The sequence below is a fragment of the Lontra canadensis genome, unplaced genomic scaffold (assembly GCF_010015895.1).
Source record: "Lontra canadensis isolate GAN:19392208 unplaced genomic scaffold, GSC_riverotter_1.0 scaffold31, whole genome shotgun sequence".
Classification (NCBI taxonomy): domain Eukaryota; kingdom Metazoa; phylum Chordata; class Mammalia; order Carnivora; family Mustelidae; genus Lontra; species Lontra canadensis.
In genome coordinates this window covers 3,991,608-4,063,696 of record NW_022631025.1, presented here as the reverse complement: position 1 = coordinate 4,063,696, position 72,089 = coordinate 3,991,608, and the positions used below count along the sequence as shown (strand labels likewise).

General features: G+C 40.9%; 1 protein-coding gene and 1 long non-coding RNA gene across 4 annotated transcripts; both read right to left on the bottom strand.

Moving 5' to 3' along the window:
- Window positions 1-27,083: 27,083 nt before the first annotated feature.
- On the bottom strand, window positions 27,084-49,820 carry ZNF484 (zinc finger protein 484). 3 transcript variants are annotated; one of them, XM_032866478.1, is made up of 5 exons: window positions 49,686-49,820; window positions 44,001-44,045; window positions 35,335-35,461; window positions 34,956-35,048; window positions 27,084-29,769 (listed from the first exon to the last, which is right to left on the bottom strand). In XM_032866478.1, exons 2-5 carry the CDS (start codon window positions 44,013-44,015, stop codon window positions 27,491-27,493), a joined length of 2,514 nt encoding a protein of 837 aa, XP_032722369.1. In that variant the 5' UTR covers window positions 44,016-44,045; window positions 49,686-49,820; the 3' UTR covers window positions 27,084-27,490. The 3 variants fall into 3 exon arrangements, with proteins under 3 accessions (XP_032722369.1, XP_032722370.1, XP_032722368.1); XM_032866479.1 differs by having other exon boundaries at window positions 49,755-49,819; XM_032866477.1 differs by lacking the exon at window positions 49,686-49,820 and having other exon boundaries at window positions 44,001-44,387.
- LOC116872951 lies at window positions 43,201-43,626 on the bottom strand. Its single transcript, XR_004383714.1, has 2 exons — window positions 43,453-43,626; window positions 43,201-43,337 (listed from the first exon to the last, which is right to left on the bottom strand). It is a non-coding gene; the product is annotated as an uncharacterized LOC116872951 (long non-coding RNA).
- Window positions 49,821-72,089: the final 22,269 nt, after the last annotated feature.

The following is a 72,089-nucleotide window of genomic DNA, read 5'->3' as shown; positions in this document are numbered from 1 at the left end:
GGCTGAATAATATTCTATAACGTGTGCGTGTGTGTGTGTAATATATATATTCCATTTTCTTATTTCTCTTTATCCATTGATGAACACAAACTGCTTCTATACCTTGGGTATTGTGGCTAATGCTGCTATGAACATGGAGTTACATATATCTGTTCAAGATAATGATTTTGTAATCTTCAGAATATATACCCAGAAGTGGTAGTTCTATTTTAAAATTTTCTTAAAGATTTTATTTATTTGACAGAGAGAGAGAGAGAGAGAGAGATCACAAGTAGGCAGAGAGGCAGGCAGAGAGAGAGGGGGAAGCAGGCTCCCCGCTGAGCAGAGAGCCCAATGCTGGGCTCGATCCCAGGACCTTGAGATCGTGACCTGGGCCAAAGGCTGAGGCTTAACCCACTGAGCCACCCAGGAGCCCCTATTTTAAATTTTTTAGGAGCCTCCATACTGCTTTCCACAGTGGCTGTACCAGTTCACATTCCCACGGACAGTGTACGAGGGTTCTCCTTCCTCCACATCCTCCACATCCATGCCAGCATTTCTCTCTTCATTTTTTGATAATGGTCATCTTAAAGGTATGAAATGACATCTCATTGTGGTTTTGATTTGCATTTCCCTACTTATTAGAGATTTTGAGCCCATATTTTATATACTGTTGGTCATCTATGTGTCTTCTTTGGGACTATGTCTGTTCAGATCATTTGCCCATTTTTTAAATATTTTATTTATTTGTTATTATTAGAGAAAGAGCAGCTTTTTAATTTGATGTTCCATTTGTTTATTTTTACTTTGTTGCCTTTGCTTTGCTGTCAAATTTTAAAAATCATTGCTAAGGGCGCCTGGGTGGCTCAGTGGGTTAAGCCGCTGCCTTCGGCTCAGGTCATGATCTCAGGGTCCTGGGATCGAGCCCCACGTCGGGCTCTCTGCTCAGCGGGGAGCCTGCTTCCTCCTCTCTCTCTGCCTGCCTCTCTGCCTACTTGTGATCTCTGTCTGTCAAATAAATAAATAAAATCTTTAAAAAAAATAAAATAAAATAAATAAAAATAAAATAAAAATAAAAATCATTGCTAATACTGATGTCAAGGAACTTACACCCCATGTTTTCTCAATTTTACAGTTTCAGGTCTTAGCTTCAATTCCTTAATCCACTTTGAGTTAATTTTGAGTAATTAACTTTAAAATTATGTCCTGCATTACTATCTTATCGGCCTTTAACTGCTTCATTTTGGAACAGAATAATACTATAATAAAGGAGTAAAGGGGCCCCCAGCAATCAATTTTTTGACCTGGCACACAGAGAAGATTAAAAGAAATCAAACTAAGAAACTATCAATAACTCTTATTTATGGAGTACAGGGCATTGCCACAACACAAAGTTTCAAAGAGAATGTGTTGTAACCTAGATAATTAAGAGAAACTTGAAAATACTTGTCCTGCAAATGCTCAATAGTTCTCCTTCCTACGCTATAAAAGTCACCGCGTGCCGTTCAACAAATGATCCCAGGGCTGGAAAAAGCTTTCAGAAACGTGCAGCATTGTGCACTCTTGTTCCAAACATCAGACCTTTCAGAGTGCATGTCCTGCAATGGTGTGTTCACTATCACACAACAGATGTGTAGAAGCCATGACCTAAAGAAAAATGTCCTCCAATAAACAGAAATATTCTCAGCCAGAATTGCATATTCTTCAAGTTTTTCACTTCGTATCACCCACCCTTATTTCCAATTTCCCCAGGAAAAAGGATGTGGAACTTGGAAATCTTTCTCCAATCATTTTCTCTTGTATTAACCTCCTTTAGGTCTATTTAATCACAAACGGCCTAACTTTACCAAAGCTTCTCAAGAACTGACAACCATCAGGATCATTATTTAATCCCTTACCTTTCACAGATAAACTGAAAAGTCACTGTACTAATCTGCCAGAGCTACCATAACAAATAGCATAGACCAGGCATTTCAACAACAGAAATTTATTTTCTCACAGTCATGGAGGCTGGAAATTCAGGAACAAGGTGTCTGCATGTTTGGAAGCCTTTCTCCTTGGCCTCCAGACGGCCACTTTCCTGCTGTGTCTTTACATGTCCTCTTTCCTGTGTGTGCATATTCATGTTCTGTTCATCTTATAAGCACACCTGGATTTATAATTATAATCATACTGAATTAAGTCCCAATCCTTATTACTTCGTTTAACCTTAATTACCTCTCTAAAGGCCCTATTTCCAAATATAGTCACACTGGGGCTTAGGACTTCAATGTATTAATTTGGGAGGATACAATTCATTCAACAATGGTCAGTACTCCTGTTCAAAATAAGAGGGAAAAGAAGTTCAATTTTTAAATATTTTGGAAAGGGGCACACATAGTAAATGGCACTCACTTACACTCGTGGCCATGGCCATTTTCATGTCTATAACCAATCTCTTCTCATCTCCAAAGGGAAACATGTATATAGTAGGTGCTATAGAGATCGCTGCTAAATGTAAAACACTGTGAGATGGAAGGATATTTATACCTCCTTCTACTTAACGGATGAAAACATACAGAGAAATAAAAAAGATCATCAGACTCCAAATAGGCGGCAGAGTCTGGTAAAGACCTCTTTCATCTGTTCTCAGGAACTAAAGGAAACCAAGTTGGGTGTGTGGTGGATGACTAAAACAAAAAGACCACTCTTCAGTATCTGTGGCCCAGGACAGAGGCTTGAAAAACATGAGTCAAAGAATTAGGAGAAATGGAGGCATTTTTTTGGTGAACTAAGAAAACCAACTCAAAAGTTAAGATGGATCATAAATGGAGAAAAATGAGATACTACAGAATTTGATAAAGCTGCAGAAAAAATTTAAAACATTAAGTTTAGAAATGGCAGAGGTAAAAGGTGCCTGGGTGGCTCAGTTGGTTGAGCCGACTCTTGATTTCAGCTCGGGTCATGGTCTTGGGGTCCTGGGATCAAGCCCTGAGTCAGGCTCCCTGCACAGCAGAGAGTCTGCTTGTCTCTCCCCCGTTCATGCTTGCTGTCTCTCTCAAATAAATCAAAAACACTTTTTTAAAAAGTATAGAGTACATCAAAGGTGGGGAATAGATTAAAAAATGAAAAAAAAAAGAAACAGTGGAGAAGAAACTGCAAAAACCCAATGTATGTTTAACTGGAATTCCAAAGGGAAATAAAAGAATGAGCAAAAAGCATTATGTGACTTAGGTTTCTAAAGAATTGAAATACACAAATCCCTATAGATTCAACAATTACACTGAATTTCATTAAGAAAATAAAAACAGGGGTGCCTGGGTGGCTCAGTGGGTTAAGCCGCTGCCTTCGGCTCAAGTCATGATCCCAGGGTCCTGGGATCGAGCCCCGCATCGGGATCTCTGCTAGTAGGGAGCCTGCTTCCTCCTCTCTGTCTCTGCTGCCTCTCTGCCTACTTGTGATCTCTCCCTCTCTATTAAATAAATAAATAGATCTTAAAAAAAAAAGAAAAGAAAAACAAAACAATATTTAAAAACGCCACAGTGAAAGCAAGATGCTAAAAAGATAAACAATAAACCCCACAGAACGTGCTACACAGTGTTTATGGGGATGTATACACAGATGCGGATAGAAAACATACAAAAGTAATGGTGAAGACTCCTTCTGGCATGACTAGTAGAAGAGTGAAATCAGAAAAGTGAAAACGAAGAAGAGATCAAGAGAATTGTTAAAATGTTAATTCCGTAGTAGCTTAAAAATCTTTCAAAATCTGGGGTGCCTGAGTGGCTCAGTTGGTTAAGTGTCTGACTCTTGATTTCAGCTCAGATCATGATCTCAGGGTTATGATATTCAACCCTACGCTGGGTCCTGTCCTGGGCATGTGGCCTCCTTGAGATGGTCTCACTCTTGTCTCTCACTGCCCCCCCCAAATCTTTTAAAATCTACACAGAAAACAAATTATTAGAAGGATATTCATTTGTTTGATCTTGATGTAGGACATACTTCTAAGACAGACATGAAAATAAGAAACCACAAAGAAAAAAAATGATTAAATGAAATATACTTATACATGTACACATGCATGTTCTTTCACAAATATATACATCTAATGGTACCAAAGACTGAAAAAAAAACTCCAATAAATGATAATACTCAAAGTATTCCAAAAGCTTATACAAAATAAGAGTGAAAAACCTAAATGAAAGCTATGCAAATGTTAAAGAACAAAAAAACTCCATTTGATATTGATCTAGTATTTGTTCTTAGTATGCTGACCTTGAACGCAGGTTTTTTTAAACAACAAGACTGCTGACATTTCTAGCAGGTAGTCCTTTGTGGTGGGCTGGGGGTTGTTCTGGGCATGGTAGATTTACAGCAACCTGCCCTGTACACCTCCTTCCTCAAATCTATAACAACCAAAATTGTTACAGATGGGAGGGGAAGAGTAGCCTGTTTGAGAAGCACTGTTCTAGCCTTTTTCACAGGATAATATGAGTCTCATATAATGAGCTGATATCTGTTCCCTCTGGGTGTCACCTGTAAATTATCTAATTACATCTAAAGACAAAGATCTATAACTATGTTAGGTCTTTGTTAATTGATGTCTTCAGATATTTCTATCTTCTTGAATCAATTTCAGTGACATATGTATCTAGGAAAGTATGCCTTTTCTCTAATTTTCAAATTTAATATAATAAAATTATTATTATAAATATCTTCATCACATCTACCACTATAGCTCCTTTCTCCTTCATAGTAATGGACTGAGTTATGACTAGATATTTTTTTTCTGATGGGACATGATAAAGTCTACTCGAGCAAATTTAAATAAACTAGATTTTGTCTACTGCTTTTTCATTAATCTCCTTTAATTTTATTAGACCCTTCCATCTATTCATTTCAGGGTTGTTTTGAGTTTTTTTTCCCATTTCTTGAGTTGAATGCATAATTATTTATTCAACAAATACTAATTCAGTACCCAAAGTGTTTAAGGTACAGTCTGAAAATACTAAATAACTAACCCCAACTTTTTTTTTTTTTTTTCAAAGTTGGCCCTTATTTATTTATTTTTTTTAAGGAAAAAACTTTTAGCTGAACTCCCAACAGAATTAGGAAGTAAGACAACAAAGAGGATGAAACGGAATCCAGGAACTTTAAGTTCAACCTGGGACAACCATGAAGGGAAGTCCTGAGAAAGCAGCCGTCCAGGTCTGGGCTGACTTACATAGAATGTGGGGCCAGGGAGACAGTTCCAGGAGGAAGGGCTCTGGAAAAAAAGGGGAGGGCATTTGGTAGACTAAATAATATTATGAAGACTTTGGTAAAACTTGAAGATGTAACAAAGGATCAGAAATGTTCAAGGAGAAAAGAAATAGAGACAATAGAAGATTGATAGATAATAGATTAGATGTAGGGATAGATAAATGAGAGAGGGGTCAATATATATATAGAGAGATTTGTTACAAGGGACTGGCTTGCACAACTGTGGGGCCCGGCTCTACAAGTCTGAAATCCATAGGCCAGATTATCAGGAAGGAAGATGACAACAGGTTGAAAACATGGTACAGGGTGAAAGCTGGTGTCCACAGGAGGAATTTCTTCTTTTTCTCTGAGGGAAACTTCAGCCTACCATTTTAATCTCCCTTACTTAGAATCAACTGATTGGGGGCTTCAACTGCATCTTCAAAATCCCTTCATGGCAACACCTAGGTTGGAGTTTGAATGACAATATCAAAAACCTATGACATGCAGGTGAAAGAAAAGAAAAAAATCAGTAACTCTAAGAAAAACAAAACAAAACAAAAAATCCTATCATTAGAAAGTTATGGTCCAGGGGCACCTGGGTGACTCAGTTGGTTAAGCATCTGCCTGTGGCTCAGGTTATGGTCTCAGGGTTCCGTGATGGAGCCCTGCATTGGGGGCCGGAGGGGGGGGTCCCTGCTCAGTGGGGAGTCTGCTTCTCCTGCTCTCTCTCTTCTTCCCCCCACTCCCTACCCCGGCTTGTGCGTACTCTCTCCGTCTCTCTCTCTGTCTCAAATAAATAAATAAAATCTTAAAAAAAAATTTATGGTCCAAATAAAAAGCAAACTGCACTCAAATGTTATTTTGAGTACATGGTAGAACACGGGAAAGGAGAACCCATTTGAAGTTCCCTCCAGAAACATTTCCCTCTGAGGGATGCTGTTATCCTGTTATTAGAACCATAGAGCCTCTTGCCTCTAGCTGGAAGCTACTGACATAGATATGATAATGTCAATGATGTTTACTCCCTGGAACATTTAGAATCAACCTGTGGCAAATCTCAGGAGACTCGACTCTGTTTAGGGAACATGGTGTAAATGTCGTCAACCCTGACTTTGTGCAAATAGAGATTCAGGTTACAAGGCTGAGAGGAGAAGCTGAGGGCAAAGTGAAGGAAACAAGAATCATGAAACTGTTATACCAGGCGGGAGCTGAGGAGGTTAGCGAAGTCGTCTGTCATGGGGACATAAATAAACATATAAATAAACAATAAACAAGGTCTAGAGTCGATAAATCAAGAAACAGAAGTAGGAGATTATTTACAGCTGTGGAGATGGCAAGCAAAAGAAAAAGTGATGGGACGCCTGGGTGGCTCAGTGGGTTAAGCCTCTGCCTTCTGCTCAGGTCATGATCTCCAGGTCCTGGGATCCAGCCCCGCATTGGGCTCTCTGCTCAGCAGGGAGTCTGCTTCTCCGTCTCTCTCTCTCTCTCTCTCTCTCTCTGCCCGCCTCTCTGCCTACTTGTGATCTCTTGAACCGGTCGCAGCCTCGGTCAGCTCGGAGCGCGGCCAGAGGCCAGGGTGACGGGAGTAATTGGGCACTGTTCTCTGAGGGCGCACTGAGGAGTGGGGCCCCGGGCTCTCGGCTCCTCCAGGCGGGAGACTGGGAGGCCGCCATCTTCATTCCCGTCCTCCGGAACTCTACGGAAAGCCAACCCCAACTTTTTAATATAAAGCATGTATTAACTTCTGAAAACAGTTCTGACCACATAATTTATCCTTACCTATCAATTCATACTCACTTTCCTTGAGTCTATTTTCTGTTATATTTTTAAAATAATTAAGCATACAGATGTTACTAAGTTCCTAAGAGCTTAGAATTTTTGAGCATCCATAGTTACAACTTCTGCTTTTAAGGATTTGTTATAGTGAAGTTACTTCATAAAGCATGTTGTCCAAGACCTATGCTCTTAATAATTCTGCATTCACTCTATCAGGGGGTTATTATTTTCCCATTATGAACTTGTAGACATAGAAAAAAAAGATCTGGGGCGCCTGGGTGGCTCAGATGGTTAGGTGTCTGCCTTCACCTCAGGTATGATCCCAGGGTCCTGGGATCCAGCCCCACATCCAGCTCTCTGCTAGACAGGGAGTCTGCTTCTCCCTTTCTCTCCACTGTTCTCCCTGCTTGTGCTCTCCTGCTCTCTCTGTGAAATAAATAAATAAAATCTTAAAAGAAAAGAAAAGAAAAGATCCAAATAATGGCCTGTTCATATTTACTACATTCTGGAGATAATTTTCTTTTATGCAGTAAAAGATAAAAGCTTTTCTATGATAATTAAACAGAAGGGATTCTACATTCATTTTCTTTTTTAAAAGTACTTATTAATTTTAGGGGTGCCTGCGTGGCTCAGTTGGTTGTGTCCGCCTCTGGCTCAGGTCATGATCCCAGGGTGCTGGGATCGAGATCGAGCCCCACATCAGGCCCTCTGCTCAGCGGAGAGCCTGCTTCTCCCTTTCCCTCTGCCTGCTGCTCTGCCTACCTGTGCTCTCTCTCTGTCAAATACATTAAATCTTTAAAAGTATATATTTATTTAGAGAGGGGAGAGGGGCAACGGGAGAAGGAGAGAGAGAAACTTAAGCAGACTCCATACTGAGTGCAGACCCTAACACGGGGCTCGATCTAACGACCCTGAGATCACGACCTGAGCTGACACTTAACCGACTGCACCTCCCAGGGACCCTCCATTCATTTTCGATACCTCATAATACTACTAGTGATCGCGATACTGTCAGCATTTACTGGGAATATTAGGCAGACAATCTGTGGATTGAACTATTTAATTCCCTCCATTTAAAAAACAAACAGAAACAGGAAAGTTAACTAACTCGGTGTTCCTGTGGTTAAAAGTGGTAGAACTAAATACGCAGACTTGGCCCCACCCTGCTCACGCCTGGGCACCGAGGGGCCACTACCTGTCCCCGCGCCCAACCCGTTTCCATACCCGCCCACTCACACCGGAGCGCACGCGTTCACACCCGCTCCCAGGCCTGCGCATACTCACCGCAAGGCACCGTCACGCGCTTTAACCCTCACTGGCACACCAGGTCTCAGGTCAGCGCTATGGGACCGACGCCCGCTCTGGGCGGAGAACCCCCGGGGGCCAGCCCATTGGGGAAGGAGGCCTGCAGGGGCAGAAGCCGCTTCCGGTGCGGGGGCCGCCAGGAGGCCTAGACCTGGGCTGTAAGAAGTGCGTGCGGCCCTGTGCAGGGCTGAGCGCTGGTCCGAGCGTGGGCGAGGGCTGCTGCACTATGCGTGGGGCAGCCTGACAAGGGGACCCGCGCTTAACTAGAGGCAGCACAGCCATGGGCCAATCTGGGGAGGGGGATGGTTCTTGAAGCTCCAGGTGGTGGGGCTTGGCCTGAGCATCCTGAGTCCTGAGGGAGAGAACCTCAGGCCAGAGACATCGTGGAAACTGAGGCAGCATGGGGGGGAGCGTCGGCTGTCTCAGCCGATCCTCCTCCAGCTCACCACAGCGCCCTGCCTTGTCCCTGAGAGAGAAATCTACCCAAAGAAGGGATGTGTATATTTCCTAAAGAAAAATTTCCTGGGGCGCCTGGGTGGCTCAGTCCTTAAGCATCTACATTCGGCTCAGGTCATGATCCCAGGGTCTTCGGATAGAGGCCCATCTGGGGTTCCCTGCTCCGGATGGAGCTTGCTTCTCTCTCTCCCACTCCCCCTGCTTGTGTTCCCTCTCTTGCTGTGTCTCTGTCAAGCAAATGAATAAAATCTTTAGAAAGAAAGAAAGAAAAAGAAAAAAGATTGATTTCCTAATTGAGAAGTTTAAAAGTACATTTAAAATAAAATAAGGGAGACTTGGGTGGCCCAGTGGGTTGAGCGTGTGCCTTTGGTTCAGGTCATGTTCTAGGGGTGGAGGAAGGGAGCTTGGTGTTAGGTTCCCTGCTCAGCGGAGAGCCTGCTTTGTGCTCTTCCCTGCTGCTCCCCCTTCTTGTGTTCTCTCTCTCTCTCTCAAATAAATAAATATAATCTTAAAAAAAAATAGTGAAAGGAAATAAGCTTCATTCACCACACATAATCTCAGTAATTTCAAGTCAACTCCTGTTGAAAGTCATGGGCTTCACTTTCCGCATGTGTATTTTATATTTGACCTCTTGTAGTGTCCTACATTCCTACCCAGATTTGGAAGTCCCCTCCACCCACCCCATGCACTGATCTTCGCCCCATACCTCTCCATCCCTCTGCTCCCTTCTTAACTTACATGGTCAGTCTGTATACTTATGTGTGTACACGTGTGTACCCGTAACTTGCTGGTTGCTCTCTTGCTTTGGTTAAACACAATTCTGATTATAGAACAACCTCTGCCTACTGCACACCTGTACCTATGCATTCTTGATCTCAGGCTGTCAGTTCAAGCCCCACGTTGGGTGTAGAGATTACTTAAAAAATGAAATATCTATTAAAAAAACTCATTTAGAGGGAGTGATGTCATCAACATGGCTGGATAAGTGTTTTCTATCTTGCTCCCAAAGAACACAATTTAGACAATTACCAATGGACAAGACAGGATTCAATTTGTGGAATTTAACAGAAAAGCTAGCCCATCATTGGAACAACAACAAAAAATCCAAGATTGGACTCACTGAAGAGAGTAAGAGTAGCAGTGGTTCATGGGCATCCCCAGTGCTGCAAGTGTCTCACCTACACACACCAGCACACGGTGGCCAGCTCCCTGGGGTTACCCCCAAAAGTGGTGAGAGAGTCTGTGAAAAGGGCTAGTGAGCATGCATAGAAAGCCAGCTTAAATCTGGAGAATTAGGAGAAACCATACAGACTTTGGCATTTAGCACCAACCAAGGAACAGCAAAAGGGAAGCTGTCAGCACCAAACTTAGCCTTGCAGGAATATGTAAACTTAAGACTTCCTCCGTAAAAGGAAACAAGAAATGTAGAGCAGACATAGCCACAAAAAGTGTCAGCAAGCCTCAGAAACCCTAACAGGGCTAATGGAAAGCATTTCTCTCCTAAATCCAATGAGTAAAGACTGAAGATATGAATATTTCTTTAATGTGAAAACAACAATGCAAGATTTCAAAGAATATGAGGGACACCTGGCTGGCTCAGTCGGTAGACCATGCAACTCTTGATCTCAGCCATTGTGAGTTTGAGCCCCGCATAAGGAGTAGAGTTTACTTCAAAACAAACAGACAAACAAACACAATTCAAGAAGCATGAAAAATCAAAGAAACATGACACCACCAAAGGAACACGATTTTCTAGTAAGTAAGCCAAAAGACATAGAAATCTGAAATTTGCTTGATAAGAATTAAAATAGTTTTATTTTAAAATAGATTTTATCTATTTGACAGAGAGAAAGAGAAAGAAAACACAAGCAGGGGGAATAGCAGAGGGAGAAGCAGGCTCCCCACTGAACAGAGAGCCTGATGTGGGGCTCAATCCCAGGAACCTGAGATCAGGACCTGAGCCCAAGGCAACACTCAGCCAAATGAGCCACCCAGGTGCTCCCAAACTAGTTATTTTTAGGAAACTGGGTGAGCAACAACAAAACAAAACAGAAAGGCAATTCAACAAAATCAGGAAAACTATATGCTAACAAAATGAGAAATTTAGGGGCATCTCGGTAGCTCAGTGGTTTAAAGCCTCTGCCTTCAGCTTAGGTCATGATCTCAGGGTCCTGGGATCGAGCCCCACATCGATCTCTCTGCTCAGCTGGGAGCCTGCTTCCCCCTCTCTCTCTACCTGCCTCTCCACCTACTTGTGATCTCTGTCTGTCAAATAAATAAATAAAATCTTTTTAAAAATGAGAAGTTTAATAGAGAAATGGCAAATATAAAGAAAGAACAAAAAAGCACTTCTGGAGCTGAAATATCAATGCATAAAATGAAAAATGCAGTTGAAAAGATTAATAGCAAACTAGATGAGGCAGAAGAAAGAATCTGTGGAGTGGAAGACAGGCCATGTGAAGTTTTCCAGTCAGAGAAAAACAAAAAATAATAATAATAATGAAAAATAGCAAAGAAAGCCTTTGTGAACTATGAGATACAATTAAGAGAAGTAGTGCATGCAGTACTGAAGTCCCCGAAGGCAGAGAGAGGGAGAAAGGAGCAGAAAACTTATCTAAAGAAATAATAGCTGAGAACTACCCAAATCTGGGAAGAGATCTGGACATCCAAGTTCATGAAGTTCGTAAGTCTTATTAAATTTTCAAACTGAGATAATCTTCTCCAAGACACATTATAATAAAATTATCTAAAATCAAAGACAAATACAGACATCTGGGTGGCTCAGTTGGTTAAGCACCTGCCTTTGGGGTCCTGGGATCGAATTCCACATTGGGCTCCTTGCTCCTGCTTCTCCTGCCTGCTGCACCCCCTGCTTGTTCTCTCTCTCTCTCTCCCTCTAGCATATAATTAAGTAAAATCTTAAAAATAAAAGACAAAGAGAGAATTTTAAAAGCAGCAAGAGAAAAAATAATTCCTATATAAAAGGAAAATCTTATAAGGCTGTCAACTGATTTCTCAGGAGACACCTTGCAGGCCAGGAGAGAGTAGAATGATAGGTTCAAAGAATTCAAAGAAAAATATACAAACCAATCCTAACTTACCTAGCAAAGTTGTCCTTAGGAACCTAACCAAACAAGCAAATGTGGGGAAAGTTTATTACCATAATGCTGAAAGGAGTTCTTCAAGCTGAAATGAAGGACTCTAATTAGCGAAACTATTAAAATAAAACACACACTGACAAAGATAAGCATATAGTCAAAATCAGAATATTCTAATACTGTAATATGGTGTTGTGTTACCACTTAACTCTAATATAAAGATTTAAGGGCAAAGTATTAAAGCTCACTATAGCTACAACAATTTGGTAACAGACACACAATATAAAAGAGGTAAATTGTGACATAAACAAAAAATGTGAGGGGCAGTAAAAGGGCAGAGTATTTGTATGTGATTGAAATTAAGTTGTTATCAGCATAAAATAGACTGTTGCGTCTATACTATGTTTTATGTAAGACTCATGATAATCACCAAGCAAAAACCTAGATATAAAAAAGGTAAGGTGAAGGGATTCAAAATATACCACTACAGAAAATCACCAATTCATAAAGGAAAACAAGAAAAGAATAAAGGAATAAGTGAACTACAAAACAGAAACAATAAAATGGACATAGTAAGTGGTTCCTTTTTAATAATTACTTTAATGTAAATTGACTAAATTCTCCAATCAAAAGGCATAGAATGACTGGATTAAAAAAAAAAAGATGCAAACACATGCTGCCTAAAGAGGCTCACTTCAAAGGTTTATATGCCACGATCATGTGGAACTTCTCACAGGGTGTAAGAGTGGTTGAACTTATACGAATCAATAAATGTGACATAACACATTAATATAATGTAAAATAAAAACCATAAATCCTCTCACAAAAAGAATTTGAAGAATTCAACATCATGATAGAGATTCACGAGGAACTGAGTATAGAAGAAATGTATCTCAGCATAATAAAAGCCATAAATAACAAGCACACAGCTAACATTTCACTCAATGGTGAAACGTTGAAATCTCTTCCTCTAGATCTATGAACAAACAAGGGTGCCCACTCCTACCACTCCTATTCAACATAGTACTGGATGTCGTAGCCAGAGCAATTAATCAATAAGGAAAAATAATAGACATCAAAATCAGAAAGGAAGACGTAAAACTGTTTTCAGTTTACAAGATGTAAAATCTTGTTTTCAGATGATATGGTCTTATATACAGACAATCCTAAAGACTTCTGCCAAAAAACTATGAGAACTAATAAATTAATTCAGTAAAGTTGCAGGATAGAAAAATCAGCACACAGGGGAGACAGGGAGATGTCAACAAAGTAGGAAGACCCTGCTTACCTTTTCCCGTGAATACAGCTAAATAACTACCAAATTATCCTAAATACCCCAGAAATTGACATGAAGGCTGACAGAACAAATTCCAAACTAAAGGGAGAGAAGAGGCCACATCAAAGAAGATAGGAAACGCAGAGACATGGCTTAGGGAAGAAATGGTTTAGGAAAGAAATGGAACCTGGCTGCTGAAGAAGGGAGGGAGCTATGGTCACAGAAAAGGTCAAAGAGAGAGAGGAACACACAGGTGAATGCACAGTGAGAACATTTCCCAGCAGCCATTGACTTGGAAAATGAGAGGGGCTGAATTTCATGAGTTCTTGCAACCAGCAAGGCTAAAAATCTGTTTTAAAGGTCAACAGGCTGCTCTGTTGACTGCCCTGCTCCTGGAAAGAAGGCAGGCAAACAACCCAGGGGCAGACAGCATGGGAACAGTTATCTGAAAAACACCAGGGGCACATAGCGGGGAGATTATTTGCTATTCTCAGAGTATGACCATGAGAGGCAGAGCTGATGGAGAAAGTTCACCAGGAACAAAGTGGACACCATTGCCCTCCCCTGCACTTCAGCATAAACAGAGGCACCTGTGGGAAGGAGCACAGCATCAATAATGGCTGCCCAACTTACTTACACTAAGTCCCAATCGCCCGTGCTCCAGTGGAACTTCACTTCTCAGTCATGTTCACCTGAGACCCAGCATAGTGGGCCCCTCCCCTAGAAGACCAGCCCAAAGCCCTGTCCACACGATGTCTTCCAACCAGAGAGTTCTGCAGGGCCTCAGTTCTGGTGGATGTGATGTCAGTTCTCATTTCACAAGCAAACCAGAGCACGTATAGTTAAAACTCACTCCATTCAGGCTAGGGATGAAAGACCACCTACAGTAGGCAAGGAGGGTCTCTGCAGACTGGGATGAAGGATAGAGCAGCCAAAACACAACAGCAGAGGACACAGGCACACACCAGAGACATTTCCTTAAGCACCACCCTAGCTACTACATGACCTCTTCTTCATAAGGCCATTACATTCAGAAGCAAGAGATATAACTGGGTTTTTTTTATGTCAAAATTTATTTTATTTTATTATTTTTTATTAATAACTGGCTTTTCTAAGACAGAGAAGGTACACATTTAGAAAAAAATGAGAATGGGCGCTTGGGTGGCTCAGTTGGTTGGGCAATTGCTTTAGGCTCAGGTCATGATTCTGGAGTCCTGGGATTGAGTCCCACATTGGGCTCCCTGCTCAGCGAGTAGTCTGCTTCTCCCTCTGACCCTCCTCCCCTCGTGCTTTCTCTCTCTCTCTCTCTCTCATTCTCTCTCTCACAAATAAATAAAGTATTTTTTAAAAAAGAAAAAAGAAAAAATGAGAAGACAGAGGAATTTATCCCAAATGAGAGAACAAGGTAAGGCCATAGCCAGAGATCTAAGTGAAACAGATCTAAGTAACATGTGTGAAGTAGTTAAAGCAATGATCATAAGGATACTCACTGGACTTGAGAAAAGAATGGAAGAGATCAGTGAGACCCATACCACAGAGACAAAAGAGTTAAAAAGATAATCAGAGATGAAGAGTGAAATAACTGAAATTAGAAACACGATTAATGCAATGAATAGGCTGAAAGAAGCAAGGGAAAGAATTAAAGATGCAGAATATAAAGTAACAGAAAGCAATGAAGCTGAACAAAAGAGAGAAAGAATTATGTAATATGAGAATGTACTTAGGGAACTCAGTGACTCCATCAAATAACATGCTACTAAATAATGAATGGGTCAACCAGGAAACCAAAAAATAAAAATAAAAAAATACATGGAAACAAATGAAAATGAAATGGTCCAAAACCTTTGAGATACAGCAAAAGCAGTCCTAAGAGGAAGTATATAGCAATACAGGCCTACTTCAAGAAGCAAGAAAAATCTCAAATAAACTAACTTTGCAGCTGAAGAAGCTAGAAAAAGAATAACAAGCAAAGCCTAAGGCCAGCAGAAGGAAGGAGATAATAAAGATTAGAGAAAATAATATAGAAACAAACAAACAAAAAACCCCACAATAGGTCAGATTAATGAAACCAGGAGATAGTTCTTTGAAAAAATTAATAAAATTGACAAACCTTGGGGCAGCTGGGTGGCTCGCTCAGTTGGTGGCTCAGGTCATGATCTCTAGGTCCTGGGATCAAGCCCCACATCGAGTTTACTGCTCAGCAGACATTCTACTTCTCTCTCTCTCTCTCTCTCTCTCTCTCTTTTCCTCTCTGCCTCTTCCCCACCATATATTCTCTCTCTCTCTCTAATAAATAAATAAAAATCTTTAAATACTAAAAAAAAAAAAAAAAGACAAACCTCTAGCCAGACTTATCAAGAAGAAAAGAGTAAGGACCCAAATAAAATCATAAATGAGAGAGGAGAAATAAAAATGAACACCCCAGAAATACAAACAACTATAAGCGAACATTATGAAAAATTGCATGCCAAAAAACGGGACAACCTAGAGAAAATTGGGTAAATTCCTAGAAATAGGAAGAAAGACTGATATCCAGCAAAGAAATTGATTCAATGATTTTAAAAATTCACAACAAACAAAAGTCCAGGACCAGATGGCTTCACAGGTGATTTCTACCAAACATTTAATGAAAAATTAATTCCTGTTCTTTTCAAACTCTTCCAGGAAATAGAAAAGGAAGAAAAACTTCCAAATTTGTTCTATGAGGCCACCATTACCCTGATACCAAAATCAGGTAAAGAAAATCGAATTTGTCTGATACGAGGATTACTACCCCAGCTTTCTTTTGAGGTTCATCAGTGTGGTAAATGGTTCTCCACCCCCTCACTTTCAGTCTGGAGGTTTCTTCAGGTCTAAAATGAGTCTCCTGTAGACAGCATATAGATGGCGCTTGTTGTTTTTTTTTTTTTTTTTTTTTTTTTTTTATCCAATCTGAAACCCTGTGTCTTTTGGTTAGAGCATTCAGGCCATTTACATTCAGAGTAACTATTTAAAAATATTAACTTAGTGCCATTGTAGTGCCCGTGAAGTCCCTCTTTCTGTAGATTGTCTCTGTTATTTTCTGGCCTATGTTGCTCTTGGGGTCTCTCTTCACTTACAGAATCCCCCCTTAATATTTCTTTCAGGGCTGGCTTGGTGGTCACATATTCTTTCAGTTTCTATCTGTCCTGGAAGCTCTTTATCTCTCCTTCCGTTCTGAATGATAGCCTTGCTGAATAAGTACTTTTGACTGCATGTTCTTCTCATTTAGTACCCTGAATATATCTTGCCAGCGTTTTCTGGCTTGCCAGGTTTCTGTGGCTAGGTCTGATGTTATTCTGATGTTCCTCCCTCCATACGTAAGAAACCTCCTCTCCCTAGCTCCTTTCAGGATAGCTTCTTTGTCTCTAAGATTTGCAAGCTTCATTATTATGCATCAGGGTGTTGATCTATCTTTTATTGATTTGGGGAGGGATCCTCTCTGCCTCCTGGGACATGGATGTTTGCTTTCTTTCCCAGATTAAGGAAGTCCTCAGACATGATTTGCTCAGCTATGCCTATACCTTCTAGCTCTCTCTTTCTCTCTCTTTCTCCAGCCCTCTGGAATCCCGGTAATACAGACATTGGTTCATTTCAAGGCATCATTAAATTCTCGAAGCCTTTCTTCGTGGGCTATTAGTTGTCTTTCTCTTTTCCTCAACTTCCTTCCTTTCCATCAGCCTGTCCTCTAGATCACTTATTCTCTCTTCTGCCTCATTGACCTCATTAACTGTTAGAGCATCCAATTTAGACTACATCTCATTCATAGTATTTTTAGTTCGGCCTGATTGGATCTCATTTCTCCCTTTACAGATTCTATATTGTCATTTATACTTTTTTCAAGCCTAGCTATTAACTTTATCATTGCTACCCTGAATTCCACCTCTGACATCTTACTTATATCCATATTGATTAGCTCTGTGGAGAAGAACATTGCCCCCGGTTCTTTTCTTTGTTGTGAGTTCCTCCTTCTAATCATTCTGCCCAGGAAGGATGGGTAAGGAAATGAACCAAATCCAAAATATCAAACATGACCCAAGCAAAATACACCCTAGAAAAAAATCCACAGTGGTCGAAAACCACCACCTGAAGCCAAAATGCAACAAAACTATATTTTTAAAAAGGTGGTAGTAGAGAGAGGGGAGAGAGAATATAATCTCACAGGGTGGACAAAGCAGGGTGATCTGCTTGTTCCTGATTGAATTTTAGTCTGTGTTAGATGACACTATATCCCAAAACTGCAAAGAAAGCAAACATATTTATATAAAAATAAAATTGAATAGAGAGAAAAGAAATAAAATGAAGCATACATCTTTAAACTGTAGATGTGAAAAAAACAAAAGTTAAAAAGTGACCGGGGTACCTGGGTGGCTCAGTGGGTTAAAGCTTCTGCCTTCGGCTCAGGTCATGATCCCAGGGTCCTGGGATCGAGCCCCACATCGGGCTCTCTGCTTGGTGGGGAGCCTGCTTCCTCCCCTCTCTGCCTGCCTCTCTGCCTACTTGTGATCTCTGTCGTCAAATAAATAAAAATTAAAAAAAATAAAAATAAAAAAAGTTGGTAAAATATGAACCTAGTTGAAATGGGAAAAAGGTAAAGGAAAAAAAAAAAAAGAAATGGAAAATTTTAGACCAAAGGATAAACAAGTCATGAGGAAAAAAACTGGAGCTCAATCTACTGTTTTCCCTGGTGCTGGAGCTTTATAGTCTCCAGGGATCCCTAAGCTTGTCCTTCACCTGTTCTTCCAGTCTATCTTCTAGGGGTGGGGCCTACTGTACTGCTTCTCAGATATCTTTGCCTGGGCAGAGTTGCCACACCCCTTGTCAAGATGATGGGCTTCATGTAAGCTGGTGCTCTGTGTGGCTTTTGTTCCCTGGACGCTTTCCAGCCTCTTCAGAGGGTCAGAGCAAAAATGGCCATGACTGGATCTCCACAAGATTCTAGTCACTCCTCTTCAATAAACTCTCTGGTCAAACCATCTCCTTTTCTCTGTGCACCAAGCTCCACAGACTCCCGTGGGTTGTGCCCACTGCAATTCTCCTAGGGGGATTCCCAGGGACCCAAGAGCATCTCTGCACTTTGTGTCTTTGAGACTGTGAGCATTTGTGAGCTCATGCACATACCCTGCTGCACTACTCCCAGGTCATGGGTGGGTGCTGCCCTACTGTCCTTTCCAGGGCCACTGACACCTTGAGAGCTATTGCCCAGTCGTGGGTGCAGCCATTTCACCCCTTCAAGGGGATGGTAACCAGCCTGCACGTTCCAGTCCTTTTCGAGGTGTTCAGGCATAGGGCAGTCTCCCTACTGGCTGGCTCGTGGTTTATGGCAACCAGAGCTGAGGGTCCCTCCTGGGCTCACTGACCATAACATTTCCCCGCTCCGCTGCTTAAGCAGTCTATTGGGTCAGGCACCCCCATTCTTTGTGTCTCCTGTGATCCTGAGACCACAGTCACCCACCTAGAATTCTGCCTTTTTCATCCCCTAAGTCCTTTCCAGAAACGGATGTCTCTCAATACAGATTTCTAAGGGTTCCAATTTTGTGCTCTGGTGTTATATCAATTCCCAGTAGCCAGCTTATAGAGGCTCCTTCCTCCCTCCATTTATCTTCCAGTATTTTTCCGCAGATTCACAACTCTGAACCTACTATCTTGCAAAAAGCAGTCGTTCATCTGTTTGTAGATTTCCAGATATATTTTCTTACATCTCACGCTGAATTCGTGGGTGTCCAAAATGGTTTGATGGATATCCAGCTAAATTCGAGGGACCAAATGAAACAACGTCCCCTGCTCTTCCGCCATCTTGCCTCCCTCACCTAGTGATGGCGTATTTTTAAATTTCGATGAAGCAATGAGAAGCATAAAATATCTTGGGAATTATAAAAAATATATTGGGAAATGCTATCTCTAGGATTTGGAATAATTTGAATTAATAAAATTATCTGGTCCCTAAACATGTACTAAAATGAGATATGAATCCATCTTTTCATTTTGTCTTTTAAAAATCAAATTTATTGACATAATTTACATACAACAAACTGCATCCATTTAGTGTTCAATGATTTGACAGTTGTGTACATCTATGAAACCACCAAAACAATAAAAATACAGAACATGTTAATCATTCCCAAAACATTCCTTGTACCCTTTGATGGCCATCCCTCCCTCTACCCCCAGCCCCAGGCAACCACCAATCTGATTTGTGCCACTTCACTATTATTTTGAATTTCCAAAATTTCATATAAATGCAATTATTCAGTATGTGATACTTGTTTATGTTTGGCTTCTTTTACTCAAAATGACTTTGAAATTCATCTGTGTTGTTGCACATGTCAGAAGCCATTGCTCTTTATTGCTGAATAGCATTGCAGTAGTCATTTATGGATAGCCCACATTTTGGATATTTATTCACTTGATGGACATGTGGGCTGTTTTCAGTTTGAAGCTATTATGAATAAAACTATGAACAATCATGTAGAAATCTGTATAGACATCTTTTTGTTACTCTTGGGTTGAATACGGGAGTGGAATGGCTCGGTTGTATGGTACCTGTGTATTTTAACTGTTTAAGAATTTGCAAACTATTATACAAAGTGTTTGTGTCATTTCAAATCTCCACTTGCTGCAAATGAGTTCCAGTTGCTCCACATTTTCTAACACTTGTTGCTGTCAATCATTTTAATTTTAGTCATTTTAACGAGTGTAGAGGTATCACTGAGATTTTAGTATTTCCTTGATGGTTAATGTTGAAAATCCTTTCTTGTCCTTCTTGGCCATGTCACATCTTTCATAAACAATTTCTGTTTGAGTTTGTTGCCATTTTTTATTGGATTACTTGCCTTCTTACAATTTGGTTGTATATTTGTTTATATTTTCAGAATACAAACCTTTTATCAGGTATCTATTGCAAATATTCTCTCCCATTCTGTATCTTGCCTTTTCATTTTCTTAGCAATACCTTTCAAAGGACAAATTTTTAATTTTGAAAAGCCAAATTTATCATTATTTTCCTTTATATTTCATTATTTATGTCCTATTTAAAAAATCTCTTCCTGTGGTTCTGGTCATTTTAAACAGTTGCTCTGCAATAATATTTACAATTTATTTTATGGTTATCAACTTTTTCCATTCCCTTTTCAAAGTATGTCTTGCCAGGTAATCATTCACGCTAAGTAGTATTCTCTTTCAATTCTATTAATTGATCCAGGATCATCTGTAGTTCTTCTTACTTGTTACAAATCTTACGTAAATTTTCTTTTTTTTTAAACTAATATGTAACGTATTATTTTTTTCAGGGGTAGAGGTCTGTGATCTTATGTCAATTTTCTCTTTCTCTACCTAAGTTTATGTAGGGTTATCTACTGGGGTTTTAAAATATTTTTCTATTTTAAAAGAAAAAAGATGGATAACTTTACAGAGAAAGACAAATACCATATGATTTCACGCATATGTGGAATTTAAGAAACAAAATGGATGAATAGAGAAGAAGGGAAAAAGAGCGAGAGAGAGAGAGAGAGACAGAAGCAAACCATAAGAGATTCTGAACTATAGAGAACAAACTGAGGGTAGGTGGAGGGAGGTGGGCAGGGGATGGGCTAAATGGGTGATAGGTATTAAGGAGGGCACTTGTTCTGTTGAGCACTGGATATAATACATAAGTGATTAATCACTAAATTCTATTCCTGAAACCAATATTACACTACCCAGTAGTGAGGGAAAAGCAGTGGAATTGCTCTGCAAACTAACACTGTCTACAGTTGTGAAAGTGGCTATCCATGCCCAAGAAAAAAAAAAAAAAAAACACTTTCCCAAAAGAAATACAATACACATCAAAAAAAGATACTTAAAAAATCTTGTACTATGTGAAGGTTAATAAGACTAGAAGTTCAGAAACCAAATGAAGACAAAGACACATTTAAACATGTAAAAAAATAAAATCATGTGAATGGGAAAATATATACAAAGTCAAGAGTCAAGCAATAGTTTTCTTAAAGGAGTTATTACCTTTAACATACAAAAAACTGCCACAAATTAACAATAATCCAAAAAGAAAGATGAATAAATGGTTTATAAAGGCAACTTATAGAATAGCAATTTAAATGGCCAAGAAACATTTAAAGAGGTTATATTAATATGTAAATTAAAGTAAGTTATCATTTTGAAATCAGAAAACTTCTCAAAGTTAAAAAGTAACCATTTTTAGTAGAAGGGTGGCTTTATTTACTAATGTTGGAAATATGAAACGTTAGTCTTATCCCATTGATATCTGGTAATTTCTATTAAAATAAGAAAACACAATTCAATCCATCAGTCTCACTGCTAGAAGTAGGTTACAGAAAGAAAGGAAAAAAAAGTTCCAGGAGGTAAGGACACGGTTATGACTGTCTGTTAGCCCATTATGCTATCCTACCTGTTGAGGGCGGTTATGGATCATTTTTCCCAATGACAAAAATGAGAATAAACATGTCAGAGTTGGCTGAACAAATTATGACCTGTCCACACCATGGACCTTTTTCAGTAGTTACAAGTTACTGAGTGCAAAATATGCAAAACTGTGTATATAATATAAGCCCATCTTAGACAATGAAAACACACTGTTATGTGTGCAAAGATATTGTGTCTGTATGATAGGGTAAAAAGAAAACTAGGAAGTTGACTACCATTGCTTATCTACTCACAGACTGTGTGGCTGGAGTTGCTATGAGTGGAGAAAGTGCAAAATTCAGGAGATAAAATATGTCACACTTACACAGTTATATGTATGTTTCAGTGTTTTCTTTTCTTTTTTTTTTTAAACAAAAGAAAGGCTGTTGTCTTGTGGGGACACTTCTGTCAGTGAGTTGGCATTGTTCTCCACTGGATGGGAACTCCTTTCCTGGGTAATATCCTTTCCTACCTCTATCTGGTCCTCAGATGAGAGGCAAAAAGCCTTTTCAACCTGTGCCTTGCATCCGGGGACTGTCCTTCTCTACCACTAGAGTAGTGCCATGTTCACGTATGTATGGCCCATGTCATCTCATTCACTGGGGAAAGACTGGCTGGTCTCCATTCTGTACAGTGCTCACGCCCATGCTAAACCCTGGCATCTACACTTTGAGGAATAAGGACATCATAAAGCCCTTGAAAGTGGGAGAAGAAAAGGAAGAAATTTCATTTCCCTTGAACTCTAATATTCATTTTTCTATGATGATTAATAATAGAAAATTAGCCATCTTACTGATACAATTCAGTTGCTTCTTGCCAACATTGCTAATAAAACTCTAAGAATTAAAAGGTAATTTCAATGATAAAACATATTGGGCAAAATGTTAATTTTGGTTGAATTTGGTTAAAGGGTTACTATATGTATTTTTTGTACTCTTCCTATTCTTGAAGACTTCTATCTGTTCTCTATGTTTGAAACCATTCCTAAGCAAAAAGTTTAAAAACTTAAGGAAAAAAAAAATCAGTTATTGGGCTGGCCTACTTGTCCTCACTGGTTTGAGACATGGGCATGAACTTTAACCAATAAACAAAATGAAATATATTTCTTGTAAAATTTGCTTCTATGGGAATAATTCTTCCAGTTTCCCTCCAGTATGAATTTTATGGCATTTTAAGAAAATGATGTATTCTCATAAAACTTATTCTCCTCCACTGTTTATGATGTCTGGTAAGATGTAACTTGTGGATGAAGACTTTTTGACATACAACTCTGTAGTATGAGTAATTTATAACAGGTTTGAAGTTAGAGATGTCTTTCTCATTTTCAGGAAATACACAATTTCACTCATGTACAAACACTGAAAACTTATTTCTGAATGAAGCTATTTCCACATGAAGTGCATTTATTTTGTCTACTTGCAGCAGAAATTTTCTTAACTTCCATGTGGGTTCTCCAGTCATTGCTTTTATAGGGTTCTGTCTCCAAAATGAGCTTCTGGGGGAAAAAGAGTTTCTAACCTTTGTTTCTCTCATATGTGAATTTGCTGATGTTCAGAAAGTTAACTTTCCAGTTTCAAGATGATTTTCTAGTCATTGTATTCATAAGGTTTCTTTCCAGCATGAATTCTCTGCTGTGTAATGACATGATGATTTGTAAATGAAGCCCTACTCACATTTAGTAAAACAGAAAACTACTCTCTCCTATGAATTATCTGATATATGATTAAATGTTGGTTTGAGTGAAAGTTTTCTTATATTTACTGAATTCACAGAATAAGATTTTTTTAAATTGTTAAAATTATGGGGCGCCTGGGTGGCTCAGGGGGTTAAAGCCTCTGCCTTCGGCTCAGGTCATGATCCCAGGGTTCTGGGATCGAGCCCCACATCGGGCTCTCTGCTTGGTGGGGAGTCTGCTTCCTCCTCTCTCTCTGCCTGCCTCTCTGCCTACTTGTGATCTCTGTCAAATAAATAAATAAAATCTTTAAAAATATAATAATAAAATTAATTTAAGGTACATTTTAATTAAATTTAGATTGTAAAATTTAGATTGTAAAATTGTTTTTAGAAAGTTTTGCTGTAAATAAAATGAATTATATTACAGTAGTGGCATAAAAAGATATGTCTAATTCATACTACTCCCCCTGGAAAGGTCTTTGCTGCACATGCCTTTAATCATAATGACCTTGGAGTTCCTTCTAAATAAGATTCAACTCTCCCATTTCACCCATAACTGTCCATCATCCATTCCCCAATCAATTCCCAGTGCCCCTTCAAATATGTGGAGGCCCACAAAAGGAAGTCTTCCCTTCTTCTAGATGTTACTACCCTGTGGACAAAAGGTAATGCATCTTCTTCTTCTTCTTTTTTTAGCTTAGTAATGTAGAATTGTATTTTTTAAAATGTTCCTGGAAGGTGCCTGGGTGTCTAAGTTGGTTAAGCATCTGCCTTCGGCTCAGGTCATGATCCCAGCGACCTGAGATGGACCCTGCTCAGCTAGGAGTCTGCTTCTCCCTCTCCCTTTGCCCCTCCTCCTGCTTGCGCACACTCTGTCTCTCTCTCTCAAAATAAATATATGAAATATTTTTAAAAATAAATCGTAAATAAAATGTACCTGGGAATAAAAAGGTTGAGAATCATGATCTCCATAATCCTTCTAAATTAATCTTCAAAATCCTTATTTTCAAACCCCTGGGCTCTTAGACTAGTCTTCATTAACTTCACTTCCTATTTATTATCCAAAGGGGGGGGGACACACTATTAAAAAAGAAACATGAGAGTCAATCTCCTTTTGCTTAAGTCTGGCAGCTACCATAATAAAACCTGACACCACCAAAGATAATTTTCTCTTATGTATCAAAGTTTACAAAATCTTCAAGAAAACAGTCCATGCCTTCACTTTTAGCAACAAAAAAGTAAATGTCACAAATTCAGTGACACAGTGTCACAAATCAAAGCATTTTCAGTTTGAAAAAATTTTCATTTTTTTAGTTTGAAAAGTTTTAGTAATTAAAAATATATATATTTCTGACCTCCACGCTCCTTAGAAAGGAGAGCTATGCACTAATCTGCTGACAGAGTAGGTGATACAGACCAGTATTTTGAGAACTAAAAATGGTGGAAGAAAATATTAAATATATTTAATTCTGTGATGGCACTGGACAGCTACCAAGAAGTGAGAACTGCATGAGTAAGATTAGAGATAAGACATAACCTCTGGAATTTGGGGCTATTTATTAAAAAGAGGTGTATGCTAATTTTTAAAGCAAATGCTGGCCAAGAAAGGTTAAGACAATTTTTGACAAATTTATGTGACCTATTGGTACAAATACTAGGAATAAGCTCCTTCCCAGGATGAGGCACCTGGCAATCTCCCCAAGTCTATGTCTCCAGGGTATCCACTAGCAATAAGAGTGAAAAACACCAGACAAGCCTTCATGGGGAATGGAGCCCAGTTTTACATACTCTCATTACATGACTGGATGAAGACAAACAGGGGTGTTCATGCTCTCACCTAGTCACGTGTTAGAGTCAAAGGCAAATCTTCTCTGGAAGAAGGCATCATCCAGACCATCTCAGCATCTCTACAATTTTTAATATATAGTGTCTAGTAGTTGATTTAACATCACCAGGCATAGGAGAAAACAAGCATCACTAAAATCTGAAAGAACCAATGGAAAAAGGTTAACAGGGTGTAAATAATGGGGTTATTTCTAGACAAAGCAGAGGAAGATAATGAAACAGAAGCATACTTTGCATAGATAATAGCAAGAAATTTCCCAAAATGTGAAGAAAAGAAAAACCCTCACTAAGCTACAGATTTAAAAACACTACAAATCCCAAACACATAGAAAATCACACCTAGGTATATCACTGTGCAGTTGCTGGCAGCCCAAGACAAGACATGAATTTTGAAGAAACTAGAGAAAGGGGGGAAAAAAAGCACATTACCTTCAAAGGTAATTATACTGAAAGCTTATTTTCCAACAAAACAGTGAAATACAATCCTTAACAAAATATATTCAAAATTCTAATACAGAAAATAACTGTCAACTTAGAATCTTATATTCAGTAAAATTATCTTTCAAAAATGAAGGTAAAATAAAGACATTTTCCAAGATACAAAAACAAGTACACACTAAAAGAAATGCTAAAGTGTCCTCTTCAATCAGAGTGAAAATGATTCTAGAGTGAAACTTGAAAGAAGGAATATAAAAGGAATTTAAAAACGGTAAGTATGAGGATTAATCTAAAGGAATACTGACTGTGAAACAATGACTGACCACATCAACTACTTACAAAATCCAAATGCATAACATTAATAGTATGTAAGTCAAGAGGGAAATAAAGGAGCCATTTTTGTAGCTGCTCACCTCATCCAGAGTGGTGTGGATACTAATTTAAATTAGTCTTCAATAAATAATGTGTACAAACAGTATTAACATCCCAAGTAGTAAATTTTAAAGCATCATAGCAATAAAAATGGACACTTCAGGGGCACCTGGGTGGCTCAGTGGATTAAAGCCTCTGCTTTTGGTTCAGGTCATGATCTCAGGGTCCTGGAATCGAGTCCTGCTTTGGACTCTCTGCTAAGCAGGGAGGCTGCTTCCCTTCCTCTCTCTCTGCCTGCATCTCTGCCTACTTGTGATCTTGGTCAAATAAATAAATATAATCTTTTTTAAAAATGGACATTTCATAATGATTAAGTTTTAATTAACCAGGAAGAATATAACAATTCTAAATTTGAATGTATGTAAAAACAAAGTCTCAAAATATATAAAACAAAAATGGGTTGATCTAAAGGAAAGACAAATTCACAAATATTCTGGAAGATAAAACACTCCTTTTAGAATCTGATGGAATAAGTCTGGAAGAATAGAAAGGGTTTGAAAACACAGTAAGACTAATTTGTAGAGACTGGGAGGGGACAGGAAGGGTACTCTTCCAAATGTGAAACTGTTTTTTAAGAAGACAAATCCAAATGCAAACAAGAGTGTCCAGTGGCAACCCAGCATGTGCTGACTATGCAGACAATGTATTAACAAAACTGGAAGAAATGAATTCTAGGTTTTGAAATCCATTTTCTTAATTTTTCTCTTTCCCAAACAGAAATCAGTAAAAAAATATAGATTTCTGTGGATGATGTTAAGAGTTCAAAGTGCAGACTAAGTCCTGTGGTCTCAGGGCCAGTTCTAAGGTGATGGTAAGTAGTCTGCAGGGCTGCTGCTTACCTCATTGGTCACTTTGGGTATAGATACAAGATGGGAAAACTTTATGCCTCCTAGGTGTGAGTTACCTGGGTCATGGCAGGGAATTAATAAATAAGGGAACATACTGGTTAACTGAAGAGGCCTGTGAATATTCAAGTAAGCCTGTGGTTCTGATGTGCTAATCTCAAAGTCAAACAGAAAAATGTTTATCCAAATTTCCACATACTGATACTGTAAACAATAAATAACTGACTTCCTGAAAGGAAAAAGAAAGAATCCTTTCTTTGTGTCTCTAATGTCAATATTCGCAAAAACTTCTGGATTCTCTTCATTATAGCTCTGAATGGTCTACACTTTTGCTTTCATTTCAGCATCCTTAGACAATGAGAAATTTTCTTAGCACCCTACTCATTAAGAAATTCCTTTGGTTAGTATTGAATACAGCCCTGAATTTATAAAGCTGCTTATCCATAACATGAAACAAGAAAGACTGCCAAATCCTCTCCTTGCATATTTACTATTATTTGCAGGGGCTTGACAATCCCAGTACCTGTCCAGGAATTAAGCATGACCATCACACATTGTTTAAACACTTTCTTCACAATGTCTCCCCATATGTGAAACAGGACATCAGCTCTGCGATCCAGACATTCATACTTCTGACCAGAGGTAAGGCGGCTTTACCTCCTGCTTCTTAGTCAAGCTGTAGGCTCTCACTACTTTGTATCCCCACATCATGATTGTGGCCCTGGGCACTCTACTTCCCCAGAATCTGATTTCTGATGTGCACTAAGCTGTGGCCTCCAGTTTAAGGCCTTCCTAAAGTCACTGCCCTTATAGGGTTTCTGTTTAGCATGAATTTTCTGGTGCTTAATAAGATTTGACCTGATGGTGAAGGCTTTTCCACACTCAGCACATATAAATGGTTTCTCCCCTGTGTGAATTCGATGATGTTCATGGAGTTGTGATTTCTTAATGAAGGCCTTCCCACAGTCACTGCATTCATAGGGTTTCTCTCCAGTATGAATTCTCCTATGCCGATTTAAATGTGATTTCTGGATGAAGGACTTCCCACATTCTGTACAAATATAGGGTTTCTCTCCTGTATGAATTCTCTGATGCATAATTAGTGTTGATTTTCTTGCAAAGGCTTTCCCACATTCATTACATTCATAGTGTCTCTCTCCAGTATGAGACTGCTGATGTATGTGGAGGCCTGACTTCCGAGTGAAGGCTTTTCCACAGTCACTACATTTATAGGGTTTCTCTCCAGTATGAATTTTCTGGTGTGTAAAGAGATTTGATCTGTCAGTGAAGGCCTTTCCACACTCAGCACATCTGTAGGGTTTCTCTCCTGTGTGAATTTGCTGATGGACATGGAGTTGTGACTTCTTCGTGAAGGATTTCCCACAATCGCTGCATTCATAAGGTTTTTCTCCAGTATGAATTCTCTCATGGGTAATAAAATGTGATTTGTGGAAGAAGGCCTTCCCACATTCAGTGCAAACATAGGGTTTTTCTCCTCTGTGAATTCTCTGATGCATACTTAGTGTTGACTTCTGGATGAAGGCTTTCCCACACTCACTGCATTCATAATGTCTCTCTCCGGTATGGCATTTCTGATGTATCCTGAGCCGTGACTTCCAGGTGAATGACTTTCCACAATCACTGCATTTATAGGGTTTCTCTCCAGTATGAATTTTTTGGTGTTTAATTAGATTTGACCTGTCAGTAAAGGCCTTCGTACATTCAGTACATATATAAGGTCTCTCTCCAGTATGAATTTTCTGGTGTATAATGAGATTTGTCTTATGAGTGAAGACCTTCCCACATTCTGTACATATAAAAGGATTCTCTCCTGTGTGAATCCGCTGATGCACATGGAGTTGTGACTTCTTTATAAAGGACTTTCCACAGTCACGACATTCATAAGGTTTCTCTCCAGTATGAATTCTCTCATGTGTAATAAAATGTGACTTCCGGATAAAGGCTTTCCCACATTCGGTACAAACATAGGGTTTTTCTCCTGTATGAATTTTCTGATGCATACTTAGAGTTGATTTCCTTGTGAAGGCTTTTCCACATTCAGTACACTCAAAGTGTTTCTCTCCAGTATGGACTTTTTTATGTACATTGAGATTTGAATTCTGAGAGACATTTTTCCCACATTCACGATATTCATAGGGTTTTTCTCCCATACGAATTCCCTGACATCTGAGTGCATCTGACTTCTGGATAAAGGCTTTTCCATATTCACTGCATTTACAGTTATTCTCCTCGGTGTGAGTTTTCTCATGATTTGACTTAAGGGACAAGTCCTTCTCATACTCAGTGCGTGTGCAGGGTTTCCCTCTGATAGAAGCCTTCTGAGGTACAGCAAGTTGGGGCTTCTGAGTGAAGACTGTCTCACATTTGCTGCATTCATGCTGTTTCTCTTCAGTATAAATACTTTGATCTGCAAAGAGGTGAGGCTTCTGGATGAAAATTTTTACATAATCAGAAAATAAACTGAGCTTCTCTTCAGTATGAATTTTTTGATGTTGAATGAGAGCTTGCTTATGACTCAGAAGTTTCTTACACTGGTTATATTCACAAGCATTCATTTCTGTATGAGAATTTATATGAGTGAAAATATTGCCATAGCCAATAATCTTATCAAGATTTTCTCTTGCATTGTTTCTATAATCACATAAGCTTATAATAGGCTTCAAACTCCTTCCAAATGATTCATAGTTCTGGAGTCTTTTTCTTGCAGTATTCACATGACCAATTTTCCCAATTTCCTTATACTCACAGTCTCTCTCATTAAATAGTATTCCCTTGTTGATAAAGGGAACTTGTGTTACATTTGTGTTCTGGTTTTCCTCACATCTCCCTGTCTGTTTACCATCTTGCCACAATTCTTCTAAAATGGAATATGGGTCATCTCTTGTGAAGAGATTAATTCTCTCAAACTGGACTGAAACTTCTTTAGCCATTCCCTGCTGTGAAGTCTCAAAACCAATATCCCCACCTAAAAAAGAAGGAAAAAACAAAACACACAAAGAACAGTTAAGAGAACATAGAAGGGACAATACATACAGTTGATTTAGGGTGATTACCGAGAAGTGTGAGATAAAGTGTTATAGAAATATAACAAATATATGTAAAAATATATATGAGTAGTAATAGATTTATATATAACGTATAGCAATAATACAAATACTTGTTTTGTATTTAGTAAATAATAAGCAGTAGCATGTAGATGTGCCAGACATTGTCCTAAATTCTGTAACTAAGTTAGGCATCACAACCCATTGCTCTTGGTATCAGTATTGTCTCTATTTTACAGATGAGGAAACTGAGCCACAGAAGAGTCAGGTGTTTGCCCAAAACAAATGTTCAGTAATTGGAGGAGATTCAAAGTGAAGCCACATTAGCTCTATGTATGTAGCAGAACTATGCAGTAAGCTGTCAGAGGAACAAAGTGACAAACTGTGTAGCTTAAAAGAAGTAGCTGTGTCTATATCTTTGTTATCCTTATTATTCTTGTTAAACCTTCATCCACTCATCTCTCTACATTCTCTTTCCCTGTTAATCACTCTGTCCTAAATACCCATGTATTTATGTAGAGTAAAACTATTTTTTTAAAGATTTATTTATTTCAGGGCGCCTGGGTGGCTCGGTGGGTTAAAGCCTCTGCCTTCAGCTCAGGTCATGATCTCAGGGTCCTGGGATCGAGCCCCGCATTGGGCTCTCTGCTCAGCGGGGAGCCTGCTTCCCTTCCTCTCTCTCTGCCTGCCTCTCTGCCTGCTTGTGATCTCTGTCTGTCAAATAAATAAATAAAATCTTTAAAAGAAAAAAGGATTTATTTATTTCAGACAGGGAGAAAAAGAAAGCACGCATATGAGCAGGGGTGAGGGGAGGAACAGAAGGGGAGGGAAAGGGTCGAGTAGGCTCCACGCTGAGTACAGAGCCTGAAGCAGAACTCGATCTCATGACCCCAGATCATGACCTATGCTGAAATTAAGAGTCGGACGCTTAACCAACTGAGCCACCCAGGTGCCCCTAGAGTAAAAACTACTGTAGCTTCATTCATTCTGACTTAGCCAAATGGCAAAAAACACCTATGATTCAATTCTTTATTCTGATTTGGGGTACAGAGATAGATGTACTCAACAGGAGGCATATAACAGGAGAAAGGAGCAGCTGTCTGAAGCAGGGCCTAAAAGCCTTCCATCAGAACCTCTCCTCTCCCTTCAGCAGTAAGAAGCTTGCAGCCAAGTTCATGGCTGCCCCCGAACAACAGCCTCATTAATGGTAAGGTAAAGCCAAGTAATTCAGTTCTTACCAGTCAAATGGGAATAAAAATTATTTTGTGTGACAAAGCCCATATCCTAAGGATGTAGGCATGTCTCCACAACCCTCTTCTCTTCCCACTGGCTATATTCCAGACTGGTGGCACCCGGCTCTGTGGCTGGTAATGCCCTAGGCACAGGCTGGAAAACTATGGCCCTCAGACTAAATCCAGGCCTCCACACAAAAGCTAGAAATGGATTTTAAGTTTTTGAGTGGTCAAAAAAAAAAAAAAATCAGAAGAATAATTACATGACACATGAAAAATAAATGAAATTCACATTTCTGTGTGCATGAAGTTTGTATTGGAACAGAGAGACACTCATTCATTGATGTAGTGCCTCTAGCTGCTTTGGGGCTAAAACAGTGGAATTGAGTAGTAATGACAGCAATCACATGGTTCACAAAGCCTAAAATAATGACTTCTGGGCCTTTACAGGAAATGTTTGCCAACCTCAGCTCTAGGGGATGGCTGTGCAATGACTTGGGAACTGTCACATGATGCTGGGTCAATATTTATGTTCTCTGAGTCACTGTTTCTTGGAGGCTATTAGTGACAGGAGCTTGCTTTCTCCAATACACCATTCTTGCCCAGAATAAGATAAGTAATAGTCCAAATTCTGGAAGAGTATATAAAACATAGTAGATTCTCAGTAAATATTTACCAAAAAAAAATTAGATACTATTAACTTATTCGACTAGAGTTCTTGAATATAGACATAGTCTAACCTCATATCCATTTCATTCTGCCTCCAGGGCCTTGTCACGTTCCCAGACATATTCTTTAGGTGCTATGTTACAATTTTACTCACACACATTAACAGCTTTTATTATTCCTGAGAGCATCTAAAACTGGATCTTTTGCAATCTTTCAGTTTCTTTAGCTTACAAGCCATTGAAACATCCGACAACATTTACATTACCACCAACAATGTTCAGTGTAAAAATCTGTTCCTATGCTTAAAAGTTTAATTATATGCAATTCCTGTCACCACGGACTCAAATGCTCATTCAGTAAAATACAGGGTCATAATTTTAGGCCAATAAAATGTATATATGTAAGCTATCTTTCCACTAGTCACTCAAGTCTTTTTTATTACTAAATCCAAACATATATAGTTGATCATTGAACAACACAAGTTTGCACTGCATGGGGCCACTTAGATGTGGATTTTTTTCAATAAACATAGTATAGTACTGTAAATTTATTTTCCTTATGATTTTCTTTTTTTTTTTTTTAAGATTTTATTTATTTATTTGACAGACAGAGATCACAAGTAGGCAGAGAGGCAAGCAGAGAGAGAGAGAGAGAGAGAGAGGAGGAAGCAGGCTCCCTGCTGAGCAGAGAGCCCGATGCGGGGCTCGATCCCAGGACTCTGGGATCATGACCTGAGCCCAAGGCAGAGGCTTTAACCCACTGAGCCACCCAGGCGCCCCTCCTTATGATTTTCTTAATGACATTTTCCTTTCTCTAGCTTACTTTGTCATAAGAATACTGTGTGTAATATACCTAACATAAAAAACACGTGTTAAATGACTGTTTATGCTCTCAATTAAGGCTCCGGTCAACATCAGGCTATTAGTAGTTAGGTTCTGGGACAGTCTAAGTTATACATGGATTCATGGCTGCATGAGGAGTTGGCGCCCCTGACCCCCACATTGTCCATGGGTCAACTATATTCTTTTCCCCATTCAGCTTTTTATTTCTGATCCTCTGTTCCTTTCAAAATTCATTATTCTTTCACAGATCATCTAGGGGTCTCTCTTTTCTTTAAGTAATAACAAAAACCAGATATTCTGAGCCACTCATAGTCATACTTAATTGGCACAGATGTATACCGTAACCAACGCTTATTGCACAAAGGCTGACCTTTTAAACATTTCATGCAGTTATTTTCCCTTTCCAATTACAATTATTGGCCCTCTGAGTTGCTCCTAGCAGGAAAAAAAAAAATGTTTTAATCACTCTGAGGCAGAAAAGTAACCTCCTCTGCCTGTTGCATAAATTCAATAATTTAATTTTGTTAAATACTCTCTACAGAAACATTAAAAAAATTTTTCAAAAAAAGACTCAGTTATCACATAATTTAATGTACTTTTGTCTGAGTTTCTGTGGACTGCTGAATTAGAAAAGGAAAAAGCCATGTGTGCTTAAGCATGTAATGGTCAGGTCCACTCAAGAGGTAAGTGAAGCCTAAGCACAAAGAGTAAGTATCTGAATCGGCCCAGGTTGCAAAATAATTAAATGGTCATATGTAGGGGGATCACTAAAAAACATTAAAATGAAGTAAATAAACATAATTATGGACACTAAACAGAGACAATGCAACCTGCAAATATGAGGCATGTTCTTTCTTTAGTTTACAAACCCACTGAGAGAACAATTTGTCATGTGTTACATAATAGGCAGTACCTTTAGTTTGGCTCCATATAGCTATGACGCGGTAAACATGGTGTTTTAAGCAATGAAATCTATTACTAGCACCTAAGATATACTAATTTTAAAAAGAAAAAAGGCATAGGTAGGGATTAGCACATCCAAATAGGATTAGAAAAACCTAAAGGCATGAGAAAATATGACAGAGTTTTGAGTAGTAACACAGGAAAGTAATAGAGGAGGGCATCTAAATGGTATTTTCTAGAAGACAAAAGTTACTAGAAAAGGCAGAAAGAATTATTTGAAAAGATGAGTCACAAGGGGGCACCGGGGTGGCTCAGTGGGTTAAAGCCTCTGCCTTCGGCTCAGGTCATGATCCCAGGGTCCTGGGATCGAGCCCGATGCCTGTTTCCTCCTCTCTCTCTCTCTCTGCCTGCCTCACTGCCTACTTGTGATCTCTGTCTGTCAAATAAACAAACAAAATTTAAAAAAAAGAAAAAAAGAAAAACACACTGCAACATGAACCAATTTAGTGCTAATAGAAAAAAATTAAGAAACTGAATAGGACATATAGCACAGTACCGTTACTACAAATTAAAATATCAACAATTTAAATTTTACAAATACCCTATAAATTCAAGGATAGATAGCAAACATATCAACTACATTAGCAGTTACCTCTAGGGATAAAAGCAAGTATGAGGAGTGAGAATTAAAAGGGAGAACTTAAAAAACAAAAGTGGGGCAGGAGGGTAAACACACTGATAATGATATTAATTAACAACTAAAGAATATAATTAACTCAATTTCCTGTAAGCAAAATACAAAAACTTTTTGTAAAATGTCAAAATAAGTAAATGAGTTAGAAGGATCAAGTCAGTGTTGTGTTTCACTAGCCAAGTAAAAGAAAATGTCAGGAAACATAACTACTACTGTCATATACAGCTAAAAGCTGTCTCCTGAATGTAGTAATGGTACACTCAAAGTTGATGGTTGGAAAAGAGACACGGGAGATAATAAAAGAAAGCTATGTCTAAATGACAATTCTGAAGCACTAAGAGGAAAGAGAGAAAATGAAAAGAACTCCTCAAGAATGTGTCCCACAGTAATTTTTTAAAAAGGTAAATCAATGAGTTTCTGAATGTGTAAGAAAAGGATTTAAGGTTGTGTTGGAGGTAAAAAGAATAAAAATGCTAAGAGAAAGGGAGAAGAGCCATAGAGCAGGATCCTAGACCCAAAGTACCAGTAATTAGAGCACATTCCCTCCTAGAAAGTCAAGCCAAGACAGAGGTACTGATACAGGAAGAGGCCTTAAGTGGGGATGGCTTTCAGATGTCCAAGGGGACTATACCAACTTCATCCATGCAGTTCCAAAAATGTGGAGTATTACAGAAGTGTCTTGTTAACAGCATTTCACAGCTGCCAGCCTCTGCCAGTACAACTCCAGTTCACGCACGCTGGCCCCCACGTTCTTGTTCTCTACTCACCGAGACAGCTGTGGCTTGAGATTTCACCATCCAGCATACGTGGCTCTTCTTGCTCCAAGCTAAAGAGGACTTCTTGTTTGGGAACTTGACACCCTATTAACAGGAAATAATAGAAGACTGGGTTTCCGAGGTCATTCAATGAAGCATTCCATTTACTTTTCAGAAAAGTTCATGCAGAAGAGAAGTATATTCATAATACCCTAAAGGTATAATTAATAACATAGAACAAAATAAGAACAAAACTATTACACACTTCAGATGTCCTGCAGTTTTTAGAACTCCCACATACCTCAGAAATCCCACATATTTCAAAAATTCCACTGAGAATGAAAATGTAGTCAAACAGGTATAGCCTTCTCGCCAGTGGAGCTATGCTTACCCACTGAGATCAAATTGAAATAGTTTTCCAGCATTACGTCCCTATACAGGCTCTTCTGAGCAAGGTCCAACCGCCGCCACTCCTCCCTGCTGAAGTCCACTGTGACATCCTCGAATGACACTGATCCCTGAAAAACACATTCCTACTCAATACGAAGGATGAGGACTGAAGAATGGAAACAAGATATTTAGGAAGTTACTTTTAATAATGTTTAATATGCTACAATATATAAGGTTCTCATGAAACACCAATATCCTCTGTTATTATCTTGAAGGAAAAAATAAATCTTATTAAAAACATCATGCCATTCTTTCTGCGCTACCGATGATATTCTGGGTAGTTTTGGTCTTGTTTTTATTGGTGTACTAGTTTCAAAGAAATAAGCTGTGAAAATTCATAAAACTGTAAATACATGATTTGTGCATTGTTTTCTATGTTTTCATTAACACTTAACATAAAAAATAAACTATATTCTGCCATTCATTTTGCACTTATCAGTCCACTGTTCATAAGTTCATTATTTCTTATAAAAAAAAGATTACTTTAAAGGGGTGCCTGGGTGGCTCAGTGGGTTAAGCCTCTGCCTTCGCCTCAGGTCATGATCTCAGGGTCCTGGGATTGGGCCCCACATCGGGCTCTCTGCTCAGCAGGAGGCCTGCTTCCCCTTCTCTCTGCCTACTTGTGATCTTTCTCTCTCAAATAAATAAATAAAAATCTTAAAAAAAAAAAGAGATTATTTTAAAAAGGCTCCCCCCACCAAAACAGTGTGGTACTAGCATAAAGAGAGACTATAGGTCAATGGAATGCAACTGAGAATCCAGAAATAGATCCTCATATTTATAGTCAACTGATATTCAACAGAGGAGTCAAAAAATTTTTAAATGAAAAAAAAGTTTTTTAACAAATAATGCCGGGACAAGTGGATATCCACAGGTAAAAGGATGAAGTTGGACCCCTACTTCGTACCATATAAAAAAATTAGCTCGAAGTGGATCAAAGGCCCTAATGTTCTTATATTTAGCCAAATTTACACTTAATTAAAAGGTAAATATTTGTGACACTGGATTTGGCAACGATTCCTTAGACATAAAATCAAAAGCACAAGCAACTAAAGAAAAAAAAAGAACAGATAAACTGGACTTAATTGTGCTTAAAAGGAGATCATCAAAAAAGCGAAAAGATGGGAAGTTTGGGTGGCTCAGTTGGTTCAGCATCTGCCTTTTACTCAGGTCATGATCCCAGGGTCCTGGGATCAAGTCCCACATCAGGCTCCTTGCTCAGTGGGGAGCCTGCTTCTCCCTCTGCTCCCTGCTCCCCCGCCTGTGCATGCTCTCACTCTCTGACAAATAAATCTTAAAAAAAAAAAAAAAAAGATGAAAAGACAACCCAAAAACTGGGATAAAATTTTTGCAAATTATATGTCTAATAAGGGACTTGGATCTAGACTACATAAAGAACTCTTACAACTCAATAAAAAATAATAATCCGATTAAAATGGGTAAAGGATCTGAATATACATTTCTTCAAAGATAAACAAATGGCCAAAAGCACATGAAAAGATCCTCAGTATCTTTAGTCAAAAGGTCCTATCGGAAATACCCCTTCAAATTCACTGAGAGGACTATAATAAAAAAGATGCTCAATATTATTTGTTATCAGGGAAATATACCCACTAGGATGGCTTCAATAAAAAAGAGAGGTAATAATAAACATTAGTGAGGAAGTGGAAAAACTGGAATCCTCATGTGGTGACGGTGAAAATATAAAATGGTACAGCCACTTTGTGAAACAATGGCAATTCCTCAAAAAGTTAAACACAAAGTTACAATATAACCCAAGGGGTCCACTTCTAGGTATATACCCCAAAGAAAAGGAAAACATCTGTCCACATAAAATTTGCACATGAATGTTTATAGTAGCATTATTCATAATATTCAAAAACAGAAACCATCAAATGTCTGTGAACTAATGATGGTTTAAAAATGTGCTATATCCATACAACAGAATGTTATCAGCCATAAAAAGGAATAAAGTACTGATACGTGCTTCAATGTGGATGAATCTTGGAAACATTATGCTAAGTAAAACAAGTGAGTCACAAAAGGCCAGATATTGAATGATTCCTTTAATACAAAATGTTCAGAACAGGAGAACTTATTGTTACAGAAAGATTAGTGATTACCTAGGGCTAGGAGGAATGGAAGGATTGGGGGTAACAGCAAAAAGGTATGTTATAAGTTTGGAGAGGAAGGGTTAGAGAAAATGTTCTAAAACTTGTATTGGTTATACAGCTCTGTGAATATACTAAAAACCAATGAATGTATACTTTAAATGGATGAAATATATGGTGTAAAAAGGACTCTTCTGAAGCACTGCTATTTCCAGATGGGATACAATAGTCTGTGGCAGTCCAGAGTTTCTTCCAAGAATAACTATAAATGCCATATACAGGAAAGCTGTTAGGGGTTTAGGCTCTGGAGAGAACATTGAAGATTTAAGCTGATGTATGCAGCTACTTTTACACTGGAAGTATTTACCAATTCTAGGTGTTGGCAAAGGTAGAATTCAGCTTTGAATCAGTAGAAGGCTATAGCTGGGTGACAGAGAAACCAGGACTCACACACGCACCTGCCAAATTCTCAGGGTATACGGGCAAAAGACTAAAAACTTAACCAGAGAGCATCTCCAAAAGCAAAGCAAAAAAAAAGTATAATCCAGTCACCCACTACTGAGTATTTATCCAAAGGAAAAAAAAAAAAAAAACACTAATTCAGAAAGATATGTGTACCCCTACGTTTATTGCAGCATTATTTACAATAGCCAAATTATAGAAGCAACCCCACTGTTCACATCAATAAATGAATGAATAAAGATGCTGAGCTTCCAAATCTTGGTTTCAGCCTGGGTCATGGTCTCAGGGTCATGAGATGGAGCTCCATGTTGCACTACATGCTCAGCAGGGAGTCTGCTTGGGATTCTCTCTCTCCCTCTACTTTTGCCCCACTCCCTACTCGCACATGCTCTTTCTCTCTAGAAAATAAATGAGGGACGTCTGGGTGGCTCAGTTGGTTGGACGACTGCCTTCGGCTCAGGTCATGATCCCGGAGTCCCGGGATTGAGTCCCGCATCGGGCTCCCAGCTCCATGGGGAGTCCGCTTCTCCCTCTGACCTTCTCCTCGCTCATGCTCTCTCTCACTGCCTCTCTCTCAAATAAATAAATAAAATCTTTAAAAAAAAATAAATAAATGAATAAATCTTTAAAAAATTGTTAAATAAAGACGTGGTATGTACATATATTGTGGAATCATGGAGTATCACTCAGACATAAAAAAGAATAAGATCTTGCCATTTATGACAACATGGATGGACTCACGGTACTGTTCTAAGTGAAACTAGTCAGAGAAAGACAAATAGCATGTTTTCACTTACACGTGCAATCAAACAAAGTAGAAACGAACCCATAAATACAGAGAACAAACTAATGGTTGCCAGGGGGTAGAGGTAGAATGGGTGAAGCGTGGTGGAAGGTACAGACTTCCAGTTATGGAATGAGTGAGTTGTGAGGGTGAAAGGTACAGCAGAGGGAACAGAGTCAACGGTATCGTGACAGTGTTGTAAGGCAACAGATGGTAGCTACATTTGTGATAAGCATAGCATAATGTACAGACTCATCGAATCACTGTGTTGCACAGCTGAAACTAATTAATACTGTGTGTCAACAATACTTCAATAAAAAAAAATAAGATTAAAAAAATAAAAGGCAAGATTGAGACTTCTGGTTCTTAAAAAAATAGAATACATGCACTCCACCTTATTTCTCCTGCTAATTACCTAAAAACCTAGAAAAATACACAAAACACTTATCCACACCCTTGGCTTTCTCTCAAGAGGTTTCTTGACTGTCAAACTAATTTTGGCATCTTTTGGAATCCTGATAGCCTGAAAATTCCCCAAGTCATCAAGTCTGGTTTCTTTTTGCTTAACAGTTGTCCCCTCAATCCATCTCAACTGTCACATTTCACTATAATCAGGAAGAATAAACTTGCTACATCTTCAACCCTTTGCTTAGAAATCTTCTCAGAGAAAAACCCAAGTTCATCATTGACAAATCTGCTTTCCACATTAACTACAGGACAAACTTCATCTAGGCTTTCTGCCACTGCACAACAGGTACCCTTTCCTCCGGTTTCCAGTAACATGCTCCTCATTTCCTGTAGTCACCACCAGCAGTACCTTTAACAACCGTTTCTATCAAGACTTTGTTTATAACAATTTAGGTGTTCTCTAAAACAACACAGGTTTTCCCTACTGCGCCCCTCACCTCTTTCTGAGTCCTCTAGCACAGTGGTTAACAACCACATTCCACTACCAGTCTGTTCAAGGAAATCTAGGCTCTTGCTATTGTTCTTCAAAATTCTTACAGTTTCTACACACTACCGAATTCCAAATCTACCTCCAGTAGGTACCTACAAGGTACCAAAATTTCTAATGGTTTCCTATTGCTGCTGTAACAAATTATCACAAAGTTAAAACAACACAAATTTATTATCTTATGATTCTGAAGCCAGAATTTCAATATGAATCTTACTGGGCTAAAATCAAGAACTTAGCAGGGCTACATTCCTCCTGGAGGCTCAAGGGGAGAATTCATTTCCTTGACCTACACAACTTCTAGAAGGTCCCAGTTGCTTCCTCCATCTCAGAGCCAGCAGAGTGGCATTTTCAAATCTTCCCCTGACTACTGCCTCCCTCTTTCACTTGTAAGGACCCATGTGATTACACTGGGACCACCCAGATAACCCAGCATAATCTCTCTACCTCAAGATCCTTAATTCAGCCACATCTGCAAAGTCCCTTCTGACATGTAAGGTAACATATTCACACTTTCCAGGGATTCGGATGTGGACATCTTTGAGGGCAATTATTCTTATTACCAAATTCAATAAGAGAAAATGAGATGGAAGAGTAAAAACAATGGCTTCAGAACTATGAGTAAAAATGATTTACAATCGAAGAAGAAGAAGAAGAAGAAGAAGAAGAAGAAGAAGAAGAAGAAGAAGAAGAAGAAGAAAGATTTACAATCTAGAACATACACCCAACCAACCTATGAAGTTACTGAGAGTAAAATAAAGACATTTCCAGATACACAAGGTCTCAAAAAATTCACTTCCTACCCACCCTTTATAAAGAGCCACTGTATAACAGGCTCTAAAAATGAGAGCATGGGGCACCTGGGTGGCTCAGTGGGTTAAGCCTCTGCCTTCGGCTCAGGTCATGTCTCAGGGTCCTGGGATAGAGGCCCACATTGGGCTCTCTGCTCAGCAGGGAGCCTGCTTCCCCCTCTCTCTCTACCTACTTGTGATCTCTCTCTCTGTCAAATAAATAAATAAAATCTTTTAAAAAATGAGAGCATAGGGGCGCCTGGGTGGCTCAGAGGGTTAAAGCCTCTGCCTTCAGCTCAGGTCATGATCCCAGAGTCCTGGGATCGAGCCCCGCATCGGGCTCTCTGCTCAGCGGGGAGCCTGCTTCCTCCTCTCTCTCTGCCTGCTTCTCTGCCTACTTGTGATCTCTGTCTGTCCAATAAATAAATAAAATCTTAGGAAAAAAAAAATGAGAGCATAAATCAAGAAAGAGCCTAAAACAAGAGATCCAACCCTTGAGGAACATGAAAGGAATTCCTAGGACTATGCCAAAGGGAGACTCCAAGTTAGCAGCTGAGTATCAAACAGAGAACACTGCAAGCAGGTCAGGTCAAAGACCATGAGAGAAGTTTCTTTAGAGATGAAATTAAGAGCCTATATTTTAAAGCCAAATTATCTGGGCTTACACCTGGCTTCAACACTACTAGTGGAACAATCTTGGGCAAGTTACTAACCCTTTCTGTGGATCTGTTTCCTCCTCTGAAAAGTGAGAATGATTACAGATACCTCATAGAGGTTATAATTAAATAGTTAATAGAGACCGTGCTGCCTGGAAAATAGCAAGCACTATAGTAAGGCCTGTGATTACCATTACTGTTACTACCTAATATATTTTAACATACTGAAAAGATATTTCTATACCTGGGAAGACTTATGGAATTAATTGCCATATAACATGGAATTAATTGCCATATAACAATGTACACATACACAAACAAACAAAAAAATGAAACTAATGATTAAACCAATTACTGATTACAGGTAAAACAAAAAGTAGTGCATAAAAGGTAAAGTAAATGGTGCAGCTGTGAATATAATTAAAATAATCCTCACATTAAATACAGGCTATTGATTTATCCAAAACTATAATATTCCTATCGTAAGGAAACATAAGAAATGTGCATGTGAGTGTTGAGGGCCTAAGTGTTTCAAAGAGAGTTAAATCCTCATTCTCCATTGTATGAAGCCAGTAGATACTGCCTAAAGTTGAAAGCCAAGTGGTACCAATATAAACATGCTACTTAGACATATGCAAGTATTTTTTTTAAAGATTTTATTTATTTATTTGACAGACAGAGATTACAAGTAGGCAGAGAGGCAGGCAGAGAGAGAGAGAAGAGGAAGCAGGCTTCCTGCTAAGCAGAGAGCCCAATGCGGGGCTCGATCCCAGGACCCTGGGATCATGACCTGAGCTGAAGGAAGAGGTTTTAACTCACTGAGCCACGCAGGTGCCCCACACATATGAAAGTATTAAAACAAGCAATTCAATAAAGTTCACAGTGATTACCTTTGAAGACTGGAATCTGAGATCCAAGCAACATTCTATGAAGCCTCAAAGAATTATGTGACTGAATAAACACAAGTAACAGTTCTGTGATATTCCAAATGAAATATTTACTTTTAAAAGTTAAAATGCAGGGGCACCTGGTGGCTCAGTCAGTTAGGTGCCCACCTTTGGCTTGGGTCATGATCCCAGGGTCCTGGGATCAAGCCCTGCGTCAGGCTCCCTGCTCAGTGGGGAGCCTGACTTTCCCTCTCCCTCTGTCTGCTGCTCTGCCTACTTGTGCTCTCTCTCTCTGTCAAATAAATAAATGAAATCTTAAAAATAAATAAATAAATGTTAAAATGCAAAGAACAAAGAGGTAAATATAATTGAAAAAAAGTATGTAAGAATATGCTTAACAAATTAGACAACTTTCAAGTCTTAGAGTGATACAGTTAGCACTTTCCATAATTAAATTCACAGTAAAATGCAAAAAAAAAGAGGAATATGCTTAATATAAAACAAGTCCTCCTTAAAAAAAAAAAAAAAATCAGTGAACTGATTTCCATTCCTGGAAAGATGGAAATAGATGCACTTGTCCCTTCTCATCCCACTAAGTACATCTAGAAACCATAGACATCATCCATAAAACAAATATGAGAAGACTCTGTAAGGCTAAAGAAAAGAAGTCAAACTGCTGAGGAACCGGAAACCCAAAACTACATAACATGAGTTCCCAAAGACTGCTTCATACAGTCCTTACAGGTGCTAGAAAAGCCTACAACGCAGTATCACCAACAAGAGCACACAAAGAGAGCTCAAAGAAAAGTCTGCTCTCTCTAGCTAAAAGACCAGCAAAGGCACAGAAAGGCAGAAAACTTGTAGGCAAAACACACGGAAGGCAGACACAACAAATTAAAAAAACAAACAAAACCTCTGAGCCTGACCCCAAACCCATCAGCGAACACCCAGTGAGTAGCCCAGACTCGCACTCCTGACTAACTAAAGAGATATGCCCCTTTCATGCTCCAAAGGTGTGGTGTGAGAAAAAGCCAGGTGAGGAGCTGGAACTTTAATCCATACATAGTAGTAATAAAATAAATAGATCAGCATCCCTCATAAATATGATACCAAAATCCTTAACAAAGTATCAACAAATACAAATAAATAGAAAGAAGTATATGCCATAATCAAATGGGGTTTATTCAAAGGTTGCAAAACTGGCTCAAGATGTGAAAATCAATCAATTGTAGGGGGGAAGGGGGTGTCTGAGGGCACAGCAGGGCCTCCTGCTGCATGAGAAGACAATACATTTTATTCTTTAAAAAAAAAGAAAAGAAAATGAATCAATTGTGATCCACCATAGCAACAGACTTAAGAAGTAAAATCCCATTACCATACCAACTGATGCAGAAAAACCATCTGACAAAATACCTGTTCATCATAAAACCTCAAAACTTTGCTTCAGCAGGTAGTCCCTGGACAAGCAGCAATGACATCCTATGGGAATCCCAACACTATTAAAGCAGAATCTGTAGTGATGCTCAAGTGTGAGAAGCACTGCTTTATAACAACAGAAAACCTATCAGCGCACCTCCACTAACAGTGTTGTTGTTCTGTCTCCAACCATCTGAAGAGCCATTAAAATTTTTCTCAAACATCAGGAACCATGGTATCTTTAGTACAGGTGAAATAAATTACTTATCAACAATATAAATCAGTATCTCATTTCCATTATTGCTAGGTCTTTCAGGAAGATCAGAGATAATCTCACACTTCAAAGTTCATAGCTATATAAAATCACACAAGTCTTATATATCTATACTGCAAGCTTGACCTAGAGTTAATAAGTCACCTCTTTTCCCCACCCAATCTTAGTTTTTATTTATTTGTGCTTGTCCATTTTACTGTATGGATTATTAAATGCTTCCTAAAATCCACTAGAAAATAAAGCAACAAATATATGAACAAAAAGAACTCACCAGGGACTTGGTCATTTCTGGCTTTTCTGGGAAAAAGGTAGAGATCTGAAAAATAAGATGAACAGAGGGACAGATGAGAGAAGAAACTGTGCCAGGGTCCCACACATGGACACATACATCATTTAGCATCCATGCAGCTGACCCAAAAACTTATTTCTAGAACTGTATCATAAAAAATCATTTGTATTGCACAAAAATTTAAATGCAGTTTTACCACAGCATGACTAATAACAAAATAAAAAGGCTAGAACATCTTGATAACCAATAATTACAGACTGCTTAAATAATTTATAGGCCATCCTGAGAACATAAAGTTATGTGAAATTAAATTACAGTAGAAAATATGTTAAACTGACAAGTAAAAATCAAAACATGTACTAAACAGTATGATTCCATTTTCACTGAACAATGTGGGTATACATACATATGCACACATACATGCATGTACACATCTACAAATGCACTCATGCACAAAAAGAAAATTATCTGGAATGAAATATACTACCATGTTAACAGATATATTATTTGGGTAATGGTAAAATTACAGGTAATTTTTATATTCTTATTTGCTAGTAAAAAACAAAGTAACTGTTTTTAAAGAATATAATGAGATTGCTCTGAGCCCATCCCAGCTGTGAGAACATTGACAGAAAAGACCAGAGAGACCCTGAAGATTTTTCACATTTTTCCTTAACTTACAGTTCTTTAAAGGGAAACATCAATGGAAAATTTGTCTTGGTTACAATGTAGTAAGTGGATTTGGTTCTAGTTAATAACATACCTTAAAAGCTGATCTGAGGGGCCCCTGGGTGGCTCAGTGGGTTTAAAGCCTCTATCTTCAGCTCAGGTCATGATCCCAGGGTCGTAGGATAGAGCCCTACATCAGGCTCTCTGCTCAGCCTTGCTTCCTCCTCTCTCTCTGCCTGGCCTCTCCACCTACTTGTGATCTCTGTCTGTGAAATAAATAAATTTTTAAAATCTTAAAAAAAAAATAAAACAACTGATCTGAGTCACTTATTTTCCAGTATTTTTACTTTATTTTTAAAATCTACCTTTCTTTCTTTCCCCCCGCCGCTTTCTCTTTCTTCCTTTTTTTTTTTTTTTCTTTTGCATTGGCTCCACCCCCAGCATGGAACCTAATGCAGGGCTTGAACTCACGACTCTGAGATCAAGACCTGAGCTGAGTGAGATCAAGTGCTGGAATGTTAACTGACTGAGTCACCCAGGCACCCCTAAAATATTTTAAAGAAATTTCTATGCCCAACATGGGCCTCAAACTCAGGACCCCAATATCAAGAGTCTCATGCTCTACTAACTGAGCCAGTTAGGCGCCACTTTCCAAAACTTTTAATCACAGTTTTCTAACAGAAAGAAGAGTTGAATGATTAGTACTAGAAACACATATATACCCTCCACCTAGTTTCAACAGTTAGTATTTTGCCATATTTGCTTAATTTTTCTATACACACACAGTCACAAGTAGGTTCATATGTGTATGTACGCATTTTTTGCTGAATCATTTGGAAGTTGCAGATGTCATGATACTTCATGCCTAAATACTTCACATAAATCTCCTAGAAGATTATTATGCCTGAGAAAATTACTAGTAATTCTGTATCATTTTAATATTCAGCTTATATTCAAAATAACCCAATTATCTCAGAAATACCTTTTCTCATTGCTGTGTTTGGAAGCAGGTTTTTGTTTTTTTTTTTAAGATTTTATTTATTTGACAGAGATCACAAGTAGGCAGAGAGGCAGGCAGAGAGAGAGGGGGAAGCAGGCTCCCCGCTGAGCAGAGAGCCCTATGTGGGGCTCGATCCCAGGACCCTGGGATCATGACCTGAGCCGAAGGCAGAGGCTTTAACCCACTAAGCCACCCAGGCGCCCTTATTTTCAGGTTTATATATTGAAAAATTTATGGGTACAATGATGCAGTGTTTGAGATTTGCTTCAAAATAATCCAGCAAAAGAGAAAAGATATGGGAAAAGTAAGGTGTAGATGACAAAGGACTGGGCGTGACTTGGTAACTGTAAAATTATCACACTGATACCCACTGACCAATGGGCATTTGGGGGTTCATTATATTACTTGCTTAGCTTTCCTCCTTCTAAAATTTTTATTGTAAAAAGTTAACAAAGTCATGTTTTAGATAATCAGAAAAACTTGACTACAGAGTGTCAGATGCAGGAGCTACTTACTCTTGGGGAGCTTCTGTTAGATTGGTAATGGCTCAGTGGCTTTGAGAAACAAAGTCCACATCAGGACCTGTATGCTGAAGTATTTATGGGTAAAATGACATGGTATCCGAGATTTATCTTAAAATATTATGGTCAAGGGGGTCCTGGGTGGCTAAGTTGGTTAAGTGTCTGCCTTCAACTCGGGTCATGATCTCAGGGTCCTGGGATAGAGCCCCACATAGAGACACCTGCTCAGCAGGAATTCTGCTTCTCTCTCTCCCTCTGCCCCTCCCCACTGCTCATTTTCTCTCTCTCTCTCTCTCTCAAATAAATAAATAAACTTTTTAAAAAAATATTCTGGTCAAAACAAAGTAAGTGGGAAGAAACAGGTGAAACAACACTGGCAGATAGTTGATAATTACTGAGATTGGGTGATAACGGGCATTTCGGGTTCATTGTATTATTTTCTCTACTGTACATTTAAAATTTTCTATAATAAAACTTAAAAAAATTTCAGGGTGCCTGCATGGCTCAGTTGGTTAAGTGTCCCACTCTTGATTTTGGCTGAGGTCATGAGATCAAGCCCAATGTCAGACTCCATGCCGAGCATGGTGCCTGGGTAAGATTCTCTCCCTCTCCCTACCTCTCCCGCTGCCCGATACCCACACGCACACACTCTTTCTCAAAAAAAAAAAAAATAAATGAATAAAGACTTCTAAAAAATCTCTCCCACTACAGCAAATAGGTTTGGAAGATATGACATCACCCATACATAGTTCACACTGCAAAAGGATCATGTTTTGTTTTAGCTAGCCCAGTTCTAAAAACAATCCTGCTTCTGCCGCTCCCCTCCCACTTCACAGGAGCTGTCACATTGCCACAGAGGCAGGATGTGAGCTGGATCCTGTGGGCAAATTCTCCTTGGCTGTCATGTTCACACTGGGCCTCACCACTCTGTATCTTAGAACTCCAATCTTCCTAGGAGCCCAAGGATGGGTGAACATCTGCAGACTACCAGCAATATTAGGCCAAGGTGGGCTGGAGTCTGAAAAAGAGATTCTGAAGGCTCAAGAAGTACTCTGACATCCCGGCTCTGTGGAGACTCTCTGCAGAGAGTGTGCCACATGGTGACAGCCACTCAGCTGTCCTCCCAAGAGCCTCCTACAGTGTGGAACAGGTATCACAGGGGACAATAAGAAATACAGAGCCAAATCAATGCATTTTTGAATCCCAGCTCTTCTATCATCTAGCTGTGACAATTTGGAGAACTCACTTCAGCCTCAGTTTCCCCATCTTCATACTTTTTAGATAAATTTATAATACTCAAAAAGCACTCAGCCAATGTATGGCATATAAATGCTCCTTAAATATTACTGCAGTATCAACAACCCAGGTAGAATGCAATTACTGTACCAGAGGTCATCTGACTTCACAGCCCACTTATGTCATCATCACCTAGTTCCTCACGCCCACTGTCCACCACTACACACTGACCTCCCCCTGGAGCCATTATCCACACCTCAGAATCACTGGTTCCCACATCCTGCTGCCCATAGACCCCCAAATCACTCATTCTACAGTCCCTTCAACAGCTCTACCCCAATGGTCCTGGCTCTCCACCAATCAATCCCATGCCCTGTAAAGGAAAAACTCTTCTGTGTGTTTTTCCTCTATTCTCAATACTTCTGATCACCAAATGTGTGCGCATGTGTTTGAAGCAGGGCGGGAAAGGGATCCACACTAAGAAATTCTGCAACACTAGCTGAGTGTCCTACAATTTAACTCAATTCTGACATCATCAACTTGGAGTCAGCATCAGATCACACAGGTTGAGGGCTCAGTCCCACAAGACTGCCCCCACCCCAGCTTCAGATGCCAATCATAAGTCCAGGTTGTTACTTGTACCTTATCAGTCGACTGTGAATCAGAGGTTCCCAGGAACTCCAGCTTGGGTTCCATTAATTTGCTAGAGCAGCTCACAAACCTTAAGATAACATTTGACTCACTGGACTAAAACTTTATTATAGAAGAATATACCTCAGGAACAACTAGATGGAAGAGATGCGTAGGGCAAGATACATGGGAAGGGGTACTTCACTTTCCCATCATCTTCATGTGTTCAATCCAAAAGATCGCCAAACTCCATCTTTCTGTAATTTTATGGAAGCTTCATCACATACAGATGATTAATTAAATAACTGGCCATTAGTGATTGACTCAACTTCAAGTCAGTGGGTGAGTTTCAAGTTCCACCCCTCTAGGTAGCTCAGTCAGTTAAGCCTCTGACTCTTAATTTTGGCTCTGGTCATGATCTCAGGGCTGTGGGATGGAGCCCCATGCTCAGCTCTCTCTCCCTCTTCCTCTGCCCCCTCCCTGCTCACACTTTCTCTAAAATAAATAAAATTAAAAAAATCTTTAGAAAAGAATATTTTAAAATATGTACACTTAATACATAGACTTATTAATATATACACTTATTAATACACTTAATAATAAAAATGTATTTAAGGAAAATTTTATACCCCTATAGGTATCCAGTATAAAACTGAGAAAATAAGGGAAAGAATGACAACTTACATTTAAAAAAAAAAAAGTATCTTTTAAAAAGAAAGAGATAAAATTAACATAAAAAGAACAGAGATGGGGCGCCTGGGTGGCTCAGTGGGTTAAAGCCTCTGCCTTCGGCTCAGGGCATGATCCCGGGGTCCTGGGATCCAGCCCCACATCCCGCTCCCTGCTGGGCAGGAAGCCTGCTTCTCCCTCTCTCACTCCCCCTGCTTGTGTTCCCTCGCTCGCTATGTCGCTGTCAAATAAATAAATTAAATTAAAATAAAACAAGTGAGTGAATTTTTAAAAAGAAAACAAAAGTATAGATTATAAACAAAACCAGTACCTTAAAATGGTCCATAAAATAAAATTTGAGACGTCTGACAATAAAAAAGAGAAAAAAAATATATATTGCAAGTAGCAAAGTAGCTACTAATCTGGATAAGTAAACGATCAAAATAAGGTATATGAAAACGTATAGGCAATCTCATGGCATATTTTTTTAATCTCCAGCAATATATAACATGAATACTCATAAAGAGGAACAAACCAAAAGCCTAAAAGAAAGAGGATATCAATTAATATCTAACATCTCTCACCCCTCGGCTCCCTCATTATCCAGGCTCTGCAGTTATCCACCCATACTGGCCCCACAGACCGGGTCCCGCCACTGCGGATCCCCCCTCAGAGACCCCACAGACCCCGTCCCTCCCCCCGCGGATCCACCGTCAGGGACCCCACAGACCTCGTCCCTCCCCCCACGGATCCACCGTCAGGGACCCCACAGACCCCGTCCCTCCCCCGCGGATCCACCGTCAGGGACCCCACAGACCGCGACCCTCCTTCTCCGATCAAACCGTCAGAGATCCCACAGACCCCGACCCTCCGCCGACGATCCACTGTCAGAGACCCCACCGACTCCCATTATTCCATCCAGTGCCCGCCCCCATCACTGACCCAATGCTAATCACAGACATCAGAGACTTTTCACGGCTCAGCTCCCCATGTTCCTATCGCTGCACTCACCTGCCCCTCACCCACTGTCTCTCAAGACAGTGGCCATATACCTCAGGTGGTGACTAAATCCGGTCGACTTTTTTTCTCACTCCCTCCCAGTCCCTGCGGGACTCCTTACGCCGCCGCCTAGGTGTGCGCACGCTCATTAGCGGCTACTCGGTGGGAGGTCTCCCGGACTCAACATGGCTGTCGGCTAAAATCGGCCCCCTCCAAATGGCCGACTGGGCGCCAACATGGCGGCGCCCCTTAGCCACTCAGCTCTGCGGGCTGCCATGTTGGAGTGACGTAAAGACGATGTAGCTCAGAGTTGTGGGAGGAAAGAAGGCAAACAGAGGTACTACTCTGGCAATAAGCCAGGAAACAACCACAGTCTTTCACCCCAAGCCCCCCAAAGCCTTTCTGCGTTCTCCTGTGTACTCAACACCACCACTGAAGCCAATCAACAATTTGCCCCCAAACAGCAAGATACACATTCTATTCTAGCACCCCTGGAGCATTTACCAAGATAAAACATAACCTGGGTCATAGAACATCTCTTAATCAGATTTAAGAACTGAAATTATGGGGCGCCTGGGTGGCTCAGTGGGTTAAGCCTCTGCCTTCAGCTCATCATGATCCCAGGTTCTTGGGATGGAGCCCCGCATCGGGCTCTCTGCTCACCGGGGAGCCTGCTTCCTCCTCTCTCTCTGCCTGCCTCTCTGCCTACTTGTGATCTCTCTCTCTGTCAAATAAATAAATAAAATCTTAAAAAAAAAAAAAAAAAAAAGAACTGAAATTATACAGGCTATGTTCTCTGAACACAGAAGAATCAAAGTGGAAATCAGGAACAGAAAGACACTTGTAAATTAACACAGTTCTATGTAATCCATGAGCCAAAGGGGAAGTCTCAAGGAGATTTTTTAAAGATTTTATTTATTTATTTGACAGAGAGAGAGAGAGAGAGATCACAAGTAAGCAGAGAGGTAGGCAGAGAGAGAGGGGGAAGCAGGCTCCCTGCTGAGCAGAGAGCCGATGTGGGGCTCCATCCTATGACCCTGGGATCATGACCTGAGCTGAAGGCAGCAGCTTAACCCACTGAGCAACCCAGGCGCCCTCAAAGAGATTTTTAAAATACATTAAGATGAATGAAAATGAAAACACAATATATCAAGATTAGTAGGTTGTAGCTAAGACAGTGGTGAGAGGAAATTCTGTACCAGAGAAAATATTAAAGGTTTACATTACAAAAGAAGAAAATTCTCAATTACCTACACTCCCACCTCAATAAACTAAAAAAGGAAGAGCAATAAACCGATACTAAGAAGGAAGGAAATAATAAAGAACAGAAACAGTGAAACCGAAAAACAACAAAGAAAACAAAACAATAAGCTGAAATGAGTATCTGGAAAAGATATCTGGTCCCCTGTGTTCATCGTAACATTATTCACAACAGCGAAAATGTAAACAACCTAATGGTTCCTCAATGCATGAATGGATTAAAAAAAATGAGGTGCATACATACAATGGGAATATTTAGCCACAAAATAAAGGGAATTCTGCCATTTACAACAACATGGATGGACCTTGAGGGCATTATACTAAGCAAAATAAGACAGAAAAAGACAAGTATTTTAAGTTCTCACTTATATTTGGAATCTAAAAAATGAAAAAAAAGTACTGAATTCACAGATACAGAGAATAGATTGGTAGTTACCAAAGGTAACTACCAAAGGTAGAGGATAGGAGAATGCTGACTGTGTTGCAGTCAGTGTGACAAATCGACCAGGGTAGAGAGGGAAAGAGGATGCTGAAAAGAAATTAAGAGACAAAGAGATGGGGGCAGGAGGAGCACCAAGGAGGATGTCCAATAGTGCCAATTTTATTCAAGGCTGTGAGGCATTATATAGCTAACAGAAACAATCGTAAGAAAATATCTATTTTTAGCTGATTACTAAAGAGTTTGCAACATGCACAGAAAATCCTTCTCTGCTTTCCCATTATCTGTTTCTCAAGCACCAATAGCAGACCTTCTAGTGCCAGATGTACTGACTTCAAGGCTACTAAAGACATAGTTTATGTAAGCACAGCACCGTCTTACAGTGGTGTAGACTACAGCCCGTGCAAGGACAGCAAGGACCAGCCAAGAATCTAACCCTGAACAAATTGTCTCTATCTGACTAGCAAACGTGTGGGAAGTGACGTAGGCGAGCGCACAACACACAGCACAGTCCCTTTCTCAGGGCTGCTCGACTTTATCGACCTAAGTCTTTTGTTCTGCTATTCAGCCTTTAAAGGAGGCACAAGTCAGGGCCTGGTTTGGTTCTCTTCTCAAGCCTTACCGTGGCCTCCCACATGACTGAAGGTCTTTAAAAGGTGCAAACTTGCACTTATAAAATAAGTAAGTCCTGAGGATAAAATGCACAGCATGGTGACTATAATTAATAATACAGTACTGCATATTTAAAAGTTGCTAAGAGAGCAGAACTTAGGAGACCTCACTGGAACTTGGTGATAAACCTACATTGACATGTCATACCCACCCCCCAAAGTCCATAGTTTACACTACAGTTCACTCTTTGTGTTATACAGTCTAGGAGTTTGGACAAATATATAATGAGAAGTATCCATCATTATGGTACCCTCTGTGAAAATCCTCTGTTCTCTATTCATCCTTCCCTTTCCCATACCTCAACCCTTGGAACCATTTCTCTTTTTCTTGTCTTCATAGTTTTGCCTTTTTCAGAATGTCATTTAGTTGGAATCCTATAGTATGTAGATTTTGGCTTCTTTCACTTAGTAATATGCACTTGAGTTTCTTCCAAATTTTTCATGTTTTGAAAGCTCATTTCTTTTTAACACTAAAGAATACTCCAGTGCCTAGACGTACCACAGTTTATTTATCCGTTCACCACCAAAGGACATCTTGATTGCTAACAAGTTTTGACAATTATGAATAAAGCTGTCATAAATATCCATGTGCAGATTTTTGTGTGGGTCTAAGTTTTCACCACCTTTGGGTAAGTACTAAAGACTGCAAATGCTGAATCATATATTGAGTATATTTAGTTTTGTGAGAAACTGTAAAACTGTATTCCAACGTGGCTACACCATTTTGCATTCCTATCAGCAGTGAGAGTTCCTTTGCTCCACATCCTTGTCAGCATTTGTTTTTTGTCAGAGTTCTGGATTTTAGTCATTTTAATACACGTATAGTAGTATCTCATTGTGTTTTAATTTGCATTTCCATGTTGACATATGATGTGAAGCATCTTTGCATGAGTTTATTTGCTATCTATCTTCTTTGATGAGGTGTCCGTTAAGGTCTTTAGCCCATTCTTTAAAATCAGGTTGTTTTCTTATTGGGTTTCAAGAGTTATCTTTTTTTTTTAATATTTTATTTATTCATTTGACAGACAGAGATCACAAGTAGGCAGAGAGGCAGGCAGAGAGAGAAGGGGGAAGCAGGCTCCCTGCTGAGCAGAGAGCCCAATGTGGGGCTTGATCCCAGGACCCTGAGATCATGACCTGAGGTGAAGGCAGAGGCTTTAACCCACTGAGCCCCCCAGGCACCCGAAGAGTTGTCTTTTGGATAACAATCCTTTATCAGATGTGTCTTGCATATACTTTCTCCCAGCATGTGGCTTGTCTTTTCATTCTCTTAACATTGTCTTTTGCAAAGCGTAAGTTTTAATTTTAATAAAATCCATCTTACCAATTATTTCTTTAATGGATAAGCTTTCGGTATTGTTAAAGTCATTGTCATACCCAAGATCATCCAGGCTTTATCCTATGTTATCTTTTGAGAGTTATATGGTTTGCATTTTATATTTAGTTCTTTATTTTGGTTTACTTTTGTGAAAGGAGTAAGGTCTTTGTCTAAGTTCTTTTTTTTTTTTTCCTGGTGTGTGGATGGCTAGTTGTTCCAGCGCCATTTGTTGAAAAGACTGTCTTTGCCCCATTGCTCCTTTGTGAAAAATCAGCTGACTATATTGATGTGGCTCTATTTGTGGAGTTGCAGAGATCTACTCATCTTGCAGCTGCCCAAGACATGTTTTTGTTTTTGTCCACAGTCCCCTTAATAAACCACTTCTTTGTCAAGCTGGACTTGTCAGCTTTTTTTTTCCCCAGTCTTAAGGCTTACTGTAAGTGGAGTGTTGAAGTCTTCAACTATCATTGTAGGACTGTATTTCTCCCTTCAATTCTGCCAACGTTTGCATCATAGTTAGGCTTCAACGTTATTACAAATTGGTCTGACAGTCACAGCTAAGCCATTTTGTTCTCCTGTAAGACATAAGAATCTCACAAAATACTAACTTCAGACAAGATTATTCTGAGACCTAAATCATTAAAAAAAGGGGGCGGGTACCTGGGTGGCTCAGTCAGTTAAGCGTCTGCCTTCAGCTCAGGTCATGATCCCAGGTCCTTGGATCAAGCCCTGCATCCGGCTCTCTGCTCAGGGAGAAGCCTGTTTCCCCCTCTCCTCCCTGCTCCTGCTCTCTTTCACAGTCTCTGTCTTATCTCTCTCTCTCTCTAATAAGTAAATAAATAATCTTTAGAAAAAAAAATTTTTTTAATGAGGTGCCTGGGTGGCTCAACTGACTGAGCATCAGACTCGGTTTTGGCTCACTCAGGTCATGATCTCAGGGTTGTGAGACTGAGACCCATGTTGGGCTCTGCACTTACTGGGGAGTCGGCCTGAGATTCTCTCTCCCTCTTCTCCTGCCCCTCCCTCCATTTGCACTCTCTCTAATAAATAAATCTTTTAAAAAGAGAGTGATAATACTCTCAGACCACAATAGATTGCAACAAAAACAAGTATTCTTCATTATGCTAAGCAGAGACAAAAACAGAATCCAGTGCCATCCACAAAATAATCACCACATTGCCTTACTTTGACAGCATCCAACCTAGAGCAAACTCCTCACAACTTGAGATTCTACCCCAAATCATCCAAAGCTCAAATCCTATAATAGCTTCTTTCTAACTCCTCTATTTAGACATTTCATGGTTCCCCATGTTGTTCTTCTTTACTGCAACTTAATTGTTTAGCCACAGGTGTGTTCCTGGTGGTCTTTAACTGAAGTTTTTGGAGAGTCCCTGGTGAAGAGGTCCCTAGGCACTGGATCAAGCCCCACCTCAGTCTTATACACGATGAGGAGGTCATACATTTCATACAAATCATGCATTTGTATGCATGAACTTGAAATACAGATCAAATATGATATGAGCAAGAGGATAAAGCCTATGAATTTTATACCTAGTAACCTCAGACTGAATAAACACTTGCCATTCGCACAGGCTCAATGTCCATCAAAGAAGTGGCTGATCTAAGATTTGGGGGAGTCAAGGAGAAGGACTTAGGACAAAAGGGGCCAAACAGTGGAGTTCCTAGGAGGTCAGAAGCCATCACCTGCCCTTTGGAAGTTCAGAGGTCGGACAAAGCCTGACTTCCCACCAGAGGCCAAGCTCTTTCTTTGCTTTAAGACCCTACTTATCCAGTTTATCTTTTTACCTCAATTTTCTGGAAGCTGTATTTTTCAAATAAAGCTATATTTCTGGTATATACATATCTCAGCTACTGTTTTTAATTCCTTATTGTTTAAAAAAAATTTTTTAAGATTTTATTTATTGGGGCGCCTGGGTGGCTCAGTGGGTTAAGCTGCTGCCTTCGGCTCAGGTCATGATCTCAGGGTCCTGGGGTTGAGTCCCACATCGGGCTCTCTGCTCAGCAGGGAGCCTGCTTCCCTTCCTCTCTCTCTCTCTCTGCCTGCCTCTCTGCCTACTTGTGATCTCTCTCTGTCAAATAAATAAATAAAATCTTTTAAAAAATTATTTATTTATTTATTTGACAGATCACAAGTAGGCAGAGAGAGAGAGAGAGAGAGAGATATGGAAGCAGGCTCCCCGCTGAGCAGAGAGCTGGAGGCAGCCCAATTCCAGGACCCTGAGACCATGACCAGAGTGGAAGGCAGAGGCTCAACCCACTGAGCCACCCAGGAGCCCCTGAAAAAATATTTTTTAAAATCATTCTGACAGTAATTAAAACAGTAAGGCATGCTTCATTCAGGACTATAATGATAGGTGTCGAGACTATCGCAAGGAGGTTTTGCTGGAGGGGAGAGATACTGGAGTCAACTGTGAACAGGAGGGTAGGAGGGGTTGTTGACTGACAAGGAGCAGAGTGAGGGCCAGCGGATGAAAAATTACTGAGTAAACAAGGCTAGGGGGAATTCTCCCTACAGGCTCTCCCTACCAGAATTCTTGCTGAAGGCAGGCCAGGAGGGTAAGAAATGGGGGGTGAGGATGAGTAATTTGGTCGGACAGTAAAGGTCATCAGGTACCAAGGATTTTTCCTTAACTGACTCAGTAGGATTCTCGCTAAAACTGGACTAAGCAGTCCAAGACAGAGCCCAGCGCCGGGCCCTGAAGATGAAGGCTCAGAAGAGCCTGTCTCTGGTTTGGTGGAGTCTTTGTGACCCTCTTGACGGTCCTGGAATTCCACGGAGATGAACACAGCACTGGGTACCTCACCAGATGGGTTAAATGCTGCGCCTGTGAGCCGCTCCGACAACCGGCTGCACTCGGGTGGGCAACGACTCACGCACAGAAGGCGCTGAACACGAGCTCTGCGACCCGGCTTCCCACTGGACTTGCCACGAGTCCCTGCCCCGCAGCGGCCTCGACTCTTCTAGGCCAGGATTTCCCCCTCATCTGCACAATCCCCACACCAGTCGGCCTCCTGCCCACCAGCAGACCGAACCCGCCCGCGAAAATCCTGGGTGCCCACGAAGCGCGCCGCAGCCGGCGACGGCGGACCCGGGATCCCGGCTGGCGGGCATGCGCAGCGCCCTCTCCCGGCCACCGTAGTTCGGGCAGCGGGGGCGGATCCGCGGGCGGAAGTCGCTCTAGAACGATGCGGTCGCCGTGGCTGCTGTTTCCGCGAGCCCAGGACCCTGCGGCCAGTGTTTGAGTGGACGGTCAGCGATGGCTGGGTTCGTGGGGCGGTGCCCCGGTTGGTGATGCGACACCTGCGAGGTCAGCGTTCGCGCCCGCGGGCTCAGTGAGGCTGGCTGTGACCCTGAGGTTCAGGGTCCGACGTGTCTTTTTGGTGTAGAATTTAAACATTTTGTGTAACCATCACCACATTTAAGATGCCTCCTGAATTTTTAGCTCTTGGCTCCACCATTGAGTAACCTGGTGACCCTGGGCAAGTTTCCTAAGAGCTCTTGCTCAATAGATGTTAGCTGTTATTTTCAATTAGTAATTTTATTTTCTTCTTCACACAGGGCGATTGTAACGTCAATCACTTTTTACTGAATTTGAGGTGTCAACTTTTATGTTAATTAATTTCTGATCATTTGATCACGTTAATTCCCCTGCGGATGGCTGAATGAGCTATGAGCTGTGTCTGAGTCAGAGGCTATGTGGTAGCTTCAGTTAGGTCACTAAACAGAAATACGCCTTCCTTGCATTCCTTTACTCAGACTTCTTTATTCTGGAATTATTGTACACCTGTGTGTACTGACATCCAGTGACCCAGGTAAAGATACCATGTTGTGGTATGGATGACAGACTGTATAAATACAAACAGATGGGGAAGGTGATTTTTCTTAATGAGTGCAGTGAGCAAGCTGGTGACAGGGTTGAGTGTGACTGTGGGACGCCACTGGAGGGTTCTAAAGCCAGGGAGTGAATAGTTCTGTTTCACTTTTAAAAACCACTCTAGACGGCAGAGGTGGCATTGGGGAGAGTGTCCTGGGGATTTTATTATGGCTTATGTGTAAAATAGTCAGTGTAAAAGAATAATAGGATATTGTTGGGAAAAAATGCAGTTAGGGCTACCATTAGAGCAACCCTTTAGGTTGGCCACATATTTTAAATTAATTTACCTTTTTGAATGATATATGCATGGCGAAATACACAAATACACAGGCACACCAACAAAATTTACAAAGTAGAAAGGGTTACAGAAAAAAGATGTCTTGTGGCACCTGGGTGGCTCAGTCAGTTAAGCATCTGACTTTGGCTAAGGTCATGATCTGAGGGTTCTGGAATGTAATCCGGTGTTGGGCTCCCTGCTCAGTGGGGAGTCTGCATCTACCTCTCACTCTGCCACTCCCCTTCGCTCTGCCCATGTGCACGCACGCTCTCTCTCTCTCCCTCCCTCAAATAAAATCTTTAAAAAAATTGTTTTAATTTTTAAAAAAGGAAAAATTACTAGAATAATGGGTAGAGTCATATAGAAATCCATAACTCTGTTAGGTCAAATGAAAGGAAGGAGGACAAGAACAGAATGGAGACAAACCTTCAAAGAAACTTGCTGTTTGGTCTACAGTCAGTATGAAGAGATGACCTTTGGAGCCACAAAGATTAAATCATAGTTGATTATGCTTATTCCTCGAGGAGTCAGTCTCACTGAGCAGTAGGAAGCAACAATTCAAATGTCCACATAGAGCATCAGGTCCCTGAACAAAGCTGCCTTCCAGTTCCTCTGATTCTACCACCAAAGATACAGACATGTCCAGAAGCAAATCCCTAGCAAATGTTCCCACTGTTTCAGGATGAGAACATCCACCCACTATAAGAGCAGAGAAGGACTCCTGGAGACAAATGGGGACTATTCCTTGCTAAAGGAGCTGAGACTGTAGAGAGATGGTTTTCTCGTGTTTCTGCCTTGGAGGAAGGCTGATGCTAAAGTCAACTGGGATATAGTAATTCTCGTTTGAACATGGAGCACCCATGAGGTGTAACAAGGTGCCCAGCTTTGTGGGGGTTGGTGAGGCAGCAAAGGTCAGGCTGACAAAGGCTGGCTGGGCCTAAGGACCAGAGGGGGTCCCACAGAACCCGCCAAGAGGGTGCTAGGCTTTATGCCTGATAGAAATCAAATGGGAGTTGAGAGGAGGTGAGAGCAGAGTTTATGGAAGACCCAGAAAGAGCAGATACAGCTAGTCCGGGAGACTTGGAATGGAAAGAAGAGTGAGTCTCATCTTTGCTTGGCATCTAGGGTTTTTTGAGATTTGTAGTCTGGTGCATGTGTCCTCTTGCATCCAGCAGCAAAGACGAGTGTGTTTAGGTATCCTCCATAAGTCACCTATGCCCTGGAGCCAGGGGTGTTGGTGAGTCAGTGGTCTTGATATGCTGACCCCACCTGGTCACTCCTTAGGTGTTCTCTATTGTGCTGGAAAACTTCAGAGAAATCATTAAACTCTTTGAGGTTCACAAGGAGGACACACATTATCTGTACTAAAAGGCATGTGTAAGGTGAGGGTCCATGTCCTAGCGAGAAAAGAAGCAGGGAAGGGAGCAAAAAAGTGGTCCTTCATGGTGTCCCTTTAGTTTCCCTGTCTCAAGGCCAGCACAGAGTCAGAGGTCTGTGCTTCTAGTGTGGGGCTCACCTGATGCTCTTGAGTTGAATGCCAAGCTGCACCATCTCTGGGAGAGGGCTCGTTTCTCAAAGATGCTTGGCTGAAGGTACTCCGTGCTATATAGTCAGTTAGTAGTTACCTAGCAACCTTGCTAAACTCTTGTTCAGCCTAATTGTCTGTACACTCTCTGTTTGGACTTTTATTTCTGTGAACCTTGTGTGTTTCATTTCCTTACTTTCAGTCCTTTGTTTCTGGTCTTGTTTTTGGTTTTTTTTTGGTCTCAATGAAGTCTGTCACCTCCTGTACAGTCCTCAGTAGTCATGGTGATCATGGCCATCCTTACCTACTGTCTGATTTTACCAGGAATGTTCCTCAACATTTCACTGTTAATTATAATGCTGCTGTTATATTCATTATAATGATCTTTACCTACTCAAAGTGTATAAAATATGTTTTTTTTCCCCTCAGAAGATTTAGACCTTTTTTTTAAGATTTTATTTTATTTGACAGACAGAGATCACAAGCAGGCGGGGGGGGGGGAAGCAAGCTCCCCGCTGAGCAGAGAACCCGATGTAGGGCTCGATCCCAGGACCCTGAGATCATGACCCAAGCTGAAGGCAGAGGCTTAACCCACTGAGCCACCCAGGCACCCCCAAGATTTAGACTTTTAATTATTTTACTATTATATAATAATAATAATAATAATAATTATTATTATTATTAGACTTTTAATTATTTTATTATATTATAATTATTATTTTGTTAAATTGCTCCATAATACTGCTGTGTCAGCATCCCATTTCTGGCCAAATGGCCTGCAGAAGCCTTGAGGTGATGCTAGCCCCTCCCTCTCGTGCATGCCCTAAATAACAGCCTGCAGCATCACAAATATGTTTCCGACACGATTTCCTCATCAACACTGTGATAAGCAGTCTCCCCTGCCTCACAGAGACTTCCCCTTGCATAAGAACTCCCTCCTTGCCCAAAACTTACCAAACTCTGTTCTTTTGGGGATTTGGATTGATGAAGCCAGCCCTAACCCAGGAACCCCAAAGTACTCACAGACCATAAAAAGGCATGAACCCCAAGTTCTGTTGTGCTGGCTCTACCTGCATCCTTCCTTGTCCACACAGCAAGGCCCCTCAGGGTCTATATGTGTCTCCCCCAAGACTTGTGAGTAGTAAACTTCTCCATCTTGATTCCTTTGTGGTCTTCTGTTGAATGCAGGACATCATTGTACAGTGTTGGTTCTACTTTGCTGACTTTATTTTAACAAAGTCACAAGAGTTGTATGGTAGGAGTTGAGGATGGCAAGTGATAGGAGGGTCACTGTCAGAGATGAAAAGGGACTGAGGTTGAGAAGCATCACACAATAATTTGGAAAGAAGGTAGATCCCTAGTGGCCTCAATACTCAAAGGGATGAATCTAAACTCACAGTATGAACGAGGGAAAATAGGGGTGCCGGTGGGAAGAGCGACAGGCCACAAAGGCACAGCCTGGATGAGAAGAGCCAAAGTGAGCTATGGGGGCAGTAAGAACGTCACCTGCTGCTCAAGCCAGGAGGCAGTTGCTGGGAGAGACGTGGACCCGAGGGCCACAGAATTTCTATGATACTCTTGCTTAGAGTCTGAAAAGGCCAAGGTCACACTCAGAAAGGCCAGCCTCTTCTTTGCTCAGTGCAGTTTCCATTCCTCTCTCTCCGCTGTGTCTGACCCATACTCACTCACCTGAGCAGGAATCACCTGTAGTTCTCCCCTCATCCATCCCTGGATTGAAGATCACATTTGCTGGAGAAACTGGACCCTGTCAATGGAAAAATCACAAAAATCACAAAAAACTTGGGATTCAGGGGCCACATAATTAAGCTTCCCTTTTACATTTCAGTAAAAATGTTTTACTGGCAAGAGAGCTACAACTTAAGTCTCCAAAGGGAGTCTGAAATTTTGAGAACTTAGGACAAACTCAACACAGCCTTCCTAAGTTCGGTACCCCTCCTCTGCCCCACAGTGTCAGCAGGGCACAGCCAAACCTGCACAGGACTGCGGCACTCACCCACAGATGCCAGGTGGCTGCAGTTCTCAAGCATCATGTCCATGTACAGGGTCCTCTGTGCGGGGTCAGGTGCTGCCACGCCTCCTGGCTGAAGCCCACAGTCACAGCCTTGAAAGACACTGATCCCTGTAAGAGAAAACCCAAGGTGGTGTGCGTTGGGGGACGAGCTTTCAGAAATGGATTATATGCATTCATTAAATGGACTTAATCATATTCCCACAGCCATGACATAGCAGCCAAGAGGATGAGGTTGTGAATGTGTGTGGGGGGCCTGTGTGAGCTTCCAGCTGTGCTGTCCTTGCCTGAACTCTGACCCCAGAATTTCCTGTGAGCTTTCCTGCCGTGCTGTAGGACGGACACTATGACCCATATACATCCGCATGTATTTTAACTAAAATTTACACACATATTTAACTAATTCTTTAAGCAGATTATTTTTTTTAAAAAGCAATATCATTTTTTGTTGTCTTATTTAAAATCTTACCAAAGAACACTTAATTAAACTCAAGTAACATTCAGAGTTTTTGAACTTGGGGCAAAAATATATAGCAAACATCTTACATTGTGATTCTGGTATGCCTATACATTAATAAGTACATTAAGTAAAATTAAATTTTCACAAAGTACTCTTACTGCATGTGAAGTAATTGGAGACTTAACCCTTTTCCATTACATTTTATTTATCTGTCTTCTCTATTTAATTTATTTTGTTTTGTTTATATCCAGTTCTCTACATTGGTTTCAAGACCTACAGAGAACTACAGTTTGAAAGCACTGTTCCAGAGAATATAAAGGGGAGGGAGGTTTTTGGTTGTTGCGGCTTCTTTTCCACTGGGACTATGTGGCACCCCGTCGTCCTGCTGAGGCGCGCCTTCCATGTGGGAATTTAGCCTTTCCCTCCCCATATTAAGGTACATGGCTTTTTGCTTCTTTCAACAGTGTTACCACTAGTTCCTTCTTTATTTAACTCAGTTAATTCTTTCTACATGAGAAGCCTGAAATAGGAGTTGTCCTGGCCTTTCTCATAATTTGCCACCCCCTGCCAGGTCAGAAATCACATGCCCTCAGGCAGTGGAGGCTGAAGGCCAGGGAGGATGCTGCCCAGTTGGGTCCCACTGTTTTCCGATGACCCTACGGCCAGGTCTCTGTCACAACCATAGTTGTGTTCAAGAGAAAATGGCACTTCACTTTTAGGGATGGTAGAGTAGACATGTATTTCCTACTTTTCCCAGTAAGAGCTCGATGTAATATATAAGAAGACGGAAAGGCACAAAGAAGAAGACAGACTGGTTAATGACTTTGGGAGCCAAGGACTGACACAACAGCAGTGCATTCTCTGGTTTTTCTTTCTGCCTCTTATATCCCAGATTTGGAGCCAAAGAAGCCAGAAACTTGGAAATGCCAGTAGGTGCAGACAGAAAAATCTTCAAAGAGGCTGCTCTCTCTAGCTAGAGCACCTGGAAAGGGATAGCCTAGTAAGACAGAAGACTTAGAGACCATAACTGCTCTACTCCAGCCAAACATGACAGAAGAAACCACCCCAAGCACAGGCCGGTGGGACCCAAACCTTCTAACCTCCAGAGGCTGTGATGGGCTACAAAGACTATCACTTCCACCTCCCTCAGGACAGTGTGAGAAAGCCAAGTAGGAAGCTAGGCCTTGAACCCCACCAGCCTCTTGCGTGGTGCCAGGAGAGAGATATGGGGATCTGTCAGTATGATATGGCCTGATATCATGGAGAAGTATCAGATAAAGACAGTTGAAACAGAAGTTTTAGATAAGATCCAGAGTCTCATAACAGAATATAAAATACCTGGGTTTCAATAAAAAAAATCACTCATACCAAGAACCAGGAAGATAGGGGCACCTGGGTGGCTCAGTGGGTTAAAGCCTCTGCTTTCGGCTCGGCAGGACCCTGGGATGGAGCCCCGAGTCGGGCTCTCTGCTCGGCGGGGAGCCTGCTTCCTCCCCTCTCTCTGCCTGCTTCTCTGTGATCTCCGTCTGTCAAATAAATAAATAAAATCTTAAAAAAAAAAAAAGAACCAGGAATATAGGACACCAAATGAAAAAGACCACAAATAATGCTAACTCTCATGTGACACAGAGATGTTGACATTACCTAATAAGGAATTTAAAGCAGCCTTCATTAAAATGTTTAATAATTAATTATTTATTTAATAAATTGTAATAATATTTAATAGTTTTTGGTTTCATTTTATATTTTCATATATAATATATTTATTTATATTATATAAATTTAATAATATTTAATAATTATTAATTAATAAATAATTATGAACACAATGGAAACAAATGAAAAATAGCCTCAGCAAAAAAAAAAAGAAGAGGAAACAAGGAAGAAAAAATGAAACTTTTTAAAAATTAAAAAAAAACAACCCTGAAATTAAAAGACCAGTGGCTAGGATCATGAGTAGAAAGGAGGACACAAAAGAATCAATAAACTGAAAGATAAAACAATAGAAATTATATGATCTGAACCACAGAGAGATACTGGAAAAAAAAAGAAGTAAGAACCTCAGGAACTTACAGGACTAATAACTAAGGTTCTAAGAATTATGTGACCAGAGACCTGGAAGGAGAGGAAAGAGGCTAAGGAAGAAAAATCACATAATCATACCAAGTGATGCAGAAAAAGCATCAATATCAACATCCATTTATGATTTCAAAAATCAGAAAAATAGGAATAGAGGGGAACTCCCTCAACATCAAAAACCTACAGCCGACTCTGTAGTTAATGATGAACAACTGAAGACTGCCCAAGACTGGGAACAAGACAGGAGTATCTACCCTCAGCATCATTATTCAACACAGTACTGGAAGCCCTGGCCAATGCAGCAGAGTAAGAGATAGAAATAAAAGGTATACTTATTAGAATAGGAGAGATAAAGCTGTTTCTATTTACAGATGATACAATGGTTTGTATAGAATATTCTAAGGAACCAGGGGAGCCTGGGTGGCCCAGTGGGTTAAAGTCTCTGCCTTCAGCTCAGGTCATGATCCCAGGGTCCTGGGATCGAGCTCTGAATCGGGCTTTCTGCTCAGTGGGAAGCCTTCTTTCCCCCCTCTCTCTCTCTGCCTGCCTCTCTGCCTACTTGTGATCTCTATCAATAAATAAATAAAATTAAAAAAAAAAGAAAATTCTAAGGAACCTCTATGATAGTAGGATACATAAGATCAATATAAAGTTTAATTCTATTTCTATGTACTAGTAATGGACACTGAAATTAAGTATAATTCCATTTATAAATACTCAGAAAATGAAATATTTAGATGTAAATGTAATAAACATGTACTAGAATTTATACTGAAAACACAGTGCTATTTATTTTTTTTAATTTTTATTTTATTTTATTTTATTTTTTCTCCAAAGATTTCATTTATTTGACAGACAGAGATCACAAGTAGGCAGAGAGAGAGAGAGGAAGAGAAGCAGGCTCCCCGCTGAGCAGAGAGCCCGATGCGGGGCTCGATCCCAGGACCCTGGAATCATGACCTGAACCGAAGGCAGAGGCTTTAACCCACTGAGCCAACCAGGCACCCAACACAGTGCTATTTAAAAAAAAAAAAAATCAAAATAGGGGCACCTGGGTGGCTCAGTGGGTTAAAGCCGCTGCCTTCGGTTCAGGTCATGATTCCAGGGTCCTGGGATATAGCCCCACATCGGGCTCTCTGCTCAGCGGGGAGCCTACTTCTCTTCCTGTCTCTCTGCCTGCCTCTCTGCCTGCTTGTGATCTCTGTCTGTCAAATAAATAAATAAAATCGTTTTAAAAAAATCAAATAAATGGAGAGATATCCTGCGTTCCTGAATTGGAAGAGTCAATAAAGATCTCAGTTCTCCACAAAATGATACATAGTGGGTTTTAAAAAACATTTTATTTATTTATTCATTTATTTGAAAGAGAGGGGCAAAGGGAGAAAATCCCCAAGCAGACTCCCTGCTGAGCGCAGATCCTGACACAGGGCTTGATTCTACGACCCCAAGAGCATGACCTGAGCCAAAACCAAGAGCCGACACTTAACCAACTGAGCCACCCAGGTGCCCTGATACATAGGTTTAATGCAGTTTCTATCACAACCCCAGCAAGAATTTTTGAGGATACAGACAAGATTTTTCTAAAATTTATATGGAAAGGTCAAGGTATGACAGTTTGGAAAAGAAGAATAAAGTGGGAAGAATCTCTCTGCCTGGCACTGTGTATGGGTTCCTGTACGGCCACAGTAACCTTGATTTTGAGGTACTGGCAGAGGAACAGACACAGAGATTGGGAACCTTTTCATCAAATGGTGCTGAGCAACTGGATACTGTGCGGTAAGACTTGGCAAGGCGACGTATTGACTCTGCTTATCCTTAAGAAACAGTGCGGCTTTGACTGGCTCCTGATGCATGACCTTGGGACCGTGAGGTTACCCAGCCTGAGGAGAGAGGCTTTGGGTACCTTTGGCCTTAAGCCACGACAGATAGCTTAGGCTAATGTGATTAACTGGGAGCCTGGGGCCTGAATCAATATGACCTTTGGAGGAGTTGGGGACAGAATAACTAAGGGGAGACACATGGTGACAGACCCACAATAAAAATCTCAGACACAAGCCTTGGGTGTGCTTCTCTGTTAACAAGATCTGTGCAAGTTGTAACACGCTGGAATGGGAACTTAAGTGCATCTCTACATACTGTGAGTCTAACAGTATTTCTGAGTTCTATGAGTCCTCATGAATGACTAAATCTGAAATAAAGAAGGATGAGAGAGTAGAGGATGATGAATCTTTGACTTCCGGGTGGCTACTTGGTCATCCATGGTATGAGACAGTGGCCATGTTGCAATCAGTTCATAGAGGTGAAATTTAGCAGTGGAATTTAGTGATGATAGCTCCAACTCCCAAAGAACTGACTCAGAAGATACATGATGAAATATAAAATAACAGGGCACCTGGGTGGCTCAGTGGGTTAGTGGGTTAGAGCCTCTGCCTTCGGCTCAGGTCATAATCTCAGGGTCTTGGGATCGAGCCCTGCATCAGGCTCTCTGCTCAGCAGGGAGCCTGCTTCCCTTCCTCTCTCTCTGCTTGCCTGTCTGCCTACTCGTAATCTCTGTCTAAAGAAATAAAATCTTTAAACAAATATATAAAATAACATTAAACAAGCTAGACATCCAATGTCATGAACATTGTTTTCTGAAATTAAGTAATTTGTACTTAAGTCTGAGAAAACAGAGCCAAATGGTTTAGGCTCTTTGAGTATGGGGGGGCCATTGGGGGTCACACTGGTCCACCCGCCTCTGATTGTGCTGCATTAAACCTCTGTGTTGTCCCTGTTGATATGCTCTTTGTTCATCTCATTTCTCAATAACTGTCTAACAAATTTCACCTGCTGGGGACGAGTCCCTTGACTATCTCCTTTGTTTTTTCCATTTTCTTGTGAATCATTCTGATTTTCCGTTGTTTCTACACCATTCTTCCCTTTGGTAGTGGCTCCAAGGCCAGTGGCTGTAGTTCTAACTGGCTGGAGTGTGACCCCCAATGGCCCCCCCATACTCAAAGAGCCTAAACCATTTGGCTCTGTTTTCTCAAATTTAAGTACAAATTTGGGAAAAACTTTAAAACCGGAAGTCAAAGGTGACTTTGAATAACCTGACAAGCCATCTGGGACAATGGCCCAGGAAACTAATCAGGACAAGGTCTGGTGAATGGGCGAATCCCCTGGCTTAACCACAGGCTGGAAAGCCAAGATCATGGGCACATACGTAGGTAAGTTGTGAGGTGGTAAAGAGACTTTCCTAGGACTCTGTGGCATGGGATCCCAATGCACGGAGATTCCCAAACCTGGTGGTATTAACCTAATGGGTCTACAGTTGATTGGGGGAAGATAGAGGAATACAGTGGTTACTGGTAAGCTGGGATAAGAATTGGCATGTTTGAACAGACTTTATGCAAAGTGGATGAGTCTCATTTACTTGAATGCATTATTGGGGTGGATATTATCTCTGACTACAAAACACTTGCATGGTGGGGCGCCTGGGTGGCTCAGTGGGTTAAGCCGCTGCCTTCAGCTCAGGTCATGATCTCAGGGTCCTGGGATCGAGCCCCGCATCAGGCTCTCTGCTCAGCAGGGAGCCTGCTTCCCTTCCTCTCTCTTTGCCTGCCTCTCTGCCTACTTGTGATCTCTCTCTGTCAAATAAATAAAAAATCTTTAAAAAAAAAAAACCACTTGAATTGTGAAACAGAAGCATGTAAGTGTACTCTTTGGCCAGTATTAAATGGATAGGCAAAATGGGGAATTTAGGATTGCCTAAACCCACAAAGTTTGTTAATTTCAACAGTATAAAACACCGGGTGGGCAAAAGAGCATACCGCTCTACTTAATGACACGTTAGAAGCCTGAGTGCGCCACGAACATATTCAAATAGTACTGCGTGGACCACGGAAAAGGACGATAGCTCAGGGAGCCAGTAGGCTGTGCAGGGCTTAAGGCAAAAAGCCTATTAGCACCTCCCAGTGGTGATCACTGGGATTTTGGCTCAGAAAATCTCCAGAAGCTGTGATGCCATTTGAAGAACTTAGTGGCTTGCTGTCAAGAATTAATTGAAACCTCCCTCAATTCTGAATGACCTAAAATAATTTAGAAATCCGAAAACCCATAATGGCTCAGGGGATGTCAGAGACATACTACAATGAGGAAGGCAGTGCCCAAAAGAGTTCCGTAACAAAGTGGGCATGGTGGATACAGGAGCGTGATGCTGGGGGTGCGAGGAGGTGCTCAGTGTGTCCCTGTGCAGGGAGACTCTTCTCCCCTCGGGCCAGCTGTGGAACCACCTGCAGAACTGCCAGATCCCACGGCCACATGGAGAGTGCTCTGGGACCAGCTCTCGATGGCCAATAAAGAGCTTCTTGGTTTATATTTGGCAATTCCAAGGTGAATGGACAGCATCCAGTTTCAAAGGTGGTGGCCGACTCATTAAAAAACTGATTGAGGAAGGTAAGAACAAATCAGCTCAGTGTGCTGAATTGCTTGCTGTTTTCCTTGCTGTGACAGAAGAATGGAAAATGAAAAGAGCCCTAATGTTTGGGTTTTTACCAATTTGTGGCTGTGCCCAAAGGCATGGCCACATGAGCAGGCAGATGGGCAACAGAAATTGGAATGAATACGTGAAACACAGAGGATATTTAGGGCAGTGAAAATACCTGCATGGGGCACAGCCCTGTGTAAATCACTGAGGGAATTTAAGGGACATATTAAAGCAGGACATGTCAATGTCCTTATGAAGAAGGACGTCTTCCAGGACAAGTTAGGGATTGGATGCAGGAGGTGATTATCCTGGTGCACCCACATGGGGTGGCCAGCTGGGCTCTCTGAATGAGTGGACATGCAGGGGTGGCGGCAGCGGGGCAGGGAAGGGCTGCTCATCCACGTGTCCCTCTTGTACCCTCTAAGGCACAAACTGCCAGCAGGAGAGAGAGATTGCAGATGACTGTCAGGCTGATGCCCAGGGGGGCGGCCTCACTCATGGCTGGCAGACTAACAGACTAGTTTCCTCAGGAGCTACAAATGGGTCCTCACGGATAGACACTCTGGGCTTTGCATACTTGGTTTTAGATGCAAACACTACAAAAATAATGGGAACAAAAAAATACTGGGCACCTGCACCCCTGTGTCCAACTCTCGATTTCAGCTCAGGTCATGATCTCAGGGTCATGAGATCGAGCCCCACATTGGGCTCTGCACTCAGTGGGGATCTGCTTCTCTCCTTCTTACTTTCCCTCTGCCCCTCACCCCACTTGCACCGGCACACACACGCACTCTCTCTCTAAAATGAATAAACAAATCTTTTTTAAAAACCCACAAACTTAAAACACCAATAAGATGTCACTACACACAAATAAAATGGCCAAAATCTGTAACCCTGACAACACCAAATGCTAGCAAGAATGTGGAGCAATAGGCATTCTTATTCATGGCTGGTGGGAATGCAGACTGGGGCAGCCACTTTAGAAAATGCTTTGGCAGTTTCTTACAAAACTAAACTTACTGTTACCATATGATCCAGCGCTCACACTCTCTGATATTTACCCAAAGGATGTGAAAAGTTATGCTCACAAAAATACCCTGCACATGGTTGTTTATAGAAGTTTTATTCGCCATTGCCAAAACTTGGAAGCAACCAAGACATCCTTCAGTGGGTGATAGATATAGAAAATGGGATATATCCATACAACGGAATATTATTCAGTGATTAAAAATAGATAAGCTGTCAAGCCCTGAGAAGACACGGAGGAAGCTTAAATGTACATCACCAAGGGAAAGAAGCCAAGCTGAAAAGGCTGCATGATTCCAACTGTACGACGTTCTGGGAAAGACAAAGCTATGGAGCCAGTGAAAAGATCAGAGGCTGCCAGTGGTTTGGAGGAAGGAAGGGATGAACAGGTGGAACACAGAAGATTTTTAGGGCCAAGAAGATACCTTGTGTGATACCGTAATGATGCTGACCTGTCCTTGTACATTTGTCCAGACCCACAGAATGCCCACCACTCGGACCGAACCTTCGGACTCTGGTTGATGATGACGTGTCCATGTAGGTTCATCAGCTGTAACAAATGTACCATCTGGCGGGAGAGTGAAAGCTGGGGTGGCTGTGAGTGGGGGGGATGGGGTTTATGGGAAATCTCTGTACCTTCTCCTCAGTTTTTCCATAATCCTAGAACTGCTCTAAAAAATTCTTAATTAAAAAAAAGCTATTAAAAATTGGAGCACCTGGGTGGCTCAGTCAGTTAAGTGTCTGCCTTCAGCTCAGGTCATGATCTCAGGGTCCTGGGATCGAGCCCTGAATCGGGCTCCCTGCTCAGCAAGGAAGCTGCTTCCCACCTCCCCCCCACCTGCCTCTCTGCCTACTTGTGATCTCTGTCTGTCAAATAAATAAATAAATAAAATCTTTTAAAAAAGTGTCTAGAAAATATCATTACAGTTTTGAATCGTTTGGCTCACTGTGGTTATAAGGTAGCACCACAAGAGGCTCAAATTTGCAAAGAAAAAGTGATTTATCTTGGGTACCTGCTACAACAGGGCAACAGAAGTCTCCTGTCAAGTAGGAACCATTATGAAAGCAGTCTGGGCTTGGTTGTGTAAATGCACTTTATTCAACTTGAAGAGACACTGTATCCATTTGTGGCCACTCATTAACCTCCTTAGGGATTCAAACGCTACTCCAGAGAATTCTGATTCTTGTCCTGTGGAGCGCCCACCAGCTGTGCTCCCAGCTGCCGCATGCCAGGAGCTGGGACCGCGATAGGTCGGAAGACCCAGCGGGAGCAGGAGGGCACCTGGGCACCGGGGCCCCTTCCACTCGCCAGGGGCTCCCGTGGGGCCTCGGTCGGGCCAAGCACCGACCCCTCCTGGTCGGCTCCCTTGCTCCTCACAATCCAAGCAGAGCCAGAGAACAAGGCTCCCAAAAGAGCAACAGGTCTTGACGGTTTCCAGGCCCTGAAGGTTGTTTTTCTTTTGCTGTGATGCCAGCGCCTGCGTTAGTCTCTGGCTTTGGGCACACCTACTTCAGACACAGCCCTCGTGAACCCCACCTTGCCCGCCCCTCAGCTAGAGAAAGACCCGGCCCGGCCCCCTGTCCTGCAGGCTCCTCCGCGTATAGAGATCTCCGTCGACTTTAATCGGCGGAGGAGGCCAGACTTAGAAGAACCTCATTCGCAGAGAACTACTAGAGCCTAACTGAAGGACGTCACTTTGATCAGTGACCATTCGGCCCACTTGTGTTTTCTCTTTCACAGCTTTAAATTCCGGCTCCTGTGTTTTCAGTTCATCAATAAAGAGTGAGCCCTTGAAAATCTAGGCCTCCATCCTTGACCCCAATAAAAGTAGAACCCCAAGCCTGCACTTTCTGTCTCTCTCGGAGACCCCACGGGGGGCCTCAGGTATGCCAGGTGCTCTCCAGGACCTGTGAGTAATAACCCTTTTTTTCACTGTTCCTGACGGTTACTGCTGAGAGGGTCGTGCAGTTGCAGGAAGCACGAAGGCTGGCCCAGTCACATACTGGTTGGGGACAGGCTGAAACTGGCATTTCTAAGCACTTGGAATGTTTGACACTCATTTCAGCGGGCTTGAAACGCCCCTGTGAAGGGAAAACATTATTTACCCTGTGACTCCCGAGGCCCACTCACAGGCTGGGGTGCTGGGTCCCTGAGAGAAGGGGTTTCCTGGGGGAGAACGAAGCTTCCCCGGCCTGGGGCTTGTGCTGGGAGCTCTCCTACCTGTGGAGACAGAGGGCATGTGCCTGTTATGACCAGAAACCCCACCCGCACCGGTTACCCTGGCCACCAAGGGCCTCAGGCCAGTGAGGACAAAGAGGCCACTGTGGCGGGGTGCTAGTTGTGCCCGCAGAATGCACCCTCCAGAATGCCGGGTCTGGGTGGAAGAAGGAGCATTTCCCCTTCCTGCTTACTGTTAGTGGGGCCTCTTCATGCTAGAAGGACTCCTGTTCCATTGGGGCAGGAACAAACGGGCTTGGGCCCTCCTCTCTGCTAGGTCGGCCCACCTTCTGCTGTTGGTTGGAGAGGTTTACGACACCCACCCCTGTGTTTTTGCAGCCATGCGCTCCAAACCAGTTTGCCTTCCTCTTTCCACTTCCCAGATTTCTCCTTTGGTTGTCAGTTATGTCCATGGTTTACAGTGGTTCTGACCCAAAGGAGCAAGTCTGGACAAGTCTGGCAAGGTCTGGGCCATCTACTATGGACTCAAGGTCTGTTCAGCTTAAAAACACCTGCTAGATTGTTTCCAAACCAACAGTCCCATTTCACGTGCCCAAAAGCAGCACATCCTTACCCCTCACACCATAGCGTCAGACTTCTAACTTCTAGCAGTCGAGTGGGCACGTGACGATTCTCACTGTGGCTTTAGTTTCCCATTTCCCTGACAGCTAACAGTGCCGAGAG

Excerpts from the sequence above, each read along its gene's own strand:
- ZNF484 (XM_032866477.1), bottom strand. The coding sequence starts at position 44,129 with ATGCTAAATGATGTATGTGTCCATGTGTGGGACCCTGGCACAGTTTCT. Across the intron at positions 35,049-35,334 it reads TTTCAATTTGATCTCAGTGG|GGTGTCAAGTTCCCAAACAA; the intron begins GTAAGCATAGCT and ends TCCTGTTAATAG. Across the intron at positions 29,770-34,955 it reads CTCAAGCCACAGCTGTCTCG|GTGGGGATATTGGTTTTGAG; the intron begins GTGAGTAGAGAA and ends CTTCTTTTTTAG.